The sequence below is a fragment of the Mustela putorius genome, unplaced genomic scaffold, assembly GCF_011764305.1.
Source record: "Mustela putorius furo isolate JIRA1106 unplaced genomic scaffold, ASM1176430v1.1 tig00003974_pilon_pilon_pilon, whole genome shotgun sequence".
NCBI lineage: Eukaryota > Metazoa > Chordata > Mammalia > Carnivora > Mustelidae > Mustela > Mustela putorius.
In genome coordinates this window covers 9,935,100-10,007,188 of record NW_025422117.1, presented here as the reverse complement: position 1 = coordinate 10,007,188, position 72,089 = coordinate 9,935,100, and the positions used below count along the sequence as shown (strand labels likewise).

The following is a 72,089-nucleotide window of genomic DNA, read 5'->3' as shown; positions in this document are numbered from 1 at the left end:
CATGACCTGAGCCGGAGGTAGAGACTTTAACCCACTGAGCCACCCAGGTGCCCCAAGAATGCTAGTTTAAATCCCACTGTAAAATCTAATTTGTCAGAGGTGGGAACCATGTTTACTATAGCAAAAACCTAGAACAATTTCATTTTCATATGTTCAAAAATATCAAAAATTTATTAATACAACAGATGTCTATGGACTAAAAGTAAGTTTCCAGATTGTAATTTATGGTGATTTTTATTCCACTTAATCACTTTAGTTACCTTTTCTAGAAATATCAAAATTTAATTCTCATTGTAGCACCCACAGTCTCAAATATCAGATTCTCTCCCATATCACAATTGTACCTTTCTGGTTTCCTATGATTTTAGAACATAGGTCTGAGCCATTACAAGGCTTTAAGCCAGAAGTCTGATAATAATGTAGTCAGAGAGGGAAAAGATTATTTTCTCATATTCAGGTAACAATTCAATCCAAGGTCCACCTGGAAATTTATTTTACTTTAAACTAAAAAAAAAACCTCACAAAACCTTCAAAATGTATTTCAGAAAATTAGGATTTTTCTAGGATAGTATAAACAGTAAAAAAAAAAAAAGACAAACCTGATGCTAATCTTTTTTTTTTTTTTTAAGTACAAAAAGTAGTGTGATTTTTTTGGAAGAAAACACTGAGTGAACAAATTTGTTAAATTTATCTGGAGCTATACCCTCATTGTACCCAGAATGCCTAACCCTGCTGCTGCTGAAATGTCTCATCAGTCCCCTAATTTTCTGTCTTTCTCACTGCTACCCCTCCCTTACTCTCTCCTCTTTTCTTGTACTTCCTCTTATGTCTCCTTCCTCTGCTCACAACTGCTAAGTCATTTAATTTTAAGATTTTATTTATTTATTTGACACACAGAGAGACAGAGGGAGAGAGCAAGCACAAGCAGGGGAAGTTGTGGGCAGGGGAGAGGCAGGCTCCCCACTAAGCAGGAAAGGGAGCCCAATGTGGAGCTCAGTTTCAGGACCCTGAGTATTCATGACCTGAGCAGAAAGCAGCCACTTAACTGACTGAGCCACCCAGGTGCCCCAAGGCATTATTGTTTTCAAATATAAACCCTCCTAACTATTACACCTTCTCACTGTAGGTAGCTGCCCCCCCCCCTTTTTCCTTTTGAGATGGGTCCTATTGGAATTTTAATGATTAAGTCATCCATTATGTTTTACAAATAAACACTAAAGACCTTTTCTTTGACTTTTTTTTTTTTTGAGTTGCCATCTAATTATCCCATGCATGCTGCACAGATTTCTTTTCTCCATAAACAAATTCATAATACTCTTTTTATTATTAAGAAAATGTTGTGCATCAAAAAGTCTCCAGGGAATACTAGAAATGATTTATAAAATTGTTGGATGATACAAGTTACAGAAGATCTACAACACGTTTCATGGTGATTTTAATGGTTGAATGGTAATATTACATTGTTTATTGGGGATAACTCATTCCTCCTTTGGTTCTCACCAATGATTATTTATGGGAATTTTAAAAAATTATGTGTTTTTAATAGAAGCTTAAGGTTCACAATGAAATCAAGGGAGAGGTACAGAGATTTCCCGCATATCTCCTGTCCCCACATTTACATCATCTCTCTCTATTACCAACATTCTCCACCAGAGTGGTACATTTTTATAATTCATGAGCCCACACTGTCATATCATAGTCATCCAAAATCCAGTTCATTCTAGATGCTGTATATTCTTCTGGCTCAGACAAATGTGTTCACCGTTATGGTGTCATGCATGGTATTTTCACTGCTCTAAAAATTCTCTGTGCTGTATTTATTCCCATCCCCCCAACCACTAGCATCCACTAACCTTGTTACTATTCCCTGACTTTTACAAATGTCATATAGTTAGAATCACACAGTAGTAGCCTTTTCAGATTGGCTTCTTTAAATTAGTAATATACATGGAAGTTTTGCTTGTGCTTTTTCATGAGTTGGTAGCTCATTTCTTTTTAGAGCTGAATAATAGTTCATTGTCTGGATTTAATGAAGTTTATTTGGTTTATTTTTCTATTCACTTACAGAAGGAATCTTGGTGGAACTTCTATTATTCTTATATATTTTTAAAAACAGTCACCACTTAAAATGGTTCTAGCTTATAGACAATTCAAAGACTTCCAAAATGTTTAAATATACCATTTTCTAGAGAAACTGGAACCACTTAAGTGGTGATGCAACATGGAGGCTTAAGTGGGTAGGAGAAGAATAAATGAAACAAGATGGGATTGGGAGGGAGACAAACCATAAGTGACTCTTAATCTCACAAAACAAACTGAGGGTTGGTGGGGGGAGGGGGTTTGGGAGAAGGGGGTGGGATTATGGACATTGGGGAGGGTATGTGCTTTGGTGAGTGCTGTGAAGTGTGTAAACCTGGCGATTCACAGACCTGTACCCCTGGGGATAAAAATATATGTTTATAAAAAATAAAAAATTAATTAATGAAGAAAAAAAGTATGAAACCTAATGATACTATGGTTTTGCTTACAAGATTATCATTCTTTCAAAAGGAGAGTGATAAAAGTCATTTTTAGGGGCACCTGGGTGGCTCAGTGGGTTAAGCCGCTGCCTTCGGCTCAGGTCATGATCTCGGGGTCCTGGGATTGAGTCCTGCATCGGGCTCTCTGCTCAGCAGGGAGCCTGCTTCCTCCTCTCTCTCTCTCTGCCTGCCTCTCTGCCTACTTGTGATCTCTCTCTGTCAAAAAAAAAAAAATTCATTTTTAAATGGTTTTCATTTGGGAATAGTGAAATTCTGAATGTGTAGATAAAAATTATATAATGTAATAATACATAGTTATATTTTATTATTGGCAGTTAATTTTTTCACACTTGTTGGCTTTCTAAAGAATCCTCTACATACTATTCACTATTTTCTCAAATAAGAGTTACATTAGAATCTCCTAAAAGCTTACTTCACAAAAAGTGCTAAAAAGTTACAAATCATTGTGCTTCCTTACATTGTGGATAGTCTGAGGATATAACATTTAATTTTTTTAAAAATAGAACTTGATGTTTTCACAAATGATATTTAGTATCTTTTTATTTTTCTCTAATAAGAGTAAAAATTATAAATATTTTATAGAGTGGTTACATGATATATTATTACTAATACCAAAATTTTCTTTGCAAAGACACTATTTAGAGAAGTATATGCAATGAAAAGGTTAGATTTCATAGCTAAAACTTTGTTACAGCTGCATAAAAAAATATTGTGCCAAGTTGATAGTTAACATTTTATTGTAGTTGTTTTGTACTTAGTTGATCTAGAAACTGATATTTCAGCATTTCAGAGTGGGTTCATTTATAGTTTACAACACAATCTAATATTTATCACATTGTACATCTACATCATTTCTATCTCTTCAAAAATAGTTTTTATTACTAAATAGTAAAGCTTTTTGAGTGTAGAAAATATCATGAGATTTTCAGGATGAATTAACTGCCTTGCAAATGGCACAAGAAATGTCACATTTTATGAATCAGAGTTAACAAGATCTAAAACATGGTATGCCACAATTTTCATAGTGCATTACAGGAATTTTCTATTTGGGTATATTGTAGGCTTATATGATTAAATTTCAAAGCATCAGCAAAAAATCTTTTTCTAGCCAGATTTGGAAGTTATTTCATCAAGATTACTCAAATATTATTTAATATCTATGAGGTTTCTATATGAAAGGCATGAGAAAATATCAAGGAATGTAACTTGCCTGAAGTATAACCATTTCTTAATTTTTATAACTTTTTAAATCCTTCATCTGTCAGGGAGATATTTATTATATAATGTTATTTATTCTAAAAGACAGTGACTATTGTCTGAGGTGTTCTGAAGATATTTCTGTATTGAAAAGTTTATGCGTACTCAAAATTCCATAAATGGAAGGCACATAAACCCTATTAGAATTCTGTTTATATAAAGTAGCTTTTTAAAAATTATTTTAATTTTATATTTTTCAGTGTTCCAAAATGTATTCTTTATGCCACACCGAGTCCTCCATGCAATACATGCCCTCCATAATACCCACCACCAGGGTCACCCCACCCCACACCCCACCTCACACCCCACTCCCAATCCCCCTCCAAAACCCTCGGTTTTAAGTAGCTTTTCATAAAGAGATTTTTACATTATTTTTGAAAGATCATGTCTGAATGAGAAATATGTTAGGCAGTCTTACCACAATAACATTTTCCCTACAATTTCCTTATTATATTCAACTAATGGCAACTAATAAAAGAAACAAAATTCATATTTATGAAAACAGTTATTCTCTACGTGATAAAATTAGTTTTTAGTAGAACCTAAGAGTATCCATTATTTGAGAAAGATGACATATATAGCAAATGGCAAACATATATGCCACAATTTTTTTAAACAAAACTAAAAATGTTTTTAAAAGAAAAAGAGGACAACAAAAGCAAGGTTGGAACAGAGGGATGAACTACAAACAGGTTCAAGAAGAAACATTTGGGGCTGTTGGATATGTTCATACTAAGTTAACGTCTTGATTGTGGTGATGGTTTCACAGGTAGGTGTATGCATAAAATGTACAGTTTATTGTATGTCAATTATACCTCAATAAAGCTGTTAAATATGGGAAAAAAGTAAGAAAGCTGTTGGCTAATAATAAATTGATCTCAGAGAAGCTTAAGGTAACTAGAATTTACTTATTTAGTATTTCCTTAGCTAATTAACTTGTCATTTTCCTCTCTCTATACTGCTATAGTTATTTTACAATGTGTTATGGATGATCTAGATCCTTGCAGAAGTTAGAAAAAAATAATCAAATCTGTGTATGCTTAGTAGCTAATAAGTTGTTACAATGATAGAAATGCATTAAGAAAATTATTCTGGTTGTACATGGCATTCCATACACATACTAAAAACTACCTTCATTTTTATGTTTAAAAACCATGACCTGCTCCTTAGAAATGGAAATTCATTGGTCCATTGTTGAAGCTAAACAAAGTATATTCCTAATAGGGTAATAGGTGAATATGTCTTCATTCAAAATGGAAATCATTAAAGATCATTGTATAGTATTCAGATGCTACCAGATAATGGTTATAAATGTTCACAAATTAAACAAACTAGACTGCTGGTTGCATATTCAAAATTGCCTAAATGCATAATTCAAAAAACATTGTGAAGACTACTCTGAATAATGAAAAGAGCATTCCTATCTATATTCTTAATGCCTCCACTACTCTTTTTAATTTAGCTTCACCTATGCCTCATTATCTTTCTGGTAGAGGGTAGATAGCATTAACATTAATTCAGTTACCAAAATCTCCTGGATCTTATGGGTCAGCTTATAGAAAGCACACTTCAATACAAAATCTTATTGATTTAGTATGAGAGTTCCTGTCATATTTCTCATGTGCCATGGTCTTCATCTCTTGCTCTAGTTGAATTCTTCTCTGCGTGATTGTATTACTGTTTATATGTATGCCACTAGGACTCATGAATACTGTAATGTCACATGAATGGTACCAATGTTTCAAAAACTGGACTTGAATACTTTAAATAAGTGAGATGAAAGCCCATTTCCCCAACACTAAACATCTTAGACCATGCTAAGCTTAAACTTTAAATTTATGATGAAGAATGAATTAGTATATTGAAGAAATACCCTAATATTTAACAATCATCTTTTAAATATTGCTATTTCTGTGTTGAGATGAGAACATCATCTTTCTCCTGGCTTCAGTTATCACCAGTTTTCAGTTTTCTTTTCTAAACATTGAACAGATTTCCCCCAAAGCATATTTTGAATTTAATACTTTATTTGAATTAAGAATTTATTCTGACATATTTTACTGACATCACAGAACAGGGTCATAAAAAAACCACATTGTTTTAAGTGAAAAATATAAGTCAAATGAATAAAATTTTGAAGAAAAAAAGTAATTCATTAGTCAGGAAAAGTGAGGACTAAGAATTGACCTTTGGGTTGAACAACACTGGGTTATTATCGATGAACTGGTGTGTGTGTGTAAATCTGAAATAAATAACTTCAGCTTAAGTTTGAAAGAAAGGATGCAGTTTAATGTGAAAAAAAAGTTGAGAAAGAGGGAGATTTAGAGGTTGAATTACCAGAATGATATGAATAGGCAAAAGGGGATGGTTCCTATATTCAAGAAAACAGGATGGCCCTAAGAAGAGAGATGGTTTATCTTTAGATATAGGAAGAGAGCAAAAATATATGCTTAATGGCACTGACAGAATACTGAATATTCTTTTTTTATTTAAAAAAAGTATTTTATTTATTCAGTATTCCAAGATTCATTGTTCATACACCACACCCGGTGCTCCATTTAATATGTGCCCTCTTTAATACCCATCACCAGGTTCTCCTAACCCTCCACCCCTCTCTCCTCCAAAACCTCAGTTTTTTTCTCTTTCTCAATAAAAAAAAAAGAATTCCAGTCAGTAAAGGAAAAGCAGATCATGCAAAGCAATGAAGGAGGTGGGAAGTATTTAACAAACTTGAAGAGAGAGGAAAAGGTGTAAGACTTAAAAAGAATAAGATACTAAATAGATTATGAAATATTAATATGCTTACTGGGCAGCATTTATGGCCCTCTGGAGATTAGTGGCCATGGATCTAAGGTAAGACCAGTTAATCTTTTTATGTCTTTTATCTCTGTGCAAGTGTAGAATTAGAGTAGAGACATATTTTTAAGAAACAATAGGATTTTCGAAAGAGACTGGGAAGAAATAGAAGGCACTTGATTTGAAACTATATATAGAAAAGTGATTATAACATATAAACATATAACATACAAACATATAACAATTTAAGCTAAATAAAAATGAAAATGTGAAATGAAGACAGAATTAGTAAAAAGTTGTCAGTTGTATAGGGGAAAAAAATCTAAGGATGATGGTGATTGCATTATTCTGTAGATCAGGATGGAAAGATATTGATACTGAAATAATGGAGAAGTTGAAGTGATTGCGATTCTATATTACCACTATGGTAATGAATGCCTAATGTTAGACAAAAGACAAATAACTGAAAGATATGAGGTCAAGGAATGGATGGTCAATAGTATTGGAAAGAAGGACAGATCATTGAAATCACCCAGATATGTAAATAAAAGTAGTGTTACAGAGTAAACAGAGATTTAGGAGTTAAAAATGACTGAATGAAGGCAATCAACAGGGAATCTAGGGAATCTACAGATGACTATAATTATCAGTAAAATTGGGCTTTATGGTCTGTTGGCATGTGAATCAATGTTGAGAATGTTTAAAGGAAATGAAGGGAAATAAATGATTTGAAAGCAGCAAGAAGGACACTTACTTCATTTTTTTGCTCAGGCATATAAAAAATGCACAAAGAAAGTAGCTAAGAGTTTTGAGAACAAGAGTGGTCATGTTCCCAGGGGAGAGCTAGTTTTCAGTTAGATCAAGAGGTCAAAGGAGACATTAAGAAGAGAAGTTCAGAAGACAGGTGAAAATTCATATCTGATATTTTCACTCTAAGCATCTAGACCATAGACATCTTTGTTACAAGTATTTTTGCTGCAAAAAATTTTGCTGCAGAACCAACAAGGCTTAAGGCAATTCTGCTAAAAAAGATAAAATAAAGAAAAACAAGAGAGGCATTCATTAAAAAAAAAAAACACACTTAACCATAAAAAATTTAAAAATAATTTCTTGGGAAATATAAAATATTTGAATACCTTACAAATGTATAGTGTGAATTCACAGCCATACTGCACCAATTTTATTTTTGTACTTATCTTTGAAGTCTTTCCTTCATAGAGTTGTACTTTTCTTTTTCCTTGTTGATATGACTCCTTATTTGAAATCAGAGTTTTTCTTTTACTGCTGAAATATTTTCCTTCATTAAAAAAGGTATCCGAGAAAAGATTAAAAAAAATCATTTTAATAGGTACAGAAAAAAGCATATTACAATAAGAACTCTCAAAAAGGTAGGTTAAGAGGGAAAATACATCAACACAATAAAGGCCAAATACAAAAAGCTCACAGCTAATATCATACTCAATGGGGAAAAACTGACAGCTTTTCCCCTGTCAGGAATAAGACAAGATCTTCTTGCCACTTTTATTCAACATAGTACTGGAAATACTAGCCACACTAATCAGATAAGAAAAAGGAAAAAAAAGGTGTCCAAATTGGTAAAGAAGAACTAAAACTTTCACTATTTTCAGATGACATGATATTATAAGGAAAACCCTAAAGATTCTACCAGAGAACTATTAGAATTGATTAATGAATTCTATAGGATTAAAAAATCAACATACAGAAGTCTGGTGCATTTCCATACACTAATAGTGAGGCAATAGAAAGATAAATTATAAAATCCATCCTATTTACAATTGCACCAAAAAGAATAAAATATCTAGAAATAAAGTTAATCAAGGAGGTGAAAGACCTGTACTCTGAAAACTATAAAACACTGATGAAAGAAACTCAAGATGATCCAAAGAAATGGAAAGATATTTCATTTGCATGGATTGGAAGACCAAATGCTGTTAAGATGTCCATACTAGGAGCACCTGGGTGGCAGTGGTTAAATCTCTGTCTTCAACTCAGGTCATGATCATAGGGTCCTGTGATTCAGCTCCACATTGGGTTCCTGCCCAGCAGGAAGCCTGCTTCTCCCTCTCCCACTCCCCCTTCTTGTGTTCCCTCTCTCACTCTCTCTCTCTCTGTGTCAAAATAAATAAATAAAAAATTAAAAAAAAAAAGATGTTCATACTACCAAAAGCAATCTACAGATTTAATGCAATCCTTATTAAAATACCAACACCATTTTTCACAGAACAAGAACAAATAATCCTAAAATTTGTAGGAACCACAACAGGCCCTAAATAGTCAAAACAATCTTGAAAAAGAAAAACAAAGCTGGAGTCATCACAATTAAAACTTCAAGCTCTATTACAAAGCTAAAGTAATCAAAACAATATAGTATTGGGATAAAAATTGACAGGTCAACAGAACAGGGTAGAAGCCTGGAAACAAACCCACAATTATATGGTTAATCAATCTTCAACAAAAGAGACAAGAATATCCAATAGAAAAAAGACAACCTCTTCAGCAAATAGACTGTTGATGGACAGTTACATGCAAAAGGATATAACTGACCACTTTCTTACACAATACATAAAATATATTCAAAATGGATTAAACACCTAAACTTGAGGCCTGAAACCATAAAAATCCTAGAATAGAGCACATTCAGTAATTTCTTTGACATTGGCCATAACAATAATTTTCTAGATATGTTACTTGAAGCAAGGGAAACAAAAGCAGAAATAAACTCCTGGGACTACACCAAAATAAAAAGCTCTGCAAGGCGAAGGAAATAATCAACAAAACTAAAAGACAACTAACTGAATGGGAGAAGATATTTGCAAATTAAATATCCAATAAAAGATTAGTATCTAAAATATATAAAAAGCTTACACAGCTTATACAACATCCCCCCCCAAAGTAAGCTGATTAATATGAGCAGAAGACATGAACATACATTTCTAATAAAAGATATATACATGGCCAACAGACACATAGAAAGATGCTCAACATCACTCATCATCAGGGAAATGCAAATCAAAACTACAATGAGATATCACCTTACACTTGTCAGAATGGCTAAAATAAAAAAGACAGCAAGAGCGTTGGCAAGGATGTGGAAAAAAGGACCTGCTGGTGGGAATGCAGACTGCTGCTGCAGCCACTGTGGAAAACCATAAGAAGTTTCCAAAACAATTAAAAATAAGAATAATCTACAACCCAATCATCACACTACTGAATGTTTATCCAAAGAATACGAAAACACTAAGTTGAAAGGATATATGCACTCTTTTTTTACTGTAGCTTTGTTTACAATAAACAAATTATGGAAGGAGCCCAAGTGTCCACCTGTAGATGAATGAATAAAGAAAAGATAAACTCGAAATGGATAAAAGACCTCAACATGAGGCAGAAATCTATCAAAATCCTAGAGGAGAACATGGGCAGTAATTTCTTTGACATCAGCCACAGCAACTTCTTTCGAGACATGTCTCCAAAGGTAAAGGAAACAAAAGCAAAAATGAACTTTTGGGACTTCATCAAAGTCAAAAGTTTCTGCACAGTGAAGGAAGCAGTCAACTAAACAAAGAGGCCACCCATGGAATGGGAGAAGATATTTGCAAATGACACTACAGACAAAGCACTGATATCCAAGATCTATAAAGAATTCCTCAAACTCAACACACACAAAACAGATAATCATGTCAAAAAATGGACAGAAGACATGAATAGACACTTCTCCAAAGAAGACATCTTAATGGCTAACAGACACATGTAAAAATGTTCATCATTATCAGCCATCAGGGAGATTCAAATCAAAACCACATTGAGATACAACTAGTTAGAATGGCCAAAATCAATAAGACAGTAAACCACAAGTGTTGGAGAGGATGTGGAGAAAGGAGAGAACCCTCTTACACTGTTGGTGGGAATGCAAGTTGGTGCAGCCACTTACAGTGTGGAGATTCCTTAAGAAATTAAAAATAGAGCTACTCTATGACCCCGTAATGGCATTACTGGGTATTTACCCCAAAGATACAGATGTAGTGAAAAGAAGAACCATCTGTACCCAGTCTTCATAGCAGTAATGGTCACAGTTGCCATACTGTGGAAAGAGCCAAGATGCCCTTCAATGGACAAATGGATAAAGACATGGTCCATATATACAATGGAGTATTGTGCCTCCATCAGAAAGGACGAATACCCAAGTTTTGTATCAACATGGATGGGACTGAAGGAGAGTATGCTGAGTGAAATAAGTCAGCAGAGAGAGTCAATTATCATATGGTTTCACATACTTGTGGAGCATAAGGAATAACACAGAGGACATTGGGAGATGGAGAGGAGAAGTGAGTTGGGGGAAGTCAGAGGGGGAGACAGACCACGAGAGACTGTGGACTCTGAAAAACAAACTGAGGGTTTTGTCAGGGAGGGGGTGAGGGATTGGGTGAACCTGGTGGTGGGTATTAAGGAGGGTACATATTACATGGAGCACTGGGTGGTAGTGCATAAACAATGAATGTTGGAACACTGAAAAAAAAATAAAATTAAAATAAATAAGTGAAATTAAAAAAGAAAAAAATAACAGGTGGTAGGCATGTGTACACACACACACACACACACACACACACATTTTTGGAGTATTATTTAGCCATAAAAAATAAGGCAAACTAGCTATTTGTAACATCATGGATGGAGCTAGCAAGTATAATCCTAAGTGAAAAAGTCAGTCAGATAGACATAAATATCATGATTTCAATCATATGTGGAATTTAAGAAATGGCAGTAACAAGGAGAAAAAGAGAGAGGGAGAAACCAAGAAACAGTTTGTTAATTACAGAGAACAAACTGATGGTTACCAGAGGGAAGGTGGATGGGAGATGGGTCAAATAGGTAATGGGGATTTAAGAGTGCACTTATTATTATGAGCACTGAGCAATATATAGAATCATTGAATCACACTATATTGTACACCTGAGGCTAATATAACACTGTATGTTAGCTATAATATAATTAAAATAAAAACTTAATAAAATTTAAAAAATAATCAAAAAGAGAGATATCTGCTTCCAAATACTAAGATGTATATTTGTAACTGCGCTAACTGAGCTTTATTTTGTGTTGTGAAAACACTTTACACTACTGTTTGTTCTTGTCATATTGTCACATGTTCATTGATAGATATTCCCAAGTTCAATGAGGAATGTCAGTTCAAAACTGTGTCACTGCATAGACTATTATGAAGGCTAAGATTTACATAATATAAAAATGTGGGCACTGCATCAATGGAGGAATGAAACCAAGCTATCAACCAGTTGATGAAACCAAAGTGTCAAAGTGTCTCATGGTCAATTAGTCATGTGAAAAAATGTTTACAGCAAAAGTACTTGCAGAAAAGATGCTTATGCAAAGATACTTTTGGGGAGTATACCCAGGACAAGTTTTTGCAGATAATTCGTTATCTGATCCAAAAGGCATAATGCAAATATTTCAAGACTTAGGAGGAAAGGGGCACCTGCGTGGCTCAGTGGGTTAAGCCTCTACCTTCGGCTCAGTTCATTGTCTCAGGGTCCTGGGATGGAGCCCTGCATTGGGCTCTTTGCTCAGCAGGGAACCTGCTTCCCCCCCACCCTATGCCTACTTGTGATTAGTCTCTCTCTGTCAAATAAATAAATAAAATTTAAAAAAAAAAGATTTAGGAGGAAAGAGGTGGGGTCATAAAGAAGGAATGAAGAACTTAATGGGGATTGAGTGCATTAGATGAGAGCTGACTTGACATAATGTAGAATGAAGGGCAACATGTGATGAGATCTGGTGGTGTTACAGGTGAAAATGTCGATAAATTTTAAACCTTCTGGTATTGGGAGATATGAGTGTCTTGCCAAGAGAACCCTTAGTCCTAGAGGCACTTATGACTCCTTGCTGGTAGATGTGTGAAAACAAGAGGAGCTGTAATTGAAGTTAATCTGGGAGTAAAGGGCTCCTAATGACATCCCCTTAATGGAGGAGGAGGAGAAACTGGTTGGTGTGGTGGTGTTACTCAACTGAATTAAGAAAATGGAAAAGAAAATATAAGTAATGGATTAACCCTTTGAGTTGGTAGCTTTCCAGTGATAATCTTCATGCTAAACATTACCTAAATTCAAGGAAGAAGGAGGTGGGGAAGGGGAAGTATAAAAAATTTCTATGGAAATTTACTCTAAGAGGGAGCAGAGAAGTAGAATAAGAACTGGAGATACATGTGATTCATTCATGTGAATGTAACCTCTGTATGATAATGAGATATATAATCCAAAATATATATATTTTTTCACAAGACAGAGATCACTGTCTCATTTGTTAGTCTATGTAAATTGAGTGCAGACCTTAAACACCTCTGTATAGTAGTTACAAAGGGCATTTGATAATGTGGTAAATAACTAGGTTTCTCTGTACAGAAAAGAAGAGATATAAAGACTACTAAGATCATTTGAATAAGTCTATCTAAAATTCATATTTCCTCAATTGATAAATTTAGGAAAGAAAGAATGAAGATAAACTACTAACATAGCCATTCTTGGGTTTTCTGCTGGTTCTGCATATACTTATAAAGCTCCATAAAATCTTCTTGTTTATGAACTTAACAAATAATTTGTATGTTCTTGAGCCTTAGATGGATAGTATATGCAATTGTTATATAGACTTTTGCCTCCATGACATGGGATTATTTATTCTTAGTGATAGTTGATTCTGTCATGAATTTTTGATAAATTTTCTACCTTACTAGCAAGACTCTTTTAATACATGTATTAGAATGTAGATTGATGCAAAAAAAATCTAAAGTTTAAATGTGCATAATTTTATTTAACTAAAAACAGTTATGTTTTTATATTCTCATATTTCACTTAGAGATAGTCATCTCTTCTGCCCTCTGCTGTTGGGATTTGTTCACATGAATTTTGAAAGCTGCTGCCTCCTTTGTGTAGCAGTTAAGAAGAGGATTCTTATTTTATATTAAAACTAAATCATGTAATTCCATTTCATTTCCCATAATTATATGGATTTTTATATAAAATTGAGGAGTCTAGCGAATCACAATTACAGAAAAAACCATAATTGGCTTAAATATATTTTCTACTCTTCTCTCATATTCAGCAAGCATCAAAAGCTCTATAAATGAGGTTGCAGTAATGATTTCAAATCATTTCCATAATTTGGTTATCAGGCATATATGTTTTAATGACAGGATACAATAGTAAAAAGAAAGAATTAAGGCAACATTTTGTACTTGTCATGTAGGCTGTATGGATTGTAATTTGTAATATATTGGATTTCATATTCCTAACCTTGAACTGAGAAACAAAGCAAAATGAAAAATGAAGTTTGGCATGCACATTCCTTTTTTTTCCTGATAGTGTACTCCTTCAGAGATTTTTACAATAAGAGGTATGCTGTTCTCTATGCACTTTATGTTTGTTCTCTTGTTCTCAGTTATTTTTCAGCTCTGTATCTTCTTTAGCTCTCATTTTTCTTGTGGTAACTTGCAAGAGTATTTTTCTGCCATTAAAATATATAAAGTTTTACTCTATAAAAAAATCACACTTTTCTTACAAGAACGATGCCTCCAGCAATAAGGTATGTCTATATTTTGAGATTGTTTTAAAAAAATTATGTGATGTTGAGAAGTCTTTGTTTTAGTATGCTCATGTGTCTTAAAGTGACTTATGAATTTTCTGTAAAGTTGAAAATAAAACTAAATGTATAATAAATTCCTATAAAGGTTTCACTAGTAACCCTTTAGCATATAAATGTGCTTTTAAATCCCAGCTCTGCAAGTATCTATGTCTCTATTCTTCAGCAAGTTCCTTTTCTTCTGTGTCTCTTCATGTTTTCCTTAATAAAATACAGATGATAATGCCTATCCCAGTGAATTGTCATAAAGATTTAATGAAATAATAAGGTAAATTGCATTTTACAGATTTTGTTACATGATTAGCATTTTAGAAATATATTCACTTTATTAACAAAAAGAACAGGATGCCAAATTAGAACAAAATAATCTTAAGAAGTCAAAACTGGATTAGATATATATGATTAAAAGTTATATATCCATATTGCCAACTCAGTTATGTCTGAATAGGTTTTTATTTGAAATTAACCTGAGTGGGTTTTTATTTGAAATTAAACCTTTAGAAGACTATAACAAAAATTATACCAGAGTCTTATTTTCATAAAATGTCCATGTTCAGGATTAGCTTTTCCTTAAGTGAAGAGGTTGACTTTACAATCCAACTGCCGAGAGAGATCATTTTCTGATAAGACTGAAAAGTATGAAAACCACAAATTTGTTTATTTAATAGACACATTCAAGAACTTATATGTTAGGCATTATGTTACATAGTGAGCTATATATTGGTAAATGAAATATAGTCTCCCCCCTTATAAAATTTAGTTAGCTGCAGCTCATGATGGAAAGAAAAAGAAAGTAAATCAACAAAAATGAATGTCATTAAAAAGTATAAGTGCTCTGATTAAGTATGGAAGATGCTGAGTTAGAGATTAGTAGGGTTGAAGAGGACAAGGCTTCTTAGCATAGTCAAGGTAGAGAGAGGTCAGAGAGAAAATAATATTTTTTTAAATTAAAATATATATGAATCAGAGGACAAGGAAAAGCCTGCCATGTATAGAAAAATGAGTGAATCAAATGCAACTGTCTAAAATGGATAAGGGTTTGGTGCTTTAGGAATGGCAAGTGAGCCTTTTTTCCCCCCAGCACATTAAAGAAGAGTCTTGAAATGATGTGGCAAAGTAATGAAAAGAAATTATGGAATGCCTTATAAATACCGTGATGGAATTTACATTTTATTTGCAGGGCCAAGAAAAGTCATTGGTTTTAATCAGCAAATTGATAAAATTATATCTACATTTTTTAGAAGGAACATTTTGACTGTTATGTGGAGGACTGTTATAATGTCTGTACTATGCTTCAACACACTTTGATATTTACAAAGCAGTTTGTGAGAGTGTATAAGCTAACATTACACCACAAAACAGGGGGAGGATATTTATTTATTTGTTTAATACCTATAGTCCCTAAAGCAGTAATTCCCACTCCTGGAGTGTCTAGTAAACATCTTAAAGATGCTAATCAGGAGTCTACATTGCAGAAATTAGTCTACCTACCCCTTCACATGAAGCTAGCTAAGTCTACAATGGATTGGTCATTTTCAGTATTTTTTTTTCCAAAATTTTGGAAGAAATTTTTGAAAATCAGTATACCACTTCGTTTACTTAGAAATTACATTTCATATATTTTGTCAGAAATTTAAGTCTGATAAAGTAGTATTTTTTAATGTATTGTAAACAGTGACATTTAAAAACATTAAACCAATGGCATATCTAAATTAAACTGTCTTAAACATATATAACTAATACATATAACCAATAGACTCTACATGTCAGTTATTTGATACTCTCTCTCCATCATGCATTCACTTAAAAATCCTACAAAAATGTTATTTGAGAGAGATTTTAAATATTTTCCTGTATCCATTATTTAACATATATATTTTACCTTCCCAAAGAATTCTATCTAAAGGTAGTATTTTTTTTTAAGAATTTATTTATTTATTTGGCAGACAGAGATCACAAGTAGGCAGAGAGGCAGAGAGAGAAGAGGAAGCAGGCTCCCTGCTGAGCAGAGAGCCCGATGCAGGGCTCAATCCCAGGACCCTGGGATCATGACCTGAGCTGAAGGCAGAGGCTTTAACTCACTGAGCCACCCAGGCGCCCCTAACGGTAGTATTTTTAATCAAATTGTTTAATTTAACAGTTTTCTATGCTGTTTTGCAATAAAACAATATATGTAAATTGAAACTTTTCAAAGTGTTAACATTTCCTTCTCATTTGATTTAGGATTGCAAGCTGGGAAAAGATAACAGATTCCACATATACTTTTTTTTTAATTTTAATTTTTTTTCTTTTTAGTTTCTTTTCATTGTTCCAGAACTAATTGTTTATGCATCACACCCCGTGCTCCATGCAGTAGGTGCCCTCCATAATACTCACCACCAGGTTCACCCAACCCCTCAGCTCCTCACCTCCACATAGACTTCTGAGAACATTTCATCTCTACTAAAAGGAACATATACCAAAGGTAACTTAGTGCTTTAAAGATGTTCAGATTGATAGGTGAAGATTTTTTATTTATATTTCCCCCTAAATTATTAAACAGTATAGGTCTGTATTCATTATTTCTTGAGCAAATCCACCTCTTCTTCGTTACTCATTCAGTCATGTCTCATTGAGCCATCACTTCCATGTACTTTCAGATTTAAATACAGGATAAATAGTACTTGATGATCCATAAATGCACTTTCTTATCTACCTGATGTGACCCTAGAATTTCTTTCAGTTTTCTATCTTCTCCAGTTCCTAGATTGAGAGAATACAGATCAACGACCAAGTCTGTGAAAAAGTTTTATCTGCCAACAGAATTTTGTTTCTTTTGCCTATGCCTGCTTTTGTATCTGTTTGCTAATTGTCCACTTTGGTGACAGTGGATAGGTAGATATGAAAATAAATCAAGGTATGTTTAGACATAGGCTTGGCCAGTAAAATTAGGTACATGCTTCACTAACTTAACCTATACTCTTAAATTGAGAATATGCTCAAAAGCAAGCCTTGCTGTTCCTCTCCAATGGTGTTTAATATGTCCACATCTCATAGTTTGCTTAGAGCTATTGTAGAGGAAGACTTTACTGGTTTTCCTGATGAGGATGTAACAGAAATCATGGTCCAGACAGATCATACAGCCTTCTGAATGTTTTGCTGATGAGAAGTCTTAGTACATATGATTCAAAGTTATCTCCTTGAATGATTGTTGGATAATGTAAAGCTCATTCATGAGAGGCCAGGCCTGAACAACTCAAGTGGTAAAGATACAAAGTGGTAATTTTAGATTTAAAATACACACACACACACACACACACACATTATGTGTAAAGACAGAAAAGAGAAGAATAAGCAAATGGTTCTAGCTCCTTAGTATTGTCTCAACCACTATAATAAGAGAGTACTAAAACAAAGGGGCCCAAATGACTACCTTACAAATTGTTTCTATGAAGTCAGTTCTAGACTTCAATTAAATGGTTCAATATTCTACAGCTCTAATATGAGATAGCAAGTCCCCAAACCCCCTATCTCATCAGAACTTGGGGAGCCCAAGGGAACTGTGATAGCCTCCAAGGGGAGATACAGAGTAGAGCTGGAGGTAGCCTCATAGCACTCTTTGTAAGACTCCTATATCTGTGTTCTTTCTAGAACACAATGATCACAAGGCATTCTGCCAAGACTCAAATAGCAGTGGTTCAAGTCTTTGTGGTCTATTTAGATGTGTGTAGATCAGTAGGTGCCATGGTAGTGCTTTACCCTTACAGACAGCATATAGACTGGTGTTCTATATGCCAGCAATGTAAGAAGTCTGATCCAGCAACATTTCAAGGCATTTCAAAAGTGTTCCTCTCAATGATTTCTTTGAGCCTGCTTGCCTAGGACCTCCAGTTATTCCCTCCAATTCCCAACCACCTCACATTACCCAGAGGCCTCCTAGTTTCGGTCTCCCTCTGTTTATCACTTTCCTCATAAAGAGTCTCTTCTTTGTATTAAAATAAACTCTGATAGCTCTCTAAAGAAAACCAAATAATCCATTAAAACTAAAAAAACAAAACAAACAAACAAAAAACTTTTATGACATTAGCAACTGAAAAGATCGATATGCTCTTTGTTAACAGTTTTTAAAAACAACTTGAAGAAAGTTGGTGTCTTAGCCTTCCTTTAATTTCCAAAATTTGTATCATATTTACCACAGTAAAGGGAAAGAAAGAAAAAGAAGAGAATAAAAGAATAAGAGAAGAAAGAAAGGAGGAGAAAAGAAAGGGAAAGGAAATTATCAGTATGTTGAAATACATAGAAAGAAAGGAAGAAAGAAAGAAAGAAAGAGGAAGCTAGATTAAAGCAGTATACCTTCCTCATATAGCTTTTACAGAGGGAATGTGACATCAGAATCAGAGGATGAACATGCTGAAAGAAAGTGAGAAATCAAAAAGGAAATCAGTGATTTAAACCTTGATGTGACCATGTTATCACTCATTTATGCAGGGGATATTTATTTATTCTTCACTATATGACAGATGTGTTGCACATACTAGATGAGTGAATGAAAAAGGCAGAAATTTAGATCAGTAACCTGAATTAGCAACTTGAAACTTGAGAAAGAACAGTTCTAGGAGTCAGAGGTTTTAGAAGTTTATTTTGTGATTCTAAGAGTTTTAAGAGGGTTCCAAGTAATTTGATATCATAAGTTGGGTACGTGGCTGGCATAGAAATGAATAATTCCTTTGGCTCTGCCATTTTGCCTCTAGCTCTTTAACTCTGTTAAACATAAATGACTTAAAGAGATAAGAACAGGAGGTGGACATCCCTAGGCAATTTTCTAAATTATTTATTCCTTACCTACTTTTGTTCCAAGTTTATTTTTCTCATGACTCTGCGATCCGGGGTGCTTTGAAATTGATCTTTAGACAGTTGGCCAAGGCATTTAGAATTTACACATAATTTACACATATATATATTACACAACACGTATTATATAATATATGCATATAATATATGCACGTATTATATAATATAATATATATAATATATGCATATTATAAAATATGTGTTGTGTAATATATATTAATGTATTATTATATATAATATGATATAATATTAATATATATATTTTTTAGGGAAGGCAAAGTTTTCTCTAAAAGATTACATCTTGAGTTGCTCTCATCTTAACGGACAGTGACTTCACCAGTCTTTGCCCTGAAACCCTCTACTTAATATGAGTGGAATTCGGAAAGTTTGGGGATTCAGTTTAGTTGAAAAGACAAACATCAAAAGAAGTGTTTTTTTTTTTCATATTTATATCTGCTAGCAACCGACTTCTTATTTACACTCTCCTTCTCCTGTGGTTCTCAAAGGGGGCATAGTATGTACTGTGGATTCTTACAGGGATAAGGGTACTCTAATAGCATTTAGTAGGAAGAACCCAGGGATGTTAAATATCTTCAATTGGTGGAGGCATCTTCAGCAAATTCTGTCTCAACCCCGATTCTATTAGCACTGTGAAATACAAATGGCATGCTATGTTCTCATTTAAATAGGTCCATCCCCTGGCTCTTATAATAACAACTCTGTCTCTTGGTTATATTATCCAAGGTCTTCACTAATTTTTCTAAGAGCTGCAATTATCCCTAATCACTTCAGGTACAATCACACAGAAGTTCAGTCCTTCAATATGGATTTATTCAGTGTTAACATTTTACCAAGAATGACTTCCATAGGCTTAGTACTATGCCAAGTAATATAACACAAGTGTGATCAAGATAATGGACCTTGTCCAGCAGGTGCTGGAAACCACAGAGACATGATCCAATAAATTATACCAATGTGATAAGTGCAACAAAACTATTTATACTAAGTTTAAAACCTAGTAGCCTTCATGCATTCTATTCTAGTCCCTATACCTCAATAAACAGAGAAACCAATAAGAAATGCATGTTACTTGGTTCTCAGAGTTGTCCATATTTCAAAATCATAAATTTCACAAAATATCTGGATAGTTGAATTATTTTGAAAATAGGACACAAAAGCAACAACTGTGAGTCTACAATACATCCAAGTATGCTCTTGGCAACAGCTAACCAGAGGTAAGTTTAGCTCTCTCCTTTAGATAATATATGAGTCTCCTGTTTGCTATTGTTGTCCTGTATCTAGCTTCATTCACTTGTGTTACTCACCTAAGTCCTAAAGGCATTTGAATTTATACATAATCTAAATCTTTAGGGATGACAATACTTTTATATCAATCAGTAGTTTTGATTGATATTATTCTCCAAAACTGCACATAAACTCTGTATTTTAGACTGCTTATATATTATTTCTGTATTGTTATTTTGTAAAACTTGCTTATTTTTTACTTTATGCTATATGTTTATTTCATATAAGCAATTCAGGTAAGCAATTCATTGTGACTCAATATTACCTTCTCTATTTCACAATATTTGGAAGGGGGCACTACCAAATGGTTATTTATTGTAGGTGTGGCATTGGATATATATTTTTGAAAAGAATGGTGGTAGGGCAACTTCACAGCTTTGAAAAGTGAGAATTAAAGGAACTGACCCACATGTCTGAGGTCATGGAAGATGTGATTGAGCAGAGATTTTATCCCAAATCTGTCTGATTTCAAAATTTAAATCTTACCAATTAATAATCTACCTTAATTAGTACATATGATTTAACTTTTTCTGACATTAGAAACAACTTGCAAATAAAAACTGCCCATCTTTAGATGACTCAAGATGGTTAAAATTAATTTATATAGTAAAAAGACCTGAACCTCAATACTAATCTTAATTCAAAAATTTTTTCAAATTACAATTATTTTAAACCTATATGTGCTTCAAAGGAAAATAAACCTAGCCTTTTATGATTTCCCCTATTAGATATAATAATTTCACTTATCCCCTTTTCTTCATTCAACAAATGTTGAATACCCACCCAGGTTATTAAGCACTATACTTGACACTAAGAAAAGAGAGCATTGAACAAAGTCCTTAGAGAAACTAAGTTCCAGTTGCAGACATAGGAAATGATGAAATATAGAACCTAAATTCAAAAAAAAATGCTAGGTAGTCATAGTAACCAAATAAAGTGTGGTTGTGATGGTATAATCTGTCTTAGAAAGTACGGTCTGGACGGGACTCTCAGATTAGGTGACATTTGAAAAGAAATCTAAAAGAAACAAAATCATAAATAACATCATGGAATCCTAAAAAATACATTTTAAGTGGTGGGAATAGACTTCCCCTAAATGGCAACACACTTATATTGTTGAAGAAAAGTCAGGAGAGCCAAAAAGTAAAGAAAAGAAAAGAGAAGAAGAAGTCAGGAGTTCAGTGTAGCTGAAGCACCAAAATATTAAGAGATCAGATCAGCTACGTTCCATGTGGGTACAATGTATATTATTGATACAGGATGGAAGTTTCCTTTCCATTGCCAATATGTTTTGTTGAGGGAGCTCCAGGCTCCCTATTGTCCTCTCTGCTCTGTATCCAGAGAAGTAGAAAAGATATTTGTGATTTGCTTAGAGATTCTGTGGATGCAATAGTTAAGGTTCCTCTTTGTCCTTTTCTTTCTTGCAGAATAATCTGCCGTAGTCAGCCTGTCTTTTCCATTTCTCTACTCCAGCAATAAACAAGGAAAGTTCTACTCAAGAGGGATGTGTATAGGAATAGGAGGCTGTAGTTTTAGAGAGGGAGCTCAGATGTCAACACCAAGATTCCTTTTCCTTTTTATTGTGTGTGTGATGGGAAATCAAGGCAGGTTTCATTTTTATATGATCACTTTATTCAAAATTACTGGAATTCTAAAGAATTTCAAGAAAGGAATTCAGGAGTGTGCTAAGGGCAAAAGGTCCCAAATGTAAAAAAGGTAGGTAGTTTATGTAATGTGCTGGCAAAGGATAAAAAGATACTGTCTTTGCAATAAGACTATCACTATCTCTCTACCAATGCAGCGCTGGAAGCTAGTTCTGCCTTACTCTTATTTGTAATGATTTTCTCTTCTTTAGAGCTTTCGGGAAAATTTTTTTTCTTAAGATTTTATTTATTTATCCTAGATAAAGAAAGAAAGAAAGAGAGAGATCATGAGCAGGGGGGAAGTGTAGAGGGAGAAGCAATATCCTCAATGAGCAGGGAGCCCAATGTGGGAATCAATCCCAGCATCCTGGGATCATGATCTGAGCCAAAGGCAAACACTTAGCTACTGAGCTACCCAGATCCCTGGGAAAGAATTATCTTTAGAGAAAGAAAGATACCAAAAATTCAGGGGCATAGAATGGCCTTTTCATGCCTTATAAAATTCCATTTCTCTTAGTTACTTACAAGAGAAGATACTGAGCATAGATCCAAACTAACAGAATAAGAGTTCATTAACTCATGAACTTGACTCTATATAGCTTCATCTTGTTTCCATCTCAGCCAATGTTCTAAGCAACAGAAAGATTAGGGTCCTGTCCATTATTGTTTTCAACAATAAACCACAAACCTAGCACTCTGTCTGGAATATTTAACACATTTTTGCTGAATGAATCAATATTATTGTGTGTTTGTGTGAGAAGGAAATCTGGTTTAGCAGCTGTTTCATTGTCCTAGTATAATGCATGTATAATGATCTGCATATGGAAATGAGTGGCTATTGCACTGTTTCATGAATTTTATCTTTAAACTGTAAATTTTATATGTAATATTAATATTTTATATCTTTTAGAGGGATCCATGGGTATATTAAGTTTTGACAAACAGCGATCTCCATACACATTTAGAACATAAATTTTGGAAGAATGAGTCCCTTAGTGCTGCTTGAAGACATCTTACTTATTGGCAATAGAAAGCTGTTTCCCAAAGCACCTTTAACCCAGATTCCTTACTTATAAATGCAAAGCAGATATGTATAAACAGTAATTCACGAAAAAGTCAACTAATGCTTTAAAGAAAGAAAGAGAAATGGTTTAGCAATAAAAATACATGTAAATCAGATTTGGAAGCAACAGACCATGTTTGAAATTGTAGTCTATTTCAGTGAGCCTTTCTGTAGTAGAGCATTCACAGCACCAATGCTGTCCAACACTTTCAGATTTGATTTCTATAGGTTACCTTTATTTTATCAATGCATAAAATCTGGATAAAGCTTACTTTTCAAGACCCAGAATAAATGTAACTTCTGCAGGTTTTTCAGCTTTTCAATTTTTTAATATTTTTATGCTGCCTGCTTTTATGCATTTGTTCATGTTTTGCTTATTATATATTTTAAAAATTTTACCCACAACATAATGAATTGTTTTTCTCTTTAAATCCTTCTCCCATTTCCATAGTATACCATAAGCTTGCACAGATTATTGTCACAGTTTTACTCACTATACTATTTTTTATTTTATCTCTCATAACCCCACAATTGTTATAGAAGCCAAAATAAGTTGGTTGGATTTAATAATCTGTGAATAAAGCAAACATGAAAATATTAAATCACGCTAGTCTTGATCTAATAAATGAAAGTAATAACTCAACTTTTATATAACAAATAAGAATAGCAATCATATATATATATAATGTTAAAAAATCAAAATAATCGGATTCTCTATGTGTTGGCTATGCTGGTCATTTACATAATCTTTTATAACATCATTATAAATCTATTAGGATTTTAATCTCATCACAAAATTTATACTAGCTTGGCAGGAGAAAGCTTTTAATTCATTTTACTGCAATGAGTGTGGTACAGGTTCTGAAACTTTCTGTCATCCTTATCATCAAACAAGTTCTACTTTTTTTGTCATTCTTTATTTACCTTCTTTGTTCTCATTTCCTCTTTGTTTTGTCCTCCTTTTACATCCTATCACTGAGGAATCACAGAGAGGTCAAATTACAAGCTCTGATTTTATCATAATAAAAAAATAAGGTCTAAATTTTTATGCTTGGCCTTAGCATAAAATTGATTAATAAATGTAATCTTGTGACCAATCCTTGTTAATGATGATTTGTCAGACTAAAATTTTGAATCCATTACATTTTTTCATTAATCACTGGATATAAACATCAAAATATTCATACAATTATATTTTGAGGATATCAAAGATCTTTTTTTTAAATGTATTTGACAGAGATAGACACAGTGAGAAAGGGAACATAAGCAGAGAGAGTGGAAGAGGGAAGAACAGGCTTCCCACTGAGCAGGGAGCCCCATGTGGGGCTCTATTCCAGGACCCTAGGATAGTGACCTGAGCCAAAGGCACACTTAACTGATTGAACCACCCAGGCACCCTGAGGATATCAAAGATCTTAAAGATTATTTAGTTCTGTCATTTTGTAAAAGAGGAAGGAGATACTGGTGACATCTTTGAATTGTCAAATTATAGATTTAAAAAATATTTACAGTATATAGAATTTTATATAATTATTTAGCTCCATAAGAAAGAAACTGAAGACTGGACCTGTTAAATATCTTGTTAGAGGTTATTCTGCAAATAAGGTACAAGTTCGGCCTAGAATATTTGATCTGTTTTGACTTCTAACATTTATAGTGGGGTTGTTTTGAGAACAGTTCTCTTATAACATTTTTCAAAAAGACAAATACAGATTATGAAATATTTTTTAAAAACACAGAAAAAAAATATATGTAGAATTCTCTAAAATTATCCATTCAGATATTCCCATAGTTTTTATTTAGTATTTTTTAAGTTGTGTCCTGATAAAGACAAACTAAATTTTCCTATCACCTGGGAGAGACAATATTTTGCATTTCCCTCAGGTTGGGTAACTGGATACAAGACAATTTAGATATTGACTTATTTGGGTCTAGAACTCATATCTTGCTATGTTTTACACTGAATTTATGTTGGCTCATATGGCCAGTCTTAGGCTGGCAGTCATTGAGTTTGCAGAATGTGGAGTATTTTTAAATGGTTGGTACAAAGTAGATAATTAGACCAGGAAAAGAACACTGTTTGGTTGCATTATTATAAGTAAGTGAAATTTAAAACACTTCATTTTAACAAGGATTATATAAGTAGTTCTACAGTAGATGATTCTTTTAAATGTTTGTATTTACTTAAATGAGCTTGCTATGCCATTACAAGTAATCTGTATGCTTAGGTGAGCTTGTTAAAAAAGTGTATATATATCTCAAGTTTTGGATTAGTAAACCTTACATTTCTTTAAGTTTTTTTTTTTTCTTTTTTAAAATGTATTTGTAAGAGAGAGAGAGCAAGCACAAGCAGGCAGAGTGGCAGGCAGAAGCAGAGAGAGAAGCAGGCTCCCCGCTGAGCATGGAGCCCTATGTGGGACTCAATCCTAGGTCCCTGGGATCATGACCTGAGCCAAAAACAGCCACTTAAACAACTGAGCCATCCAGGGATCCTGTGGAATGTTAAACTTTAAAACCTGAAAGCAAGAAAGATATGGAGGCAGATATAAAGGCAAATGTGCAAAGTGTTGTTCATCTTTATAGTAATACTAACATATAATTCATGTTAGCCCCACAAACATGGTCTCATATATTATTTAAAAGGTGATGACGTAAGCATCATGTTATAAATCACAATTTTTCAGAGCACATTTGAAATGTTGTTAGTGTGGAGAAAAATTCATGGTATCTCTTATCTCATGAATGATGTCTCATGAATAAGGAATGATTTAGAATGCTAAATCTTTAGTACTTTTTGGTTTTCTTAAAGATTTTATTGGTTTATTTGAGAGAGAGAGGGAGCAGGAGCTCAGAGGGGGCAGATGGAGAAGGAGAAGCAGACCTTCCCCTTGGTTGAGCAAGGAGCCCAACAATATGGGGTTAGATCCCAGGACCCTAGAATCATGAACTGAGTCAAGGCAGATGATTAACTGACTGAGCCACCTAGGCACCCAATCTTAAGTATTTCTAAAATGAACATATTAATTTATTAATACAAACCTGAATCTTGTAGCATTAGAAGCTTTAGAAAGTGTCTTAAATATTTACTCTTTGTGAAATTCATTGATCTCTAATTCACCTGCTGAGATGCTATGATTTGTGGATAACTCAGCCAACTCTTATCAAGTAATTGATTTTAAAGGGGATATATTCATTCAACAAAATTTTTGCAACTATCCACATGAACCAGGAGTTAATGCTGCAGCCACAGGCATATACGAAAATAATAGACTGTCTTTCCTGTCCTCATTGGGTTTTACTGTAGAAAATGTTGCCTAAGTAGTATCTTAACAACCACCAACCTCTTTCCTCCCAAGCAATGCTTCTTATAACTAAATCCTCTACCTTTCTATAGTCTGATTATCTACACAGATGAACTTGATATATTTTTATTGCTAAAATTATTGTTATCTTTGTTATTGATCTTTATATATCTCTAGGGACATTTCTAAAATTCAAGTAAGTAGGAGCCAATAATTCCATAGATTTTTACATTAGGAGATTTAGAATAAAAGGATGTTTTTAGGCATTTGCAATAACAAAACCGAATACTGTTGCCACCTCCATAAATAAAGAAACCAAACAACTACTCAAGTTGCTGAGATGAAGGGAGGAAAAAAAATAGGAATACTAGAACGAATACTAGAATGAAAGAATACTTTCATTTGAGAAAGAGAGAGAGTGCATATGCTTGAGAGTGGGAGGGTGGGGTGTGGGGTTGGAGGTTAAGGGAGAGCAGGGCAAGAAGAAAGGGAGAGAATCGTAAGCAGGCCCCATGCCCAACATGGAGACCTATGTAGGGCTTGATCCCATGACCTGAGATCATGACCTGAGACAAAATCAAGAGTAGAATACTTAACCAACTGAGCCACCCAGACACACATATAAGGTGCACTTTAAACTAAGGTGACAGATAGGCTCTTGCATATGGGTCCAGAAGAGCCTGTTTCTTTAAGATAAAAGGAAACACTTGATGATGTCAGACAGCATTTAAATCTAAATGCAGAGATGGACACTTGTAACTGGTAAAAAGTAAAAGAAAAATATGGACTATGTTTATTCTAGTTGACGGTATATTAATACAATAAACTAGTGTATCAATATAGTCTATAATTCAAAGATATATGCCATTTAGTTGGATGATACAAAGGTGGGTAAGTTAAATTTTATAAGAAAATATTTTAGGTTAAAAAAAAAGCCAGCAACAATAGAAGATACTTTGGGTCTCTTTAAACGTAAGAACAACTTTTATCCCATAAATTCATGTGCTACTTTTAGGAACCATAGATAATGTTAACCATCATGACTCAAAGTCTCCTTCATTCATTCTGTACCACACTGTTATTAAGTTACTAAGAGAAAGAGATGTGTGAAAAAGGGAAGGAATATTTGTTAGCACAAATTATTTGAGATTTATACAAATGGAGAGAATATTTAAGAACATGGTCTTTGAATATTCTCTTAAAAGTGCTGCTTACCATATTGGATGGCCTAGGTCAAATAAGTGTTTATTAAAAGAAAGTTCTAATTGAAAAGTTACTCAAAGGAAGCTTCCTTTCTTTTTCTTTCTCCTGGTCTTTATTTTCGTTTTCAGTCCTATTCCAAAGTTTATCAAAGGAAACTCAGAGGAAAGGCTCAAATGGCACTACATACAGATCAACAATTATCTTATATAATTATCTTATTAGATTATAAAATAAATACTAGGTAATATTTATAGTATTTGGGGAAAATTATAAGATTTGAAATACACAACATAGAACCATAGAATTTTAAGCTGATATAGGATAATAAACAGAATTAATTACAGAATAAATACTACTTCAATCAGATTCACTTAGGAAACATAAAAGGAATGGGTTAACATTTTGTTAATTTAATAGAATGATTAAACTGTGAATTTTAATCATGTACTTTTTGTTCTATTTCAGTCTTTAGTAATTAACCATAATAATGGAGGAGAAATTGTGTAATATAAATCTTTCTTCCTGCTGAAATGATAGAGAAAAATTAGGACACAAAGCTCTAAGGCCAAGATCAAAATGTTTCTCCTGAATGGGATTACCAAATAAAATAAAGGACATTTGAATTTGAATTTCAGATAAGCAACAATTCCATTTTTTTAGTATAAGTATATCCTAAATATTATATGGAATATTTGCAATAAAATCTTATTTGATGTTTATCTCAAATTCCAATTACCTGGGCACCCTGGATTTTTGTTTGTTAAATTCTAGAATCCTTACTTCTAAAGTCTCTAGGGAATGTTTCTTTCAAATACATGCTTTTCTATTTTCATCAAACTAAAATAAATATATACTGGCTCAGGATTTATGAATATGCCTTCATAATCACTTTTTTCACTATTCCTAAAATACCAAATTGGAAGTAAAAAGGAGAAAAAATCAAAGGTTTTATCCTTAACATGGGAAAGAGGGGTGAAGTTATGCCTGAGGAGTAAGGATTGGGAGCAATAGGAATATAAAATAATACAGCAAACATCATCTGCAAATATAAAATAAATAAAGAGGTACAGCTTTTTATGTAGACTGTGTGACATCTTTTTTTGTGATCTTAATCAACAGAAAAAATATTTTCAACCACCTAGCCATTTTAAGAGAAAAGTTCTTTATTTACATGAAATCACATTGACCCTATGTCCTAATGCATGAAAACAAAAACACACGTCATCAATGTGACTATTAAGTGAAGGATTTCAGTAGAATTCATTTTGGGTTTTTTTGTTTATTTGTTTGTTATGAATGAACAAATAGATCTTTGTATGCTGAATTTGCACAGCCAGAGATTACTGCTAAACCTTTTTTGTTTGCAATACAGCCATTGTGAAGACTGGAAGCTACAATCTGTTTGTATTTTTCATTTTAATTTTTTTTTTCCTTTTTCAGGTTACTTCACCACTAACAAGAACAATAACGCCAAAGGAAAAGATAGCTTGAAAGAGACAGCATGATTGCTTTTCCAACTAAAATGAGTAGAAAATGAAAACACTTTAAATGAAGTGCCTCGAATAAACATTTAATTTAGGATAAGACAGCAAACGCATATATACCACCATATCAGATATTGAAAGAACATTTATTGAAGAGTTGAAAGACTCATTTGTGGGAAAATAAATGTAGCTCTAAAAGTGAGCTGCTGAGAGTAAATATGCAAAACCACATTTAAGCAGCATGCAATTAACGTGAATTTATACTAAAAAAATGAAAAACATGATGAGATTTTGGGGAATTACATATTTGAACAAGAAACTATTTCGTTTTTCATCAAACACAAGCCTATCTGTGCAATGGATGCTCTTTAATGAGTTGTAGATTTCAAACAAACTGGAAGGTTATGCATCCATACATTAGGAAAAGTAGATGCATTATTCTCTCAATGTCTTTTATGTCTTTCTTTAAATGTGCTATTCTTATCTATTCTACATGCTTAAATACCACTCTCTCCAGCCCTTATGACTTTACCCATCTCAATTCTCCTCTCTTCTTTGTAATTCCTGCTTTTTATTGTCTTCCCCTCCACCCTGCCCAATTCTCATGTTTTCTGTAATTAATATTTGTTTCTGTTCCTTGTCCTTGTCCATTGTTTCATATCAATTTCACCTCACTTGATATCCATATTTATTTCTAGCCACATAATTTACTTTTGCCATAATATCTTGGTATTAAAACAATTGTGTATCTATCTACTCAAGGCTATGACCCTAAAAGGAAACAGAAAATTTTATATTTTTAATATATATAGAGATGATATTGTTGTGGAGTGCTTTGGTAAGTGTGTTGTAAATCACAGAACATTTAAAGAAGTTATATAATAGTTGCTTTTGTTAGGAGTATTATTGAAAATATTGATGTCATATCACACATGACTAGAATAACCTTCTAATATTTATATTAGGTAACAAACTATACTAATAATATATAAGTATAAATATATGTAAAATTATTTTAGTTACATATATATACACAAATCAAATTAAAATATATAGTGGTTCCCAATAAACTAAATAGCAAAGATACTAGTAAATGATAAGGTTTTCAAAATGCTACAATTTTTCCTTCTTTTATTAGTGCTATTTTTATCAAATAGAGAGGTGATTACCAATATATATGTTTATAGAATAAAAATAGAAGCTGTACTGATTGCTTCTAGAGCCAAAATACATTAACTAAATAGAAATTCCAAATGATTTGCATCCATTGCCAAATGTTTTCTTGGCCCATATCAGTCTGTTGGTTCAGCAAAAGATCAATTAAAGAAATGGAATTAAAAATGATAAAGTATCTTTAGTTTTCTGATCTGATGTTTAAAAGAGATCCTCAGTTACTTCTTGCCTGGTGTACACAGAGTCTTCTGTCAAAATATGATTTATTTAATTCTTAGGTCTTCCTACATAAATTTTTATATTTTACCTCTATATGATTAAGATTAGTAAATCTTTAAAATTAACTTTAGATCCATGATCTATTTTCCAATAGTTTGCAATGGAATGCAAATTGCCCATTAAAATAATTTTCATTTCTGATGACAAAATATAAATTAAATTCTAATTATGAAGACTAGATCAAAAGATTACTCTGTCACTTAACTCACTGATTTATTCTTCATTCTTCCCAAACTTTAATCATCTCTGTATCAAGCAATGAAAACAGAAACAAATCCCATGGACTGAAGGACATATTAATGGTAATCAGATTTTCATAGTACCATACCTTAAAGACCACCTTATTTCACATCATGATATGACCTTTCTACTCTGATTACTTAATTTTACCCAGGTAAATTTTATTATTGAGTTGTAGCAGATTTCATCTCACTTCAATTATGAAAAATTGCCCGTTTTATTTAAAACCCCTGCTAGCATATAGAACATTATTTTCCCCATTGCAAATGTTTGGGAATCTGTGTTGAGGCTCCTTTTATATTTCTTTGTATTTCAATAGAACTTGTTTTAACAGCATACTTACACATATAACCATATAAATTTAAAAGGCTAGATTTTCTCTGACAGTTATAATAATACGTTGGAGATCTACTCCCTGATGACCTTAATAACAAAACCAACATAAGCATGAACAAGTAACGTTTAGTTAAATTTACATTTAAAAACTGTATTAGGAAGATCATGTCATCCACCAACTTCTAAAGTTCAGTTGAAGTAAATCTGTGTTAGGGTTACTCATGGCTATGCGATCTGATGGATGTCGGAGTTTGGAGAGAAAAAGAATCAAGGACGTACTTCAATAGACCAGTCCATAGCCTCACAAGGTCTTTCTTCCAAATCTAATAGCCCCTAAAATCATACCGTGGATAAAGTGGTGATTGTTATGATCTGACTGCTTGTGACTCCCACTAAGTTTATATGTTGAAATTCTAACCCCCAAAGATGAGATGTAGGGAAGCACTTTTGGGAGGTGCTTAAGTGATAAAGGTGGAGATTTTGTGTATAGGAACAATGTCCTTATAAAACAGCCCCAGAGAGACCCCTCACTCCTTCTTCTGCATGTGAAGGATAGCAAGAAGACTGTGAACCAAGAAGTCTGTGAACCAGAAAGAGGATTTCTACCAGAATGAGACCATACAGGCATCTTGATCCAGGACGCCCAGCTTCCAGAACTGTGAGGAATGCATATCTGTTACCCATTAGTTACCCAGTGTGGTATTTTATTACAGCAACCAAATAGACCAAAAGAGTGATTTATTCACACTTTTCACTTTGAAAATGCTCCTTCTTCAAAGAGTTTGTGTATATTCCATTGTGTCCCCGTTGTTTGCTCTTTCAGTACTTCTTGATATTGTTACTCATAAAAGGCAAAATGGCTGATATCATCATTATTACAAATATAAAATAATACTTTATAACATAAGGTAGATATGTTTCCAGCCTTGGGTCTTACTTTCCCAACTAATATCCTCTATACCTGGTGCCTGACCAACTGGGAGACATGCTCATGATGGACACACTCTTCTCTCTCCCCTCTTGTGGTCAGTGTCTACATTCCTTTTGATGCTTACTGTGGTGTTGGTACTCTCAATGGCACTCACATTACCTTTGACATTGACAGGGGACCCAATCTATATCAAGCTTCTGTGTTGGTAGGTGGTAAGAAAATAGCTGAGGCAAAATCTTGGGGCATAATAATCTGTAATCTGAAGTAGGAGATTTTCAGAATCACATGTAAAAAAGTTTCATTCTGTATGTTGGCTTGTTAAAATAACCCAAGGCATCTGCATGGCACAACAAAACTTTTGTCTCTGTCATAGTATAGGGACTCCCACCAGTGTGGCATAGCTCTCCAGCCCAGAAGAAAGACTTTCCTTAAGCGTTTCCTCACAGAAATATTGTTTAAATATTTTTATATTTTCCCTTTTAATAAAAAAATTCAAAAATTATCCCTACATTTTTAAATTTGGAAAAAAAAATATGAGGGTGATTGTTATTTTAATTTTGGGTCCAAGCATTATACTTGCATTTGGCAAGTTAAAAATTAGAAAGGGATCTCGAACCCCACATGCTGGCAAATGTGGTCCAACAACATTATTAGCCTGTGACTCTCCGGGACTGAGTACCTTCAGTAAGAACCCTCAGAACTAGAAATTAATTTCCCAGGAGCTTGTAAAAGGCAAAAATCTCTATTTCTCAGTGCCTTCTGACTGAGGCCATTCATATTTAAACCAGAACATATGTAGACTTTCCTTTGGATGTGAAGGCAAACATCACCTATGTAAGCCAGAAGCTGACCTCTAGAAATAGATTAGGAGTCACTGGCATATAAAGAGATTAGATTCTATTCAGCAGACTCTTGGAGCTGCTGTAGTGCGATCTTCAAACCAGAATGTGGCCAGAAGTGAGACTACCCAGGATTAAGTTTCTTTAGGTATGCCTTCAGAGGAAATCTTGAGCCTAAGCAACTGATGGGCCTCGATAAGTCTCATTTTAAGGCACTTTGGGCCAACAGAATCTATTACACCATTATCTACAAATAATTTGATGTATTTCAAAACTAACTTGATGTATTTCAAAACCTGAAGTTGTTTTCACACCTGAAGAAAGATATCACCGAATATACAACTACCTATTTAATAGTCATTTCACATACTCTAAAGATACCTTTTCCTTAGAGCACCAGTGATTCCTAACTCACTAGATATGCTGAGCTAGTCAGTGCTGAATCTGCCCACAGCATACTTTCATTGGAACATTTTTATTTTCCAGAATATTGGTTTTATAACCAGGTCTGTGACCTGCTAAAAGTCCTATTGCTTTTTGCAGCAGAAGATAGTGATAACAATATGATAAAATTAAATCAACTATGTTCTTTTGTGCTAAATCACCTGCATATAAACCATCCATAAATCCTTTGAACACTGCCTTCAAGGTATATCCAAAACTCTGATACATACTACCACCTCCAGCGCTCCCAACCTCATCAGAAACACAGTTGCTTCTTGTCTCTATTACTCTTACAGCCACCTAGATGCTCTCTGGTTCCATTTTTGCCATCCCCCATCTTCACTTCACAACAGAGCAATAATATTAATTATTTTAAAACTTAAGCCAGATTATACTACTCTTCTGTTCAAATGCTCCAATGGTTCTCATTTTCACTAAGAGTTTAAGCCAAAGTGTCTACAGCTAAATGCCTATGCAATTCTATGCAATCTGGTTTTTGACCTCTTTTCCACTTTTCTCCCTCTTAATTTTCTGTTCTAGCGACACTCATTGTCTTCTTGCTGCTTTAAATATTCTTTCCTTAGATACTTTGCTTTCACAATTCTCTTGCCTAGAGTCTTCTTCCTTCAGATAGTTGTATGACTAATTGTAGGTCTCTATGTGTGTATAAGATACACCTTGCCTAAAGGCTGAATTTTGCCCCCTCTCAAATTCATTTGTTGAAGTTCTACCCACAAATGTGATCTTATTTGAAGACAGGGCTTTTAGGAGGTAATCAGGTTAAGTCAGGGTTAAATGAGGTCACTAGGGGTAGATTCTAATTTGACAGGATTGGTGGTCTTATGAGTAGAGGAAGAGAAAATAATGTCTGTCTCCTGCACCAGGTACGGATGCAGTAGAAGGTAGCTCTCTGTAGGCTAGAAAGAGAGCTCTTGCCAGAAACCAAACCCTGCCAGTCTTTGATTTTGAATTTTCTAACTTCCAGGACTGTGGTGAGAAAGTGATTTTTTTTTTTTTTTGTAAGCCGTGTAGTCTGTGATAGTTTGTTATGGCAGCCTGAGCTAATTAATTCATAAATATATGACGTGTGTGTGTTTGCAAATTTTGAGACATTGTCACTACCTGATCTTACTTTGGTAGCATTTTTAGACCAGTATTTAAATGTTTTCCTGGGAGCATGGCTTGAGGGCTTATATTTGAGATAGCAAAGTACACTAGTTTTAGTCTATTATAAGTTAATATTCCATGATCATTTTCAGTAAGCTTTTTTTTTTTTTTTTGGTCTGGAAATATCATTATGCTACCCCAAAGAAACTCATACAAATGAAAAAGAACACAGTAGTGAGAATAGAATAATGGTTGTCTTGAGGAAAGGAGAAATGGAGGCTATCATGCTAAAAGGTAATAAATATATAAAATAAAAAAGGCAACTTCACATATCAATAATAGTACAATGCCATGCAATCTAGCTTTGATTATCTCAGTTCTCTTCATCTGACATTAGGCAACATATTTGCATTTAGCATGTTGTTAAACATAAAGGGTTTGAATCATTTTAAGAAAATTTAAAAGATTTAATTGGTTTTCTAATAAGCAGTCATCATGAGAAATGCCTATGAGAATGGCTTAATTAGTACATGCATTTCTTCACTTAAGGTACCAATATTAAGTGTTTGTGCTTCCTCACTCACTGAGAGTGATAGCATAGGAACATCCTTACAGTGTTGACTCTTCTCTCAACCCACTCACAGTTTACGACTTTAACTCTGGTTGGTAATTGTGGAGCCAAATACAGGGTGAGAAAGAAAGAAAGGTAAAATCCATTTTACTGCTATTTTTCATCACACAAAATCACATGCCCGCTTTCTCCTGACTCCCATATTATATGTTGGAAACATGAACAAAGGGTGAAAGATAAGAAAGTCCTCTTTTTGTTTTTTTCTTTTCCTATCCCTTATGTCCATCCTGCTCTCTACTCCTACCCTATTGAGTTCTCCTGAACACCAGTCTTTCAAGATGTAATGAGGACAAAATGCGGAAACAGTGTAATGTATACGAAGAAAAACGTATAGCAGGGAAGAGTGGGGTTCTGATTAATTCCAGTCCTGCATGCCATTTTATTCAAATCCTATCTTCTCTCTATTAGGACAATTAATACAGGTTTATAATAAATGAGTAAAAAATCTCAGTGGCTTAATAAGATAAAAATTATTTCTCACTCATACAGAGTTCATCTCAGATATTCTTGGTTGGGAAATTCATGGCTCTACTTAATAAGTAATTCAGGAATCTAGATTCTTTCTAATTTGTGCCATCATCATCTTTTACATGTGGTCCCCATGATTTGAGAGAAGTTGAAAGAGTATAAGGGAGGTATATTGTGACCAATGTCATTTAACTCTATTGTCCAGAGCTGGTCTCATATGAACGTAAAAACACAACCACTGCCCATTAACAGCTCTAAAGGCATGTCTAAAGCTTTAGATGTCCCACTAGCCCTCTGTCTCTGTGACATACCCCACCAGTGATTAGCATTTATCTCTATGTCAAGTGCTTATATACTTGTCCATTTTTTCCCAGTCTTTTCATCAATCTATAATTTATAATAAGCCATACTTATTATAATTATAATACTTATAATTATATAATACTTATACTTATAATACTTATAATAAGCCATACTGTTCCTTATGAAACAGTATGTGATCTTGAATGTTTGCATTGTATTGAAGAGGTGTATATGTAGAGTTCCAAGTTAAGCTCTAAATACATTTCTTCAAAGAATTATTGGTGAGTAAAATTATTTGTCTTTATGCTTTTATGAGAACAATAAAATACATGAGGGACATTATGGAACAAATAGACTTCTTAGAGAAGAATAAGAACTAAATCATCTCATGTAATAATTATATGGAAATGTTTCTAATGAACATTTATATTTAATGTTAAACAAACTATATAAATTGATGACTACACATAATATTGTTTGGAAGAGGATCTAAGTGGAAGGATCTAAGTTTGGAAGAGGAAGAGGATGTAAGTGGAATATTGTTTGGAAGAGGATCTAAATGGAATTACGTAGGGACACGATGATGTTTTTTATTATAGGAGCAAAGCGATGGCTGAGAGAAAGAAGTGATGTGTATACATATGCTCTTTTAAGGTGTGATTTTTTTTTTTAAGATAATTTTTTGTTTGTCTATGAATTTCCCTTTGGGGGAACAGACATTGATTTTTTTCCCCCCTCACAGCGACTGTAGTATTTAATCTTGGTAATCTCAGGTTGTAGCACAGGATTTACCATATCTTTGGAGCACCCAGTGCTTGCTAATTTGAGTTCCACATTTGAATGGGGGAGTTTTGGTTTCTTTCAGCCCTGTAGTAAACAGCTAAGAACAAATGGAGAAAGGTCATTCATAGAGAAAAGCATTTTGTATCCATTCTCTGATGAGGTGTACAAACCTAACACAGGAAACTGACTCTGCAACCAGTAAAATGAGCATAGAGATTATTTGAAGAAAGGTTCTTTAGGGAAGCAAAAATAAATTTTACTGGAGTCATTTTATCAAGAGAAAGTTCTAAATACAAATTTTTGACTGTTACCCTAAAGTAGAAGTCACCTTTTCATGTCATAAATAACAACTGGGAATTTATTAGCAGAAAATATATGAAACTGCTTTTCCTTTTTTTAAAATACATTGTGACTTTGGTATTTTTATGTTATTTCTTCTAATTTTATCTGATTAATTTACTGATAATTGTGTAAATTATTTCTTCTTCTAATAGGGAGGATTTGATTTCATGCTAATATATGTCTTAAAAAATTCTCTATATTAATTATTCAGAGCTTGTTTTGTGAAGCATTGGAGACTAACAGGAAAAAAAAAGTAGATGATACCTGGCCTCAAGAACATAGGGATTAGTAACAGAGGGAAGAGAAAAAAAAAATACAGTATGATAAGAACTTGAACACACATACCAGTAGAATTTAAGAGTTATATTCACCACGGGAAAGACAGAGTAATGTTGGGGAATGAGAGAAAGTGCTTCAAATGGAGAAAATCACATACAAAGACACTATGTCATAAACATATTATTTAGTATTTTTGTTTTTGATCCACTATTTATCATTCTTAACCAGCTGATTCGGGGTGAGCAATATGGCTTATTCATTTATGAAATCATAGTGCCTCCACGTCTGGCTTTGATTTATGTTATTGCTCAGTAAAAGAGTATGGGACTGTTGAACTGACAAAAAGAAACAATCTGATTTATGCTGATGTTTTCCCCTGATCTTCTTGGTGGATGCTCTCAGGACTATGGTGCATTTTGTCAGTAAAAGTGTTATAAAGAGTTGTATGTTTCTTGCCAAATGGTTAAATAAGAAAATAATATAAAGTAGTTTTAGAGAAAAAGTTAAATAAAATGCATCATTTGCTGTGATTTTTATTTTATAATAGGACGCAGGAGAACAAGTAGAACAAGAAATCTGAAGGAAATCAGGACCAAGAATTATAGAGCTACAAAGAGCATGCAGGTATAGTGTGTATGTACACATAAGCACTTTCATTAAAATTTGACTCATTTGCTTAAGATCATCTCTCCTTTGGACTACTTTTTCCTCCCTTTCCATTCCTATTCAGGAGAATACCTTCACCTTCTATAATGCATGTATATTAAACTTCCTAACATTTACTGAGCCCAATTTGCTCTTTGACAATCCCATCTCAAATTCTCAAATTTAATAGTCTTGTGATTAGTTCAAACGTACTTCCAAAGACTATTTAGTCACTCAGTCATTAGAGAATAGTCACACAGTACAAATATTGCTGGTGAGGAAACACCCCACTATATGGAGAAACAGTACACAAAAAATCAGAACCTAGTGATAAAAAAAAATTTTCATGATATTATTTCCCTTGATTAGTCAGTGCACAGATATTTTCTCCCAAATATCTAATTCCAATAATCAAATATTTTATCAAAATACAACCATTTTAAGTAAAATGTCAAGAATATCCCCTCCATTTTTGGAAAGCAGCTTAAAATTTGATCAAACTATTGCATTCATGGTCATGGCATGAAGCCTTCTTGAGTCCATGACATCAAGATGAGTTCCATATTTTCATTAGTGTATTCTCATTTTACTACAAGTGTGACATTTTTATTCTGCAGAATATGGACATTTCGAATAATCCCAATATAATCATTGAAATATATTAAAGGGATGCCTGGCTAGCTCAGTGGGAAGAGCAAGAGACTTTTGATCTCCAGATTGTGAGTTTGAGTCCCATGTTGAGTGTAGAAATTATGTAAAAAATAGTATTTTAGCAAATAAATAAATAAAATGTAGCTTCCATTTAGAACTGAGAATGTACTGATAAATAAATGTCATATTATAGATTGATCAGTGATCTAAAACATGTAATATTTCCTGTTTTAGGTGGAAAAATGATATGTGTGATTACATCAAGTATCAGCCTATCTCTTTGGGTCCCTTAGACTGCCATTCTGCCTGTTACAGTATATTTCTCATTTTCCTTTGGATAATCTCCCTGGCCCAGGATTTTTTAAGTCCACCAGTGAGAAAGTAATTGGAGATAAATTCTGTGTGTTTGTGTGTGTGTGTGTGTATGTGTGTGTAGCACATGTAGAATATGACATGGTGTCTTCATCTTGCTTTAAATCAGATGTCAAAAAGCTCTGAACTGTGTTGGTTTTGACAATGGTTTGCCTTTTCATTCCTATTTTTCTTTTGTTTAGTTGTCTCTCCCCATTTTGGACTAACTAAAATTGTGATTAATTATAAGGCAATTTTCTTTGGAGGCGGGGGTCAATTTGCTAAAAGCCAATAAAAATGAAATTACATATAGACACCAACTACGATTCATCCACCTAATCTCCAGGTTACTGAGAGCAGAATCTGATTGGCCAGTTTAGGTCAGGGGCCCATCCATTTTTTTCCATCAGCTATTTTCAGGAAGGTAGAGTAGGCATCAGCATTGTGCTTGCTAGGGACCTAATATATAAGCGAGTTGGATGCTTTCCATTAAAGAATGAATGGGCAGAAATTTCAGTATATAAATCCACTCAAAATTTCAATACTTTATCTACCAAACCAGTATAACTATTGATTAAATGTGCAATTGAAAGATGTAACTCTCCATCTCCAATAAAGAATTTAGCAAGAAAATTGCAGCTTTTTATTTGATGGTACCATTTTCTACTCTTTCATGTAAACAAGAAAAATCATTGGGAAATACTTAGCACTCTGAAATATTACTTATGGTCTAAAAGGGACTTTCAGTGTTCTTTGTGGAATCAGAGGAAAAATGGAAGAACCAAATTGATGGAGATGCTGACAATGGGACTGAATTAGAAAGAAATCATGGCTGTTTGGGGGAAAATAGAGAAGAAAAAGTGTGTTAGAAGATTCTGAGAAAACTATCAAAAATATCAATGTGATATATTCTGTGTCCTTAGGACTTTTAAAGTTCAATCCTTGAAGTAAGAAAAACTATTTATCTTCTTTCTTACTCTTTTATTTGTCACCTCCTTTCCTCTCTATTTTTCCTCTTGACAAGAAAAAAGTACTTCTGTTTATTGACAATATAGAGTTTAAACTATCTGAACCCGAAGTGCCCATTGTGGAAAGTTTTATGTCTGACAGCTATATTTTAGCCAATGAAAGAAAAATAAAATGATGGTTTTGCCTCCCCCTTTTTGCTTCTTTGATGACCATGCACACTACAGATTGAACAACAAACCCACCATACTTGCCATCAGTAAGTATATTACTTGGTGCTAACTTTCACTATCCTTTGCCCATCTTTCCATTTTATGTATCAGGATAATAATATTAATTATATGCATGCACTCTCTTATTTAATAAATGATGGTGCAATGATATAATAGAATTGTATAGGACTAGTAAAAAAAAAAAAAAAAGAAAGAAAACCAAAAAACAGAAAACAAAAAACAAACTGAAACAGTTCTGGAATGCCTGGATGGCTCAGGGGGTTAAAGCATATGACTCTTGATTTAGGCTCAGATCATGATCTCAGGGTGGTCAGATCTAGCCCCATGTGGGGCCCCGTGTAGGCACGGGGCATGGAGCCTACTTAAAATTCTCTTTCTACCTCACCTTTTGCCCCTCCCCCTCCTCCCTCTCCCTCTTTCTCTCAAAAAAAATGAAAAACATATTGAGACAGTTCTAGAGATACTAACAAGAAAAAAACTCCAGGATATACTGTCCAATGAGAAAAAATAAATTATGCTGTCATTTTTTATACACCTACATTTATAGTAATTATTGCATTTTAATATACATAGAATTAGACAATATTTAAACACTATATATCTCTGGGTGATAAGATAACATGATACTTTTATAAACCTGTTTCATACATGATTCTCTCTTTGCCTGTATTTATATGTAAATGAAGTATTTTACTGTTATAGTTATTTTACTCTGAATAGGTTATGCTTTTTGAATCCATAAAGTAATATTTTTTGGCTATTATAAAAGTTTATTTAACAAAAAAGCTCAGTATGAAAATGCACACGATCTGATTTTTATATTGTAGTAAAACAGGTACTATGGAGAGGGGACATGTGGAAGCAGTTGATTCTTCTGATGAACACATCCATTGTTTATACTCGTTCTAAGGCTTCTAACATGATGATACTATTTCCTCGTATTACTTCCATTCCAATATTGTTCTGTTGCCCACTAGTTGCCATGTCCACACATTCATCTATCACAAGATTCATAAATGGATCGAACCCCCGCAATATTCCTTGAACATGTCTGCCACCATTTAATTTCAATGATAATTTCTTGTCCATAAATTTTTTCAGCTCCGGAGGGTAAGCTTTGCTCATGGTGTCTACTCGGCGAGCTCAAAGATGCCTCCAAACGGAATTCGTGGCGTCCCTCGCGCTCCCGCGGTAGGCCCTCCATAAAGTAATTTTTAAAAACCCAACTAGTTATAATTTTTGTAAAAGTTCCATAATTTTTCTGTAAAGTATATTGATAAAGATACAGTGGTACTGTTATATATGGGCAATACAAATTTACAGTTTAAATTTTACAAAAAAATTAAACACAGAAGTTTAGTGACATAAAATTTTCATTATATTTATATGCTTCATATAGTATTATAGTATCACAGCTCACTGTGAATGAAATTCCTAAAAACACAGCTACATAATTAATTTAGCACCATGTGATGAATTGCAATATGAAATATTTCAAAACATATTATGAATAAAATACAACTTTAAGAGTGTAAAATAACCATAAAAATTTTTATGTGAATTGTTTCCCATTAATATTTTGATTCATCCTTCCAGAATAATAAACACATTATACTATATATTTAGCTATTTCTCATTTTCCTTAGCGAGAACATGAGAACTTTACCTATTACCTTGTTACTTGGGAATATAGACTATATCATTTGGAATAACACTGGTGATTTATCTAGTCTGGCATTCTCTGTTCTAAAAATAATTTTGAAGATCATTCTTCCCTCTGTGCCTGTGAAGACAACATGGTTTAGAATTTACATAAAAGGTTAGAGATTTATCTTAGGCAAGAGTATGCCAATTGCATATGACATTTATCCTCTCAAGCCAGATGGCAGTGGGATGGAATTTGGGTCTTCTTTTTCCTTTATATATTATTCACAAGCTAATTCAATGATAAAATCAGCAGCAAACTTGAGCAATTCCATTGTGTAATCAGCCAGCTCTTTTAATGAAAAGAAAAGAAATTTCTACTGATTATTGTTAGTACATTATATTTTGTTTAATAGCTTTAAGTAGCATTAATAACTAAAACTTGAAAATAAATATATAATTTATACATTGCACGTGTATACACATATAATGTAAAATGTATAGGAATTTCCCATGAGCTGCTATATGAAATTAATATTGTTTAACTAAGGAGCTTTGAATCTGCTGATCACTTTCCTTCCTTTCTGCCCCTTTCCTAAAGAAAAATAGCTTTTTACTTCTGGATGTTTTGAAGTATTCTAGAAATGATGTGACTAACTGAAGAGGCAGTTCTGACCTGTTCGTAATATCATTGAGAATGGAGATATACAGTTGCAATAAAGAAGGTGGCATCCTTAAAACTGAAATTAGCCTAGAATATATGAAAACCAGCATGAGCTAAGTAGACTGTCAGCACAATTTTCCCGAGAAATGTATATTTTTGCCATAATTATTTAGAGAATTCAAATGATTGGTTAATATAAAATACCTACTCTGCAAAAATAATGCCACTTCAAATTCTTCTTTTAAAAATAAAGTTTTGGTGGGGTGCCTGGGTGGCTCAGTGGGTTAAAGCCTCTGCTTTCAGCTCTTGTCATGATCTCAGGGTCCTAGGATCGAGCCCCACATTGGGCTCTCTGCTCAGAGTACATTAGGACTTGCTTATCCACAGGGAATAGGTTCTAAGACTCCCAGTGGATGCCTGAAATTGCAGATAATAACGAACTCTATATATACTATGATTTTTCTGTATATACGTACTTATGAGGGAAGTATAATTTATAAATTAAGCACAGTAGGAAAAACAACAACTAATAATAAAATAGAAACTTTGTAACAATACACTACAATAAAAGTTAATGAATATGGTTTCACTCTCAAACAATCTTACCACACTTTGCTCAACCTTTTTCTTCTTGTGATAATGTGATACGATATAATGCTAACATGATGAGACAAAGTGAGGTGAATGATGTAGGCTCTGTGACATAATGTTAGGCTATTAGTGATCTGATGATTCATCAGGAGGATCATCTACTTCCAGATCACAGTTGACTTGACTACAGGTAACAAAACTGCAGAATACGGCACCTCTGATAAGGGAAGACTACTGTATTCCTTTAACGAAAATCCATTTTCAAAGATAGAAGGCATTATCATTAGTTCGTTGTGACTTTGGGGGAATCAGAGGACACTTTAGAGTTAAATGGCCTCCGTGGATACTAATGAAAAGTATTAACTCATTTAGACTAGATCAAACTCTAGCAATGCTAACATGTAACACTGCATGTACTATGATATCTAAAATGAGACACTTCAAGAGAGTAAAGTACTTCTAGAAAATTAGAAAGATACAATGGGGAGGGGGAGATAAGAGGTAAATAAAAGTGGATATGATTTAGTTTACTCCTCTGAGAGATGTGCTCAGACTAATTAAAGAAATTTCTACCTGTGATTCTCTGCCTACAGTAACTCAATATTTTAGATTGGATATTTGACAGAGGTTTAGTCCTTCGAGGAAATAAGTCAATTGTTGGCTTTATGGAGAGACAAATTCTATTTAAATTCATTTTAGTAGCCGTTATGAGTATTATGTAGTAGCAGTTCTGAATATTATGCTCTTTTTTACTTAACTGAATATATTTTATTTATTTATTTTTTGATTGACTACATTTTAATTATTTACATGGTAAGCCATGGTCAGGCCAATGTATTAGAGAAACTAGAAGGATAAGTGTGTACTAAACCTAGAATTTTTCATGTTCTGGAGAGTATACGCTTGCCTTTTTCACTTTTTCATCCACATAAAATGTCTATATTCTTTACCTCATCTTCTCCATTTGTTTACTCCTGACCTTAATTTCTACCCTTAATTTAATTTTTTACCAACAGCATCAGCTTCCTAAAATGCCACATCTGAGTACACCTCAACTCTAATTATAGCCTCTTCTATGCTTTGGTAATCATTCCTACTGGGAATGATCAAGGAAGATATCATTGCTAAGAAAAATCCTCCATTTTAATTAACTGTTGAATTATACTCTGCCAACCTTTTCTAAATAAATAGTGAATTTGTAGGACTATGAAATTCTATAAGTTCCTAGGTCTATGACAGGCTATACCTATAATAGCCTTGATTCCATTAGATCTCAGTGTCATGTATAACCTCTGGATTAGATGCTTTAAGGTTTATAAACATAAATAAGAAATAAAGTAAGATAAACATATAAGGATGAATTAATTATGAGTTTATTAAGATTGACCTATTTTATGAGACGACTGTATAGAAAATGTACTTATAGAAATTCAGTTTTAGAAGAGAGTTGATGGGAAGAAAAATATAAATCAGAATCATCAGCCTAAAGATTTTGTCCCAAGTTAGAGAATTTACATAATTAATGCCCATGTTATGTGTTTCTTTCTCTTTTTTTATTCGTTCTTTTTGAGAGGTCAGTAAATAGCACTCATTTTCCCTATTCCAGTTATGAATAAATTGAGAAATAAAACAACACACTCATCAAGTAAGACACTAAAAGAAAAATTTCATAACTTGTCAAGCTAGATTGGAAGACAGTTTGATTTTAGCGTCAAATAGGCTCGAGGTCTCCCTAATGATCCCAAACTCTACACAGGATAACCCCCTCCAAAGGGAATGCAGTATTTGCAAAAAATGCACTTCTATATTTTCTGTTGATTTTGAGGGACAAGAAAAGATTGGGCTGAATTCCCTGTGCATTGTTTTGTTCCTAAATTAGCTCATTTCAGAAATGTGAACCCATTGCTGTCATTTTCTCACCCAGCATGATAATTAACCTCCTTTATAATAGTTAGAAAAAGAGGTGGGCAACAAACAGGAAGGAAACCAGAAACTTAGGGTAGGTAGTGTAGAATTTAGGGCCAGAAATTTCTGTAATGGGTCAGAAGAATGACTCAATTAATTAAGTACATTCGGAAATCACACAGTACTCAAGAATGAAAGTTTCTCAAATAATTTGCCACCAAATTGTCTAATATTGCCTATTAAAATTCTGCAATGAAATCAAGTAACATCATGAGAAGTACTGATTTTTTAAAAAATGGTATTCACATATTCACACTGTGTATTAAGACATCTCCTAGAGAGAAAATAAATGTCCACAAACAAAACTGTCTTGCAGGTTAAAATAAAAATATTAAATACAACTATTTTTCAAGTTAAGTCTGACATAAATTTATCTTATATTTGTTAAAAATCTCAAAATTTGAAACTGTCCCAAATTCTTATACAGGTTAGTTTCAGTTGAAAAGATTTTCAAACTTTGATAGAATTGGGATCATTCAATAGCTTTAGCCTTTGTGTTTCTCACTCAAAAGTTGTACTTCTTTTAGGAGTTCACTAATTGAATTAATTTGGTGTCTGATCTTTTATTTCTGTCATATCAAATAGTTCAAAGAACTGATTGAACACAGAAGGTTTTTTTTTTTTTTTCCAGTGTTGTTTCCTCTAAATCATTTCAATCACCCTCTGAATAATTTATTCTAGGTAAGATTATATTTTCAGAACATAGTATTACCAAAAAAATCTATATCTTTCAATTTCTAACTGAAAACTGGCCAATTCTTCCCCGGGTTCATTTCTTTTGTGTAAATAACCAAAGGCGATCGACACACCAACAATCGCTGTTTAAGCTTTCTAACCATTCCCCAAGAGCTTCTGACTAAGCAGACTTGTAAGAAATATTTTGAGTTACTATAAACTATAGTTTCAACAAAGACTTTGCCTCCCAGTACCAACTTCTTAATTAAGGTTTTGTTATGGTAGAAACCTACTTTTAGGTATAATTCCTATTAACTTATTCATATGTTAAGAATAACATCAACAAACAATTTGTATGGAGATGGAGATGACCTCGAAAATTAGATGGAATGGGTGTTTCTGGGCTTTTTATTTTATCTATTTTGAAATTATCCTATTAAAATCTACAAGTTTATTATGTATGTATCTTCCTGATAAATTGGACGTTTTAACAGGAAAATAGTGAGTGTATTTCTAACAATGTTTTTATTTTAAAGCTTATTTTATTTATTAACAGGTGACCTATATGAACTTTGGTTTGTATCAGTATTATCTTGGTATTATTCTTTTTCTAGTTTTTACTGTTTAATTCTTTGTGTCCTTATAATTTAGTTAGCTTTGCTATAGACAGAATATAATTATGGTTTTGAATTCAATTGACATCCTCATTTTTTATATCAAAAATTTACTACACTTATATTGATTTAGGAGTTTCTGATTTTACTTTGTGTTTTCTATTTATCCATATATTTTTATATTTCTTTTATTATAGAAGACTGCAAAACAAATCCCCAAAGAAGCTATTCTTTGTCTTAAATGGTGACTAAGAAGAGCAGGAACTGAGGGAAAAATAAAAGCATCTGGTTATTTTCAAGAGAAAATTGACCTTACTCTAACGGAGAATCTATGGTGTTCTCTTGAACATAAGCAATTTCAGAGAAACCAACATCTTATAAAGTTACTTGGTTATTATGAAGGAACAGGACAAAAGACTACTTTATAATAATGTCTGAGTACATACAGAACTAAAAAGAACAACTCCAAGATTACTAACAACAACTTTTTTGTTTTGTTTTGTTTTGTTTAGGTCTTAGAAAGTACTTGGCAAAGTCTTTTTTTCTCCATCTTTAAAATGTATTTTTTTTGTTTGTTTTTTTTCTTTTTTTTTTTTTTTTTAAGATTCCACATCTAAGTGTTACCAGGGGATAAGGGGCAGATATATATAGGATATAGGACAGATGTATAGGACAGATGTTATATATATATATATATATACATATATATATATATATATGGTATAGGACAGATGTTCAAGATACAAACTCATAACAGTAGTAAATTCTACAAAGCTAATACATGTTATAGTGAAATTCAGACAATACTGTATTACAATAATCGAACTTGCTACAGATTAGAACTTAATTACTCCAACCACTAAGAGAAAAAGGTAACCACTAAGAGAAAAGGTAATTATATGGTGTTATTATTGCTAAAATGACAATCATATTACAATACATACACATATCAAATTAACATTTATACACTTTAAATGTGTACAATGTTACATGTCAAATATATTTCATTGTTAAATGTATCCAATGTTACATCTTAAATATATTTCAACTAAACCAAAATAAAAACCTAGCATTTTTTGCTCAAGGAATCACTGAAACTGTGGGTTACTTTCCATATCAGTTTTGTGCCATCTCAGAATTGTCAAAATTATTTTAACACTGTTTCTTTTACTTTTCCCGTCAGCTTTTAAATGGATTCAAAAATTTTATCCTTTCCGTTTTTATCCTTTCCGTTTTTTTCTTTAATTAATTTGAAATTTATATGAATCTATACTTCTAATGATTCCTTCAGAAATGTGAATACACATGTTAAAAGTCTAAATTTGGTGTGTATTTTATCTTATAATTTGCATTTTATTAAAGATATGCTATTTTTGTTCAGAAGATTAGGACTGGCTTAATTAATTAATTTTATTTTGGTCTACTTTATTTGTTGTCCTCATCACTTATCATGGTCTCAAATTCTCTAGTTTTACTTATTTATTTTTTCTCCACTATTAAAATATTTACTACATTAAAGTAGAATTTTTTCTATTTTATAATATATTTTCTCCTTATTATGACTGCCTGAGTCATAGTAGGCATTCAAAAATACTTGAATAATTGAATATTTGAATGAGTAAATTAGTTGCCAGTTTGCTTCCATATAGAATTATGGCTGGGAACAAGGTTCATCAAAATTTTGAAGAAAGAGCACTATCTTCTAACTTATGGTATTGGATAAAGTAGAATATGCCTTTTTTTTTCTTTTTTCTATTCTTTGGTTGATGTAAGGACTTTCTTCTAAAATTTGGATGATTTAGGGCTTTAATCCTAATGTTCTAATATTTTGTATCAGTGTGGGTTTTCTTTGTTGCTTGCTACTTAGCTAAGGACAATTTCAATCAAGAAAAACATGTCTTAATTCTGGTAAGTAAAATACAATCCCTTGAAAACATCCTATCATTTCCTCTACTCCCTGTTTCTGGAACTCTTATTAACCATATAGTATAACATGCTCTGGTTTTCTAACCTATGTCTTTTTTTGTATTTTTAATATTGATGTAGTTTTGTTCTCAATATGGAATAGTTTATCAACTTTAAGTTCCAATACTTATCTTAATTTTTTTCCTTACTGCCATCATATTTATTTTCAATGCAAGTGTTTTCTAAATATTTTACTGTATACAGCCTTTAGAATAGATAGAATATCATCATACTTTTTAAAAAGCACAATATACAGTAGTCAGATTTTTAAAAGATCTTTTCTATCCCATGTCTGTTTCCAGAGTGTTTCTTCATTATATTAATTAATCTTTCATATTAGAAAATTTCCTCAATTGCCTAAGGATTCCTGGTCCTCTGTCCATAGTCAAGAATAAAGAACAATAAAATCCACCAAAATCTCTGTGAGACTAGGCATCATTATAGATTGGAACATTTCTATAGATTGATCTGGCTGGGCCTCTGACTAAAAATATTTATAATTCATTATCCCTGATTAATTTCTGAAGAGAAATCTTTTATTGTCCTTCTGATGGGTAAGAATAGGGATATCTAAACCTCCTATGGGGAGCTGAGCACATATTTTGTTAGCCTTCTCAACTTTCAATGTGCAAGTTTCTACTCATCTGTTGTCAGCATGTGTTACTGCCAAAAGCCATGTTTAGCGTGTCCAACATGACTCATGTTGTTCAAACCTTCCCAGAGAGCAAACCCACAGTCTAATGCACCAACTTAAGTCTAAGCTTTTTCTTATGCATTAACAACCAACTTCCAAAATTTTATGTTCCTTTCCTGTTTCTTAGGTTTTGTGAATTTCATTCCCTTACCCACCCATCTGCTTTTTTTTCCTTTCTCTTATATTATTGGAATTTCAGGAGACAGTAGATAATAACTGTTTATTAACTGGCTACATTTTATCGATAGTTTGTATCACTATTAATCAGGAGACAAAATGCTTATTCCCTCCCTTCATGCCCAAAAGAAAGCAGTGATTATACAGAAGAAAATACGTTAGTCAGAAGTTATATTTTTATTTTTTTTTAAACATTTTATTTATTTATTTGACAGAGAGAGATCACAAACAGACAGAGAGGCAGGCAGAGAGAGAGGAGGAAGCAGGCTCCCTGCCGAGCAGAGAGCCCGATGCGGGGCTCGATCCCAGGACCCCGGGATCATGACCTGAGCCAAAGGCAGCGGCTTAACCCACTGAGCCACCCAGGCGCCCCCAGAAGTTATATTTTTAAATCTGAGTTTGAAGAATTTAAGTTGCATATTAATATATATTGTTTTACTTGAACAAATAAACTTTTTTCCCCTTTTTCGGGCATTATGGTAAATTTATGTAAATGTTTTGTATTTTCTTTAGTCAAGCGCAACAACAGCAACAATCAAAATAACATGCAAACAAATGAAAAATGTTTCAGTTAGGTTAGTGTTAATAGTATAACATGAGAACACAGAAGCTAATAGTTTAAAAAATAATTCTAGAAAATATTTTTTTAATTTGTTCCCACAACAGCAAATGTGGGCCTTCATTATAGATTTTCAAGTGATTCTCTTTCTTCTATATGGAGAGTGAATTAAATTACAGCACATTTTGTTATGGCATTACCTTAGATAGCATATCTTTCTGTAGATTGGCTTTAATTTTGGGACTCAATCCCATTAATGCATTAATGACTAGGCAGAATTCAAAATTTTTATTCAGTGCCAAGTATTCTGATTGTTAAATACAAGTTGGCAAATAATGTTCTTTGTATACTGAGAACAGTTTTTAAAGTTAAATATGAAGGTCCTTAGGTAACTACTTCAGAGTTCATATTCTAAGTAAGATCTGAGAGTTGTTAACAATGATAATTTGTTTGTCAAAGTCATCACCATGAAAAACTATATCCTTTAACATCCATATCACATAAGTGCCAAATTGTATTTTTCAATATAATAGTGGCTTTATACCACAATAACATCATTATGAACAAAGAAGCCAATGAAAGAAATAGAGGAGGTAAAGAAGGAAGGAAAAGGAAAAGCTCCAATTTCATAGTTTATATGAATTTTATTTATCTGAAAGATAGGACAGCTCATTTCAAAGTTCACTGACATGAAGTTTGTTTGTTTGTTTGTTTGTTTTTGGCCAACTCAATAGTTGGCAGAATATTTAGAGTATGTCCTAGTTTATAGAAAAACAAACTTAGGCTTATAAAATGAATCATTAGTCATAGGAGAAAACACGGCTAACTCCTATTAGACTCGACCTTTTTAAATTGATTATTCCAATTTTTTTTTTAGTTAACGGTGAACAACCCTTATTACATATTATAAATGATAAGGTATGCATTTAGAACCTTGAATATACCCCAACTTTCTAAATATCCACATTTACATGCTTAGCAGTTTGGTTTTTAATTATATCAGCTTTAGTCATCAGCATATAGAGCATTTAAAACAGGAAATGTTTAGATGTTTCAGAGAAGGTAGAATTTTAATCAAAATTTCATTGACTCATACTGTAAGTTTCCTTCTCAGAACATCTGCATTATTGTGATTCTAGAGCAGCTTAAAAGGCAAGGTGGAAACAATTTCTTACTAGTCTAGTGAATAAATTTATTTGAATTTTTTTTTTTATACTTAAAGTAGCGGTGACACATGCAGGCTCAAGTAGATGCTGCAGCCTTGAGTCCTCACTTATTCTGATGTGGAACCATCATCTTTAGGAATCAAAAAGAAGCAGCCCACCCGTAAGTTTGGATTTCTGTACATTTCTTCTACTGAGAAGTCCTTTTACCAAACAGTTATGGTTCAAAAGCGAACTGGGAACATATAGTACTTTTTTTCTAACACAAGCCCTTAGCCTGACACACCTGACTAGCTCTGGAAACTGAAGAGTCACCAAATGGAGGAACTTTGCAATGTGAATTATTAGGGGCAGCTTAGAGAACACTGAACACAGAAACCATTTTGGTTTCACTGAAGTGCCTGCTTAGCTCCAAAATACTTCCTATCATCTGGGTGAAAAATAGTTCAAAGTGAGTCAAGGAGAGACTAGCAAATAAACAGACACAAAGTAAAAGGTTCAGTAAAGCATATCCAAGATAGGCTGAGATAGGAAACCCATTATATGTGCCAGTGTGGCCCTCTGCATCTCAGTGAAAAAATGTTTCATGTAGGTCAGCATTTCCATCAGTAGTTTCTATTTTTCTCTGGCCACAAGCTACCCGACATAAATGCAATGGAGTCCATCAAACATTCTTGAAAAGGTAAAACTTCAAAAAGACAGAACTGGCAAAAATTTTACAAAACTTAATTTTGCAGGTGGATTTAAAAGGTTGAACAGGGGTGGAGGTAATCCTCCCATGTTGCTTTGAAAAGTTTAAACAAGTGAAGGGAAGCGCTTCACTCTGAGACACAAATGGAATCCTTGATGCTTTCTTGGTTATTTAATGTCTTCTCCAATACAAATCATTTAAACTAGTTCACTTTGGTTACTTCTGAAATTCACTGCTTTGGATTAAAAGAGAAAATGAGAGAATGAGACAAATATGCTTGCTTGCTTGCTTGCTTTCTGCCATTCCTCATATATATGATGTGTCACATGGTTAGGATTTTCCAAAACTCCTTCCTTTTCCTACCACTTTTTCATCTGAATGATACAAAATATTGATGCCAGTGTTTGAACTGGCTTAATTCATCAAACCATTTATCTTCAATACCATTTGGGATTTTTATTGGAGGACTGAAATTTGTAGAAATCAAAGGTCCATTAAAATGACTCTCATTCCTAGTTTAAAGATTCTTATTGCCAAGCTACAAGAACAAATGTTTCCATTATAAACTCTTGCAACATCATATAATGTAATGTGATATTTGTTACCTATACACTTTCTAGGTGTTTGTTCTAGATGAGTAAAATATGCTATGCTAGAATAATTATAAATGCTTGCTATACTTCTTTTTGAGATATTAGGAAAAAGTCATGTTTTTTTAACCAATCAACTATTAATTATCTTCTGTTAGCACATGTCTATTTTGTAATGCATTAAAAAAATGTCTTGGAAAACCTCATTTAAAATATTTATTATCATCAGGAAAAATCTTTTGTTCTTAGAGACTTTGTAAAACTCCCATGGGAATAATATATTTTGCCTATCTTATAGTTCCTTCATTATCATTAGATAAAAGGGAAAAATACCATATTTTCCCTTCTGTTGCTATTATTGATTGTACTTTTTTCTTTTTTTGGCCTGCTATTTTATAGCTTTAGGCATGATGACCCCGGTTAATTTAAAAAAATATATATTCCTTTGTGAGTTAGGTAGCTCAAATGAAGTGACTCAAGGAAGTGAAAAATGTTCATATTGTATTTGATGCTTTTGAAATTTTCCATGTCAAGATGGTTTGCCCAAGGACATATTTTCCCACTTTCAGCAAGTTGTTTTGCCACACCTGACAACTGATTCCTTAGACATATTTCCCTTTATGGTGCTTTTTAGAAATGATTTGCCAAGTTCACTCGAAGCTTGTTAAACCTTTTACGTTTTTTTAAAACCAAACACTTTTCAACTTGATTTTGTTTCAGAGTAAAAAAAAAAAAATGATGTATTACTTGATATATTTCAGATGTCATCAAGCGAAATTTCCATACTTCCCTATGACTCTGTGAACCCGCTCTGCAAATCACTGCATTTGGAAAAACAAATGGTAGATAATAAGACTTTTTTTTCTTCTTCTTCTTTTTTTAATTTATGCTTAAGAGATCTAAATTAATTAACTTTTAAGTTTTTAACTTTTTGTAAAGTAGACTTTATTTCCTGTGGGAAGAGAGTGTTTTTTGTATTGTGCCTTTTTTTTTTTTAAAGATTTTATTTATTTATTTGACAGACAGAGATCACAAGTAGTCAGAAAGGCAGGCAGAGAGAGAGGAGGAAGCAGACTCCCGACGGAGCAAAGAGCCCGCTGTGGGGCTTGATCCCAGAACCCTGGGATCATGACCTGAGCCAAAGGTAGAGGCTTTAACCCACTGAGCCACCCAGGCGCCCCAGTATTGTGCCTTTTTATAGCTGTACCACATTTTTTAAAGATTTTATTTATTTGACACAGAGATAGAGACAGTGAGAGAGAGAGAGAGCACAAACAGGGGTAATGAAAGAGGGAGATGCAGGCTCCCTGCTGAGTGGGGAGCCAGATGCAGTCTTGATCCCAGGACCCTGGGATCATGACCTGGCCAAAGTCAGACCCTTAACAACTGAGCCACCCAGGTGCCCCATCATAATATATATTTATTAAATAGGAGAAAGTATAACATTTATTTACTGCCTACTCTATGGCAGGAACAATGCATGATTTAAAATATATATTCTCATTAAATGTGAAGGATATTATTGCAAAATATTAAGCCTACTTAATAATTAGGAATTGCAAGTATTGAAACATAGACACCAATATTTTAAAGTTGTAGAGTTAATAAATGTCAGTGTAAATTTTTATTTGTAGTTTATATGATTGCCAAAATTGTATTATTTTCTTAACTTTGTGCTGTTACCAATGTAGTACAACCTATATAATACTGAGCATAAAATATACATAGGAACATTTCCTGAGGTCCAAGACTCAATGGGAGACAGATGCTTAGTGATGATAAAGAGAAGTGGTGTTGTGTTTGTGATGAGCTGCCTTTCTCAGCTTGAACAAAAAAATGAGAAACCAACTCTGCTCATTAAAATTTCATTTAAATATTTTCTTCTTATGCCAAATCACCATAAAGACCCCACACACATAAAAATTGAGTAGTCACAGACAAGAAAACATCTGAATAGAGTAAAATTCAATTTTCAAGGAAAAAAAACAGTAATTCTAGGGGTAATAAATAAAACAGTATATCATGGAGTCTCATTTTTCATAGATTCTGTATTTGACAACTCCCCTTTTAACTAAAATTTCTGTATGACCTCCCAGAACAATACTCATGGTGCTTTTTTTGTCATTTGGGGATATGTACAGAGTAGCAAGAAATTCAAATCACTCAACATATCTATTCCCAGCTGGGGTCAAACAAGATGATGCCCTACCTTCTTGTTTTAGTTCTTATACTACAAACAAGTATCCTTTCACTGGTCTATTTAGTGTCCCATTTTCCTATTTTTTTATTTTTAAAAAATATTTTTCTTATTTATTTATTAGAGAGAGAGAGAGCATGAGAGGAGAGAGGTCAGCGAGAGAAGCAGACTCCCTGCCGGGCAGGGAGCCCAAAGTGGGGTTCGATTCTGGGACTCCAGGATCATGACCTGAGCTGAAGGCAGTTGCCTAACCAACTGAGCCACCAAAGCACCCTACATTTTCCCCATTTTTGTTCCTTTTGTTGATGATTGCATTTTTAACATGACCTCCAAGCATAATGCAGAAACGCTCTCTAGTGTTCATTCTTAAATGCAAGAAGTTTCCCATGTATCATATAGATACAAGGTATGTGTTAGATAAGCTTTGTTCAGGCATGAGTTCTAGTGCTGCTGACTCTACGTTCCATGTTAATAAGTCAACTATATATTAAGTAAGATGCCTTTAAGAAATACACATAAAACAGTTAAGTGTTGATTTGTTGACCAAAAAAATGTTATCACCAGAAGCTTGCAGGAACCTAGTATTGGATTTATCCTGGGAACAATGGTTCAGTATTTCCTAATTCAGTTTTTGTGAAGAGTTCATAGAACATAACTACTGGGAATGACAAAAATTGACTACAAGTGTCATTTTTCTAGAACATTGGAATGAGTGAATCTAGGTTTAAATGTGCTGATAAGGACTAGTAATTTAAGATTATGCATTACCCCAGTCCCCAAACAAGTACATTCTACCAGCTGCCACAGTCTAGAGAAATTAGACACCACCCTAGAGAAAAGGAAAGAAAGATAAAGATCAGCAGAACATGAACAATGCAAATTCCAGTGCACATCAATGGCTACATAATGATAACAAAACATTATTATTTGCAAAGTTTCCTCTCTGTTGTCTTCTTTCTGCCTCATTATCTATCTTTGAACTCCATCTCTCCATCTCACAGTTTCAATATTTATCAGAACTTTTTAATGTTTATATTGTTGGCCTTTATAACCTTTATAATGTTGACCTTTTCTTCATGCTTTTTAATCTTATGGTATATAAGCTAGATTCTATTATTTCACACAGATTATTGAAATAGATAATTGCCCCGAATATTCAATTAAAAATCATTCCCCATCCCCTCTCAAATTATTTGTTATTATGGGTAAGATATTTAAACCCCGAACATGATTTTTTGAGGCCATACACAGAAATCTAATATGTGCACATTTTTATACATCTGTAAGATACCATCTTGTTTGTGTTATCCATTTGGTAAGAAACCTCAATGATTTACCACCGCATGAAGAATGATCCCCAAACTATTGAAAAGTGTGTCAAGTGCAGAATAAATTGTGTTCTTGGTGATAATGAACGAGATTCTCCAAATGGTTGCTCACCCTGTATGGAAACACCTGTGCTGTTTCATGGTAAGATCTGTGGAAGCCACAATTACCTGGAGGAGGGAGCCAATGCTCACATTGATAGAAATTAAATAAATTCAGCTATATTTTAATAGGAAGGACCAGAAATGCTAAGTCAAAATAAAAATCAGTTTAGATAATCTGCTTATAAAATTTTAACTAGAATATCTGACTCAAAGTTCAAATTTCAATGCTTCATAAGAATATTTCAAAATTTATGCCATACCCCTATTCCCTGCCTCCTGACAATTGAATCACTGCAGCTGAAAAACACATACTATCCTAAGATTCATATAAACCCCAAACTGAATACAAGCATAAGTGAAATGTATGAGAAGCCTGGTTCCCATTGGCAGTGATTAGCCTGTTTGCCGATATTTTTCCCAGAGAGAGACACTGAATCTTGTGATTATTTATGACAGTCACATCTTATATGAACTATTATAATTTATTTCCACTTAATTTTTAAAGTAGCTTAGTGAAACTTATATTCATTTTAAAGATTCAAAAACTCAGGTTTAGAGGTACTTAGTGACATAGCTGGTCAGAGGCAAATTTATGATTAAACTTAGCTTCATTGCTTCCACAGATCATGATTTACCAGCTACTTTTCCAAATTAGCGGGTAATATGTTTTAAAGCCTAGTTGCGTAATGAAAAACTGCATGATCCCAGATAACCCCATAAATGACACAGTTTCATGAAAAACATGTATTTGAACTTCCCTCACCCTTCACTTTCAGAACTAGGCATTATTATATGATTAAAAGTGTGACTTACATTGAATACTAAAACTTATTTTTCTTCATAATAGACAATTTAAAAATATGGTGCAAAGTGTTCTGCATATATATGCATATATATTTATGTTACTTAATTCTTAAAAAAACTTCATAATCCTTCATAAATCCTGAAACATCACTCAACTGCTTGGTAATACCAAGGCTACTATTTCCATTCTATGCTGAATTCAATTTTCAGTTAAAACATTGAATAATTAAGATTTTGATTTTTAAAAGGGAATACTTTTATGTAGTAAAACAAACTCATGCAAACAAAGACAGGAAACAATGAAGATTAGATATGATATTATTATGAGTATATTTCTAACTAAATTTTTTCTCCAGGATGAAATTCAATTTGTAAAGAAAAGCATAAAATGAGAACCGTTTCTAATTATATTATTAGTTAGCACATGCACAATATATAAACAGCAATTATAAGTCAGCATAGAAAAGTTTGGAAATATGACCACGGCTTTTGGTCCTCCTTACTCAACATATTTGAAATGTTATTTTTCTTGTTTCTTTCAAAATTATTTGTTTACATGTATATAAAATTCCTAGTAATATGCTATATATGTTACACCATGTAGATTTCACAGCTGAAATTTGTATTCCTTTCATATTTTCTTAACTTGCTTCAAGTTGCCATTCCTTAAATATACATATTAATTTAGTGTGATTTGATATATCACTATTTCCACTGTCTCTTTTGTCCCATAATCTGATCTCCATCTCCATATCCATTTTTCCCAAATTAAAGTCCTTCTTACTATTTTATCAGATTTCTGTTCTATTCAACATGATAAGGTTATAGCAGCTATTATTCACCATTTGACAAATGGACCCAACTTCTGTGTTACCTTTTATGAGCTAGTGTCAGAAATCAGATGGCAGTCAAAGGGTCCACTTAGATTCACGAGAAGGCATAGATTCTTCTTGGTAGGAGGGTGCTAAAATTCTTGAAGTACATCTGCAATGGGGAATACAACCAGTTTTGAAAAACGTGTTCTGTTGCAGCTTTTTTCCTACTAAATGGGACCACAGGGGTCAGCTGTAATTGAATATTGGTATCACAAGTGTTATTTTCCTGTTTTTGTTTTGTTTTGTTTTTTTCTGTGGTTTTATTTTTTTTTTTCCTTTTTTATGGTTCTTTGTTACTAGCCATTGGGTCATAGTACGTTTTCTTTCTTTGCTTTCCTTGCATTTTTCTTTTTCTTTTTTTTTTTTTTTTTTTTTTTGGTAAGCCTGTGATTTTCAAACTCTTTGTATCCTACTGAATTAAATGAGAGGTTACTACATTTTGGAAAGTTAAATATGATTACTTAAAAAATATTCTCAAGGTATAACTGCCTACAATTTCCTGTTATATGTTATTTAACTAATCTAGCCTCAAACTTCGAAAGGATTTTGCTGCATTTAGTATAATCCATATTCCACAAGAAACTTTTCTTGAAATTACGTTCTTTTAACAAATGTGGCTACATTATATACTAAAAGTGCATGACTACTGATATTAAATATACCTGAGTGCATCACCTAACCAATCTTTTAAATTGACAGATTACTAATATAAAGTACTAACAGACTAAACTAGATGTCAAATGTTGCCTAACTAGTTGGTAGCAGGGGAAAAAAAGCCATTAATTAAGTACCCATTTTGTTATAGGGTTGGTGCTTCATGCTGTGAATATAAGTAATGTATTAAATATTCTTCTTTTGTTCTTCCTTTCCTTCATCCATCTTTCTCTCTCTTCCTATCCTAGTCCTCGCCTCTCTATAAGATTTTTTTAAAGGTTTTTTAACTAGAAAAAATAAACAATAGTAAATATAATTTTCTATGAACGAAATATAGGTGATAATTTATAAATAACTGGATTTTTCCCTCTAAATTTAGCCATTGACTATATTATCATTTATATGATATGTTGCTGTATGAAATTTGAGTCATTTATTTATATAGTTATAATAAAACCTTAGATAATAATAATAAATTAACAGGGGTGCCTGGGTGGCTCAGTGGGTTAAGCCACTGCCTTCAGCTCAGGTCATGATCTCAGGATCAAGTCCTGCATCGGGCTCTCTGCTCAGCAGGGAGCCTGCTTCCCTCTCTCTCTCTGCCTGCCTCTCCATCTACTTGTGATTTCTCTCTGTCAAATAAATACATTAAAAAAAATCTAAAAAATAATAATAATAATAATAAATTAACAAAAGCAATGATCTTAAGAAGATAATTCTCAATCTCTATATCCATGAGAAAAATTTCTTATCAGTGCTTCCTTTGCAGATTGTAGTTGAAGAAGATAATAGAAATCAGATAATCTATCTCCTAGTTCTGTTGGTAGAGCAAAATATTTAAGACAAGTCTACTGCGATGCATTGAAAGTGCAGAACTAGTGTAATTCTAGATAAGCTGGTCACGACCTATATGGTATTACATTATATTAACCATCTATTTTTGATTCTCTTCAGTGTGTAACACAAAATTGACTAAATAGAAGGATTAGTTCACTGTTTGCAGAAGGATAGACTATTGTTTGGCGACTTGAATAACTAAAGGAAACAAATATTTGGACAAATAGTAAATGCATACAGGAACTTCACAAAACTTACGTATAAGATTTATTTACCTAATAATTCCATTCATGCTTTTCTATTTATAAAATTTATAAACCAATATATTTTGAGGCAAAGCCATTTGAACAATTATAAATAGTTGTTTTATATTTTTAATGCTTAAGTCTTTTGGAAATATAGAAAGATATATTTTGTTTTCCTCTTAAGGTGTGAATTCTTTGGCTGAGGTAGGGCATAGTTACAATTATTAGCAAGAATTTTGGAGTTAAAGTACATAGGAAGATTCAAGTTTTGGGAAAGTCACTTAACTTTTCTGAATCTTTGTTTTCTCATCTATAAAATGAGGATAATAAACATAACTACTTCACAGTGCTATGGTAAATAAATTGATAATTGCAATGTTTGATATTTAATGATTGCTTACAAAGTGGTTTATATTCTAAGCAATGCTATTGTTGTCAATATTGAATGCTATTTAATTGCAAACAAATTTAAATTTAACATAACAATGCAATTTTTCTGTAAGAGGTAAAAAGATCACCATACAATGATGAGGGTTGAGCTGGGTATTAAACTGTCACCATCTCAAGAGTAGGTTGGCAATGTCATTTTACATTAAACACAGATATTTGCAATGATAATGACTATAATTATTTGGCCTAGGCTTTTAATCTAGAAATGGAACATTTTTGTAAGACTATTCTCTATCCATTATGGTTCCTTGACCATATTGTATCTATTGTATGTTGGAGGATAAAAAGATAAGAAGAAAGTTTGAAAAGAGACAGAGAAAAGATTATTGTTCTTATGAATATTCAGAAATCACATTGGTTCAGGAAGGAACAGAATGCTATATAGAGATGTAAGTAGAATATACTCAATGACTTTTCATTCCAGGAAAATCAATAGTTAAATATTTTTCTCACTGTATGGAAAGTTTTTCAATTTATCCAATGGCTGCAATCTTGAAAACAATGGAACTACATGAGCTCCATCTTTGTACTTGTAAAGAAAAGCAGGCTTGAGTTACTATATCATAAACACATTTTTAAAAAGATTTTATTTATGTGAGAGGGAGAATGAGAAAGAGCATGAGATGGGAGAAGGTCAAAGAGAGAAACAGAGTCCCTGCTGAGCTGGGATCCCCGATGTGGGACTTGATCCCGGGACTCCAGGATCATAACCTGAGCGGAAGGCAATCACTTAACCATCTGAGCCACCCAAGTGCCCCATCATAAACACTTGTGATTAACAGTTTATTGTTCTCCATGGGCTCTATGAAATGATGAAATCATGACAAAAGGGTAAAATAATGGAAAGATAATATGTTCAGTTTATTAACCCATGGAAATTATATAAGTAGCAATGCATCTCAAACCTTTGTATTTATGGAACATCTGGAGATGTTGCTAAAATATAGTAGGTTTGGTATGAGACCTGAAAATGTGCATTACACATAAGGCCCCAGGTGGGACATGTGCTGCACATCTGTAAACCAACATTTTGGTCAGCAAGAGTTTAGGACAGATCATCAAGAAGTGGAATTACATTTGTCTGAGCTCCAGTACTCTTTTCTAACTCAAATCCTTAGAATATGCACATTTTTGATTCCCATATTCTTATTTCATTTATGCATCTTTTTAGTTTTTTTATTTCTTGATTTTAAAAAAGCGTGTCCTAAAGTTGGTAATCTCCTGGGTAACTCTTCCTAAAGGAATTAGTAAGTAAATCAACAAGTCACCAAGTGCATTAGCCAATATATATTTCAAAGCAAAGTATACATGTAGTTGCCTCAAACACATTTTGCAATAAGCAGAACATTTTTATGTAATAAATAGGGTTACTTGTAGCATTTTAAACTAATTCAAAAACACGTTTCTACTCTATTTCCTGAAGAAGCTAGAGTTAATCTAAGTAATGAATGCTTGATCATGGTTTCCAGACATTTCAATTCTAGGTCTTTTGCCAAATAGGCAATTGACAGTAGGATTGTTTGGGCATTATTTTTTCTTATTTTAAGATGAAGAAGCCTAGGATTAGAAGGATAAAATCACTTGTCCAAGTTCCCAAAACTAGCAAGAACAAAGTCAGGATTCAAAAATAGGTTGGCCAATTCCAAGAACCTTATTCTTTTGACAAATGTGCCTAAGGTTATTGGAAAGACTTCTGATACATTGATGTATCGAATGAGACATTTGTAGCTTCCAATGTGATATCTCTGAGGAATTTGAGGTCAAATTTGTGGGTTTTTTTGGGTATCTTTGCTAAAGTCCTATCCTCTGACACAATTCTTTATTTCTCTTTGTTTTTAACCATTTGGGAATATACTTTATTCTTCAACAATGCACTTTAACTTTATAAAGCTTTTATTGCATCCTGTGTCAAATTTTATAAACCTAATATTAGTAAATATTTGTCTTAAATTTTGTTCTCACATACTATGTATAATAATATATTTTCCTGAATTCCTGGTCATTTTTAAAATTACCCATAACAGATCAGTATCAACAGAGATAACTTTTGATTTAAAACCAAATGAAATCTTAAAGTAAATTAATTTTCTTTATATTTTATAATACATTAAACATTTTGGGGGCATTTACAAAGAAATTATAATTCTTTCCTAAGAGTATTTTATCCTTCTTCTGAAATATGTATTTCAGCTATCTCAAAGCAACATAGTATTTTGCCTTCTTCTTTTATGTCACATTCATGTAACTGATTAGCAATATTATTGAATATTAAAAATCTACCTATTTGCCAGTGTTAACAATGGTGGATTTTCTTCTCATTTCACATTGTAAAGAAATTTATGCAACAGGAAAGAAATTATGCTGTAATGCAATATGACTCTTCTTCTTCTTTTTTTTTTTCATTTGTCCAGAAAAGATTTTATGTAAAGATCTCATTCTCTGATGTGGAAAGGAAGACTCTAACAGTCTTTTCCCACATGTCTGACCTAGAGAATTAAAGAGTCAAACTTTAGTGTGCAGTCAGAAAAAGAAAAAAAAATCTGCAGTCATCAGCAAAGCCAAAACCATTCAGAGTTCATCCATTTTTACATAATAATTGGAGTCATGACCTTAGCATAGAATAAGAGATAAATATATTGACTTTCATCCATAGAAAATGCTGGCTTCTAATATAGAATATTTCTAAGTAAGTATTGGCTATCTTTAAATGCCTGCCTTTCTCTAGCAGTGACATTAGCCCTGCTAGAAGTGTTCCTTAATGTTGTCTAATTGACAGTCTGAATGTGAGGCCGAGCCACCTCACTGCCCCTTATGCTAACCATCCGGGCTGATGTCCCTGGACAGAGAACAGTTGATGGTTTCAATTATGCCAGGGTCAGAAGATCATTGGCTGGTTACTTTTCAAATGTTCATGATCACATTTCCAAAGATTCATTTTTATAATTTCATGTGGGGATGTCATCACTTACATGAGAGTAAGATAAGAAAGCACTTGGCCTTTACATGAAGCTAAAAATCTCTATAGAAACTAAGAATTTGATGAACTTAAACATCTGGAAAAACAGGAATCATGCTTATCTTCTTGTATTTGAAGCAGCGCACATAGAGTTATATTTGATTAGGAAAGCATATTTTAATTCAAGTACATTCCTTTTTATTGTTTCTATCCTATTTGTATATTTGTGAAAGAAAACATAATTTGTAATAAGGCAGCTTTTTCAAAGGTGGGTAAGTCGTTTTAGATTTATAGAAATAAAGATGCTTTAATTATTTCTTGGCTATATAAATATATCCAAAAATATATATAAATTATGCTCTAAATGCTGTTCTAAAATGAAAATTTAAACAAAAAGCTTAAAAAGTTTATGAGAAACATTTTTAAAAAACATAATATTTTCTTCATATTCTAGTCTTTTTTATTCTTATACTGGCAATCATTAATTTGTTAAATTAAGTATTGTAGGTTTCCTTACTTATTGCTGATAAAACAGTAGAAGAAATAGCAACTTTGTGTATGGGGAAGGAATCGGATTATTTATTTCATATGATGAATTCTTCATAAAACACAAGTTGAGTAGCTTCTAGTTGAACATACATTACGGTCTAAATTTAGAGTGCCATCTAGTGATGAGTTAGAGTTCCATCAGATAAAGAATTTGAGAACTATTAATGTTGGTATAACCTTGACTTCAATGTAGATTTCATTGTTAATTTGGTCAATACGATTTGAAATCTCCAATGTGAATCCACTAGACAACGTGATAATTTAGTAAACTTTAAATCCTAAGGCCTTTCAAACTTGAAAAGTTTTAGAACTTATTTAATATGTCTAAACTTAGTAACAGATATGTTATTTTTATGTAGATAAAAACTAAATAAGATAGACCAACATTTGTCTTAAAATATTTGCTGTTAATTAACACTAACTGACCATATTCAGGGTCTTTTGTGTACACAAATGATCCCCAACAAATTCGTGTTGATGGACTAAATCAGAAAACAAATGAACAAATGTTTAAAAAAGCAGTTTCAAATGTCAATATATCCCTGGTGGTCTAGTGGCTAGGATTCGGCGCTTTCAAATGTCAATATAAACCAGTAACAACAATTTTAAAAATATAGCTCCACTTTTATAAAATTAGACATCTTTGTGTATTTGCTACGTATTTTGAGTGATTAAGTATTTTTTACTAGAATATTAAGCTATTCATTGTATTTGAAATGAAATATTAATAATTATTGAAAAGAAATGCAAGGAAAATAAATAAAGAAGGTTGATAGGAAGGAAAGAAGAAAGAAAGGAAGGAAGGAAAGAAGGAAGGAAGAAGAAATGAGAATAAAAGAAAGATCAAGGAAGAGAGGGCAAGAAAAGACAAGAAAGGGAGTACATCTATGTGTCAGCTATTTTAATATATTGTATGTCACTTTATTTCTTTCCACATCACAAAGCTCATTTAGTAAGAAGACAACTGAAACAGTTGGGTCAAGTAACCTGCTCATCTGTTTTAAATTTTTATTTTTTATTTAATTTTATTATTATTTTTTTGTAAATAAGAGCTGTATAATGCTCATAGTCAAAATCTATACCATAAATATTTTCACAAATCAGTTTTATCAATATTTTGCAAGTTTTACTCATCTAGAGGTCTAGATTCAGTTCCAGATCTATAATCAGATCTTGAGCTCATTATTTTTCATGGGATTTTGGCAATTTACTAAAGAATTTTGGAAAAATAACAAAGATGACAGTTTTCAACCATGTGTCCACCTTAGATTTAGCTTATAATATTAATTTGGTACTTAAGCCCTTTCATTGTGGTCTGGCTGAACTCATGTTTCTTATCATTAGGATATTTATCAACAACAACCACAACAAAATGATTGATTTGCTATAGATTAAAATTAATGAACCAACAAAAGCAACAAAAAAGCATGTGAACTACTCTGAAAAGAACCAGGACTGATTCTCCTTTAAGGTACAGGATCCTCTTGTAATAATTATCCTTCCTTTAGAATCCCTCAGGTCCCTATGTGGTGAAATAGCAGCAGGTTTCAGAAGACTTCAGAGGTCTCAAAGACCCCGTGGCCCTTCATCCCACCTGACTCAGTAACTGTGTCCAAAGTAAATATTCTACCACAATCACTGATTTTAGTGCTCTCGAGCTATGCTCATTCATGGATTATGACCAATGTCAGGAGTGATTTTTCTTAACCAGGTTACTATTTTTTTAAAAAAAGTAACATGGGATTCATGTCCCAAATGAAAGAATAAGCTTCTCTACTATTTTTAAAAAGTTCCTTTATCTGACCAAGTTAGTGAAAGAATAATATAGTTGATGCTTTGGGGACATTTTCTTGAAGGGTACTGATATAAGATCTATTATATGCCAGAAAAATGGCTTGAACTCGTATCAAGCCAAATAGCATTGTTCTAATTTAGTGTTGGCCTCAGTGTGATGATATTTCTATGGAGATTTGCCAATAACCTGCTGTCGTCGTAGGAAGTGACTTTGGCTCAGGCATTTAGTCAGTGAGCAAGTCACAGGGGACATTCCAAAATGAGCAAGGCAGTCTCTGCCTTCAAGGATATGGAGAATTTTCTGTATTTTATTCATTCCACCTTGAGAAAAAGAAAAAAAAAAGAAAGAAAAAAGGAAGTTCACGCTAAACATGTTTTGTTTTTAAAACGCACTGTTTTCAGGAAATGAATTCGGGAAAACATTTTACTTGTCGGTAAAAGCTGGTCTTGAGCAAATTTTATTCCCTAGCAAGAGTTAATTGTTGTTTTTCAGTTCTCATTTCTAATTCTACTTTCCTTTTGGAAATCACTGCTTCTCAAGTAGTATAACTTTGATAGAGTTGTAAATCTAGCAGCCTATCCTACAGAACAGAATCCTAGGGGAGTTCCTAGAAGGTCCCTCTCTCTAATCACGTTTTCTCAATCCCTTTCTCCACTCTCAAACTATAATTACTGTTTAGTTAATTTGATGCCCTTTCTAAGGATTTTAATTTTTTACATTGTAACCATGGACAGAAGAAAGAAAATAAGAAAATAATCTTGAGTTCATTGTTCCCAAACAAGAAAGTCTGAGCAAGCTTTTTGTCTCAGCTGCAATTCTTATGACTTCTTGCTAATCACACAGAGCCGACATGAGGATTGAGACTTGGGAATGATGTGTTGTATTTCATGTTTAATCACAAATACTCACCATAACTCATGGAACCTCACTTTGAATAATCTGTGGTGTGCTCATAAGTAGGCAATATATCTTCTAAGGAAGGAATGGGCATTCACATAAAAGTATTTTCAGATAGGTAGTCTTAAGAATTTCCTGCTGAGTATTACTAATGTCCAGACTCCAGAAACACAGTAGGATTGTACTTAACTCCTTCAGAGTTGAACGGGGCCTTGTAGCTAAATAAGACTGAGCAGAAAAGATAAGCTCCATTTCTGGGCTACAATATTTCATGGCTAATGCCAGATCCTTCAAGACATTCTTTGCCTCTCACATAGTAACCAGCAAAACTAAAACGGTAACAGTTTTGTCAGCCTAGTTCTCTCAAGGACTATATTGAACAGTGATCCCTTAAACTCCATGGAAGATGTGTGGCCAGTATGAGAAGTAAGTTTTTATTGCTCTGACTATTGAGAATTGAGGACTTGTATATCAACATCATTACATGACATAGCATACCCTGAAAAATCCAATTAGCTATCTTCACTATATTATAGCGATCTATACATTAAATGCAATCCCTATTCAAATATCACTAACATTTTTCACAGAACTAGAACAAGCAATCTTAAAATTTTTATGGAACCACAAAAGACCCCAAGGAGCTAAAGCAACTTTGGAAAACAAACAAACAAACAAACAGAGTTGGAGGTATCACAATTCCTGACTTCAAGTTACATTACAAATCTGTAGTAATCAAAACAGTATGGTACTACATGAAAATTGACATATAGATCAGTTGAACAGAATAGAAAACCCAGAAATGAACCCACAACAAAGCAGTCAACTAATCTTTGACAAAGCAGGAAAAAATATCCAATGGGAAAAAGACTGGGTCTTCAACAAATAACACTAGAAAAACTGGACACAAAAGAATGAAACTGGACCACTTTCTTATGCCATACATTAAAAATAGATTCCAAGTGGATTAAAGACCTAAATGTGAGATATGATACCATTAAAATCATAGGGAACATAGGGAACAACCTCTTTGGCATTGGCCATAGCAACTTCTTACTAGATATGTCTCCTGAGACAAGGGAAGCAGAGGAAAAAATAAACTTATTAGGACTTCATCAAAATAAAAAGCTTCTGGATAATGAAGGAAACAATAGACAAAACTAAAAGACAACCTATGGAATAGAAGTTATGGGCAAATGACATATCTGATAAAGGGTTAGTATCCAAAATATATAAGGAACTTATAAAACTCAACACCCCAAAAAACAAATAATCCAGTAAAAAAATGAACAGAAGACATGAATAAACATATTTTCAAAGATGACATACAGATGGCCAGCAGACACATGAAAAGATGCTCAACATCATCATCAGGGAAATGCAAATCAAAACTACAATGAAATACCACCTCACACCTACCAGAATGGTTAAAATTAACAACACAGGAAATAACAGTTATTGGCAAGGGTGTGGACAAAGAGAAAACTTCCTATACTGTTGGTGGGAATGCAAACTAGTACAGCCACTCTTGAAAACGGTATGGATTTTCCTCAAAAAGTTAAAAACAGAACTACCTAGGATCCAGCAATTTCACTACTCAATATTTACACAAATACAAAAATATTAATTAAAAGGGATACATGCATCTTGATGCTTATAGTAGTATTACCTATAATAGCCAAATTATGAAAAGAGTGCAAGTATCCATCAACTTATGAATGGATAAGGAAGTTGTGGTATATATACACAACAGAATATTACTCAGCCATAAAAAGAATGAAATCTTGTCATTTGCAACAACATGGATGGAGCTAGAGAGTATGATGTTAAGTGAAATAAGTCAGTCAAAGACATACCATATGATTTCACTCATACATGGAACTTAAGAAATAAAGCAAATGAGCAAAAGGGGAAATGAGAGAAAAAGAGACATAGAGAGAGAGAGGCTAACCAAGAAAAAGACTCTTTTTTTTTTTAAGATTTTATTTATTAATTTGACTGAGAGAGATCACAAGTAGGCAGAGAGGCAGGCAGAGAGAGAGAGAGGAGGAAGCAGGCTCCCCACTGAGCAGTGAGCCCGATGCGCCCCTCGATCCCAGGACCCTGAGATCATGACCTGAGCCGAAGGCAGTGGCTTACCCCACTGAGCCACCCAGGTGCCCAAGAAAAAGACTCTTAACTATAGAGAACAAACTGATGGTTACCAGTGGAAAGGTGGGTAGGAGCATGGGTTTAATGGGTGATGGGGATTAAGGAGTGTACTTGTGATGAGCACCTGTATGGAAGTATTGAATCACTAGATTGTACAACTCAAACTAATACTATACTGTATGTCAATTAACTGGAATTTAAATAAAAACCTAAAAGATAACAGGTACCTTGTTTTTGTTAACCGAGTAATCCTGCTTTAGTTTCTCATTCTTTGAACTCCATCCATTTATTTACTAAGGTATTTTTGTAATCTCTTCAAAAAGAAAGAGAGCAGAGACAAAAAATGATTTGTATCATACTGATGTATTAATGTCACACTTGACATGTGATAGTTTATTTGGTTTACTAATGGATACAAACAATAACATCAAAATGTACACTGTAAGAATTATTGGCAATATTGGTCATTATTTATACTGAATAAAAGTGTTATTTAGAAGTTTGGGGAAAAATCAATATCTTACTTGGAATTCAGTGGAATACGTTAAATCTCTTTTTGTTTATTTTGGCAGTAAAAGTAAATTGCAGAATAAAGAAAAAACCCTGCAGTCAAACACTAATCCACTTGCTATCTAAACTTATACATATGCATGTACACAGACGCACAAATCAGTCACACATGTGAGATAGCTAATGATTTTCTGTTGCTTAAAAGCTAGAATCTTTATTTAATTCATAGAACATTAGAGCTGGGCAAACCTTAAACATTACATCATTTGAGCCTGTCTTTTTATTGCCAAGGTCATAGTGTGAAAGTGCTTAAAATGAGAGTCAATTCTTCTTCCAAGTCCAGTTTCCTTTTTGCTATAACACTTTGTCCCATCTATCTAGAAATCCCAGAAAGAATATAATAAAAGCACATTTCTAAAATCCCAAGATCATTTTAAGGGATAATGCTTCCTTCCACCTTCATGTTCCAGGAGCTTGTTATTCGATTTTTGATCCCCAACATATTAGAGGCTTTGCTAATGGCTCTTTCCGGTGCTGAATCATCCAACAGAAGGAAGTTTCTCCACTCAGTGTATGAAGAGGCTAGAATGAGTTTGGAAACGTAAATGCATTTGATGAGAGTGATAAGTTATTTGTTTCTTATTTTAATTATAGACAAGTCTATCTTAAAGGTTTTTATTTTCTATATGTATTCCTAGACTAGAAACTACCAGTACAAATTCTTGAATTGTAAGGTATGGGAAAGCCAATGATAAACAAGCTTAGTTCTATTCCAGAATATTATACTTTAAAAAGTTTGATATAAATCCCTAAGACTTCTCATTATTCCATGATATATTTTGAAGTTAAGAAATTTCACTTTGTTAGATGAACTCCATTTTCAGTCATCCTATGATTCATTATTCAATCACTCATTGGCTTATTCAACACATATTTTTGAGTGTTTTTATGTGCCTAAACTTTATCTCCTGGCTGAAATAACTGAATTCTTTCCAATTGAGGATTCTGTTTCTAAGTCTTAGAGACTCAAACCTGCAGTTTTCATAAACTGAACAAGAGCTAAGGAAATCTTTAAATAAAATGTCATTTTGGTTAATTTATTTAATTTTTTCCAAAGGGGTATTCCATCCGATGTAGACAGGGAGTTCAATGAGTGTGATTTTCAAGTAATTCTACTAGTTGAGGAGGCACAGAATAGAGCAATTAGAAATGAAGGCTCTTGGTCCAATCTGCTTGGGTTCAAATTCCAGGTCAGCCATGTGCTAACTGTGTGACCTTGGCCAATGACCTTCTTCATTCTCAGTTGCTAATATGAAGATTAAGATCATAATATTGAGTTAATTGATATAAAGACAAACAAAGAAGAACCTGGCACATGTTAGATTTCATTGCTAGCATAAAAGCTTTTGGTAAATTGAATTGTAATTAGAGTTACAATTTAGGCAGGAGCAAATATGAAACTATTGTATGCTCAGGAAAGGATGTCAAGAATACAATCGAATATTCACGGGTAAAATGTGTAAAGCACCCAGAGAAGTGAGAGGAAAAAAAAAAATAAAGCAAAAGAAAAAGAGAAAATAGAGATTATAAACTTAAGATGTAAAAAGAAAACTGAGAAGAAATTGTCAAATAAGCACCAGGTTAATGAAAGCAAACAAAGAGAGTACAGATGAACATGGAGCTAGAGTTCTGCAGTGTTGATAAAACCGTAGAAAGATACAGTCATACAGGGATGAAAAGGCTTTTCATTAAACTTGGTACCTAGGAAGCTTTTAATTTCTTTACAGAGAATATTTTTGAATTCAGGCATGGAGCAAGAAATTAAATTGTTGGATTTTAAAATGTCAGTAGTGAATGAGATCCAGGAAATGACTCTAAATTTGAATGAAAAGTGAAGGAGAAAGAGTTTGAGGGTCAGAAGTATAGAGATATTTGTTCTATATTGTTGTCCTTCTTGTTACTGAAATGAATAAATATTTAAAAAATTGAGAGTGGATTAGTATTTAATAGAGACAGGAACCTTTTCAGAAAGCAATGTCCATATGGAGATGGGTGATGGAATTAAAGAAAGCACATACATTTGGAATAGGTTAATAGACAAAGGGGGTGACAGCCCAAAGCAGGTAAATTTCAAACTTCTGGATCTATTCTCTTTCATTCTTCACCTAAATATTACTTCTTAGATAAAATTCAATTCTAGTTAGGCTATAAATCCTTCAGATTCTCATTCTGCTTCTTATGGAGACATTGAATGTCTTGCCCAGATCCTTGCTTGTGCTTTGGGATTTCATTTAACTTTTGAGAAAATAGTGTTCTAAACATCAAGATATTTTTAAAACATGGAGCACTGGGTGTGGTGCAAAAATAATAAATACTATTATGCTGAAAATAAAAAATAAATTTTAAAAAATTGCTTCAATATAGTATATTTCCTCCATCTTTATATTATACAGTATCTGATTTTTTATTATTTTATCTCTCCATGACAAAGAAAAAGAAATGGACATTACTAATGCTCTAAATAAAAAGTGATAGAGACCTTAACGCATTCTCACTGGAAATATTTTTAAAATAGTTTCCAGTAAACAAAATGGCTAAGTATTCTCTCTCTTTCTCTTAAAAACAACTCTAGAAGATAAACCATATAACAAGCCTGGAATGTCTCAAGGATCAGCCCCAGAACTTCTCTGTCAACATTCAATTTTGTTAAGGTACCTCTACTTGCCTTAAGAGATAAATCTTGATTTCTCAAAGATTTCACAAAAGGTATCCTATTGACAACAGGAAGGTAAAGGTAAAGCAGTGGCTGTTTTGTAGGTCACACATATTGTTGCTTATCTGCTGGCTTTGCTCAATGACTTGAGGCAGTGGTTGGGATTGGATTGCCTTCACTTTCCTTTGGATTCTCTCTTTGCTTCTCACACTTCTGGGTCCAAAGAGCACGTTTATTGGAATGACAAAGGACCCAATTCTACAAGTTTCCTCCCCTATCAAGATCAGAGGCAACAGGAATGGATTCAGGTTTCAGAGTCCATCTTTTTTTTTTTCCTTTTTTTTTAAGATTTTATTTATTTATTTGGCAGACAGAGATCACAAGTAGGCAGAGAGGCAGAGAGAGAGGGGGAAGCAGGCTCCCTGCTGAGCAGAGCCCAATGTGGGGCTCGATCCCAGGACCCTGGGATCATGACCTGAGCTGAAGGCAGAGGCTTTAACCCACTGAGCTACCCAGGTGCCCCTTTAGAGTCCATCTTAATGGGAGTCACCTCATGCTAATGGGTTCCAGCTTGATCTCTCATGATCTCTCCCACTTTATATCCAGCTTTCTTTCTTGACTTGCCTGCCCTGTCTGCTTTTATTTTCAGCATCATACTTTATTAGAAGAGCTTTAGGGACTAATAATTAGCATCCCAAATTGCTTAAAGCTCAAATTCCTATAACCAAAAGTGAATGAATGAATGAATGAAGTGTGTATGTGTGTATATGCAATACAATATACACATGCTAATATTTTTGCTTCCCTAATTAAACCTTGATTGATATATCCAGTTTTTATCTCTAACATAAACTCTCTCTGAACTCTATACTGATATATAAACTACCTGCTCCAATAACCACTTTAAATTTATCATACTTTATTTATTTAAATTAATTTCTTTAT

The 72,089-nt window shown here is 33.2% G+C and overlaps 1 protein-coding gene across 1 annotated transcript; it reads right to left on the bottom strand.

Moving 5' to 3' along the window:
- Positions 1-40,838: 40,838 nt before the first annotated feature.
- Positions 40,839-41,282, bottom strand: LOC123389455 (small nuclear ribonucleoprotein G-like). The gene has a single exon (XM_045070883.1). It carries the CDS (start codon positions 41,212-41,214, stop codon positions 40,984-40,986), a length of 231 nt encoding a protein of 76 aa, XP_044926818.1. The 5' UTR covers positions 41,215-41,282; the 3' UTR covers positions 40,839-40,983.
- Positions 41,283-72,089: the final 30,807 nt, after the last annotated feature.

Coding starts and splice junctions, on each gene's coding strand:
- LOC123389455 (XM_045070883.1), bottom strand. CDS start 41,214: ATGAGCAAAGCTTACCCTCCGGAGCTGAAAAAATTTATGGACAAGAAA.